The sequence below is a fragment of the Salvia hispanica genome, chromosome 4, assembly GCF_023119035.1.
Source record: "Salvia hispanica cultivar TCC Black 2014 chromosome 4, UniMelb_Shisp_WGS_1.0, whole genome shotgun sequence".
In the NCBI taxonomy this organism is placed as follows: Eukaryota; Viridiplantae; Streptophyta; class Magnoliopsida; order Lamiales; family Lamiaceae; genus Salvia; species Salvia hispanica.
Window position 1 is genome coordinate 44,814,501 of NC_062968.1, and position 70,785 is coordinate 44,885,285.

The 70,785-nt window shown below is 36.4% G+C and overlaps 8 protein-coding genes and 1 pseudogene across 10 annotated transcripts; 5 read left to right on the forward strand and 4 right to left on the reverse strand.

The window, feature by feature from the left end:
* Positions 1-839: 839 nt before the first annotated feature.
* LOC125221187 (endoglucanase 12-like) lies at positions 840-2,762 on the reverse strand. The gene is made up of 4 exons (XM_048123313.1): positions 2,559-2,762; positions 1,986-2,402; positions 1,682-1,768; positions 840-1,604 (listed from the first exon to the last, which is right to left on the reverse strand). The coding sequence occupies exons 1-4, from the start codon at positions 2,760-2,762 to the stop codon at positions 840-842; spliced, it is 1,473 nt and encodes a 490-aa protein (XP_047979270.1).
* An 829-nt stretch (positions 2,763-3,591) lies between these two features.
* LOC125221188 (xylan O-acetyltransferase 1-like) lies at positions 3,592-5,160 on the reverse strand. Its single transcript, XM_048123314.1, has 5 exons — positions 4,808-5,160; positions 4,562-4,733; positions 4,297-4,496; positions 4,087-4,233; positions 3,592-4,005 (listed from the first exon to the last, which is right to left on the reverse strand). The coding sequence occupies exons 1-5, from the start codon at positions 5,158-5,160 to the stop codon at positions 3,657-3,659; spliced, it is 1,221 nt and encodes a 406-aa protein (XP_047979271.1). The 3' UTR covers positions 3,592-3,656.
* Positions 5,161-15,185: 10,025 nt separating this feature from the next.
* Positions 15,186-19,236, forward strand: LOC125222740 (3-hydroxybutyryl-CoA dehydrogenase-like). Of its 2 annotated transcripts, none has more exons than XM_048125516.1 (6): positions 15,186-15,312; positions 15,920-15,989; positions 16,162-16,333; positions 16,702-16,923; positions 17,491-17,603; positions 18,689-19,236. In XM_048125516.1, exons 2-6 carry the CDS (start codon positions 15,949-15,951, stop codon positions 19,026-19,028), a joined length of 888 nt encoding a protein of 295 aa, XP_047981473.1. In that variant the 5' UTR covers positions 15,186-15,312; positions 15,920-15,948; the 3' UTR covers positions 19,029-19,236. The 2 variants fall into 2 exon arrangements, with proteins under 2 accessions (XP_047981473.1, XP_047981474.1); XM_048125517.1 differs by lacking the exon at positions 15,186-15,312 and adding an exon at positions 15,523-15,786.
* On the reverse strand, positions 19,130-19,873 carry LOC125222741 (pleckstrin homology domain-containing protein 1-like). Its single transcript, XM_048125518.1, has one exon. The coding sequence runs from the start codon at positions 19,725-19,727 to the stop codon at positions 19,293-19,295; it is 435 nt and encodes a 144-aa protein (XP_047981475.1). The 5' UTR covers positions 19,728-19,873; the 3' UTR covers positions 19,130-19,292.
* A 562-nt stretch (positions 19,874-20,435) lies between these two features.
* Positions 20,436-22,094, forward strand: LOC125221625 (clathrin light chain 2-like). Its single transcript, XM_048123795.1, is given in 4 exon segments — positions 20,436-20,773; positions 21,233-21,334; positions 21,336-21,384; positions 21,646-22,094. Coding segments are annotated over 4 exon segments (678 nt in total). The 5' UTR covers positions 20,436-20,537; the 3' UTR covers positions 21,937-22,094.
* Positions 22,095-22,439: 345 nt separating this feature from the next.
* LOC125221624 (mucin-5AC-like) lies at positions 22,440-27,094 on the reverse strand. Of its 2 annotated transcripts, none has more exons than XM_048123794.1 (6): positions 26,802-27,094; positions 26,261-26,590; positions 25,858-25,978; positions 24,668-24,782; positions 23,092-24,144; positions 22,440-23,005 (listed from the first exon to the last, which is right to left on the reverse strand). In XM_048123794.1, the coding sequence occupies exons 2-6, from the start codon at positions 26,424-26,426 to the stop codon at positions 22,769-22,771; spliced, it is 1,692 nt and encodes a 563-aa protein (XP_047979751.1). In that variant the 5' UTR covers positions 26,427-26,590; positions 26,802-27,094; the 3' UTR covers positions 22,440-22,768. The 2 variants fall into 2 exon arrangements, with proteins under 2 accessions (XP_047979751.1, XP_047979750.1); XM_048123793.1 differs by having other exon boundaries at positions 26,778-27,094.
* Positions 27,095-33,674: 6,580 nt separating this feature from the next.
* LOC125221189 (cytochrome P450 90A1-like) lies at positions 33,675-44,166 on the forward strand. The gene is made up of 9 exons (XM_048123315.1): positions 33,675-33,899; positions 38,538-39,107; positions 39,519-39,668; positions 39,777-40,022; positions 43,097-43,183; positions 43,291-43,369; positions 43,496-43,605; positions 43,678-43,808; positions 43,931-44,166. Exons 1-9 carry the CDS (start codon positions 33,675-33,677, stop codon positions 44,034-44,036), a joined length of 1,704 nt encoding a protein of 567 aa, XP_047979272.1. The 3' UTR covers positions 44,037-44,166.
* Positions 44,167-45,111: 945 nt separating this feature from the next.
* On the forward strand, positions 45,112-45,756 carry LOC125221190 (annotated as a pseudogene).
* Positions 45,757-63,426: 17,670 nt separating this feature from the next.
* On the forward strand, positions 63,427-67,226 carry LOC125218120 (jasmonate-induced oxygenase 2-like). The gene is made up of 3 exons (XM_048119721.1): positions 63,427-64,038; positions 64,326-64,656; positions 66,785-67,226. The coding sequence occupies exons 1-3, from the start codon at positions 63,563-63,565 to the stop codon at positions 67,019-67,021; spliced, it is 1,044 nt and encodes a 347-aa protein (XP_047975678.1). The 5' UTR covers positions 63,427-63,562; the 3' UTR covers positions 67,022-67,226.
* Positions 67,227-70,785: the final 3,559 nt, after the last annotated feature.

Genomic DNA, 70,785 nt, shown 5'->3' on the forward strand with positions numbered 1-70,785 from the left:
TTACTACTAGTTTTTACTATTATAACAATAATTTTATTATAGTAATTAAATATAATTATACCTATAATTATGATTAAGTATATTTAAATGATATTAAAAATAAATTAATTATTAATTTATAACATCAAAATAATAATATTAATATTGATTAATAATAATAGTATAAAGAGTGAGGAGAATGAGAGAAGATATTATAATATCACTTTGTACTAGTTTTGTCAATGCTCAAAATATCCTTTATGACATAAATGGAAAAATGAAATTATTTAGAGGGTATTTTGGGGTGAAAATTGCATCAGGTACCAAAAATGTGATTTATAGGTACCAAAAAACGATATAAAATAAAGATCAGATACTATTTATGTGCGAAATTGAAATATCATGTATCATTTATGTAGTTCACTCTTATTTTTATGTTTTAACAGAAAATTAACCTTTAGAAATAACATTAAAAAAATATTATACATCATTTAAGGGGAAATGGTATGTTATATGTATGTCCAATTCTTAGTTCAAAGGCAAGACGTATCATATCCTAAAATCATTTTACTTTTAAATTTTATTACATTTTTTATGCACTGGCTGCTTATAGTTTTGTACTTAGTATGCTCGCTAAGAATAGTCTTAAAGTGAATATAGAAGGCAAGAGTTTTAACATAAAATTAAAGAGAGAGAAATAAATATAATTGAAATACGGAGTATTATTAATAGAGAAAGTGGTCGACATTAGGAAAAAATTATCATAACCAGTACTCCGTACTGACTACATAATCCTAACATAAAAGTAACTAAAAAAAAATTAAAACTAAAAGTAGGAGTTGTGAATGTTTTAAAATGATCTAAAATCGAAGAGCAAGGCTTGCTAAAACCCCAACGAGCGGTGCAACATTTGCAGTGGCAGGCTCCGCTTGTTGGTAATTCTCTCTTTTATCATTATATTCGTCGTTTCGATTGGGCCCCCCTACAACGGCCCCATAGACAACATTAGGGTTATCTGCATTCTTGTGGAACCACTCTTCAAAACCTCCTTGGCAGCTCACCGGGCGCGGATCTTTCTTGATTGACACTATAGACGCTCCTCTATGGTGCACTCTTTTGGGATAGTTTGTTCCAAATCCAACCATGTAACTCATCCCCTTAGGGTTTAACCCTAGAATGTAATCCACTTGTGACCTAGCAAATGTGACCAAGTCGTAAGACGAGACCGGCCCATGAGGGCATTGGATGGTGCTTCTAGTATTGGCCAGGGTCTCTGCGTACGCAGCGGCCAGGAATGATGCGGTAGCAACATAGTGAAGATTGTTCCATTCTTGAAACCATAAGAGACCGGCGTACGTTCTTGGGACGTTGAAGCTTCCTTTTTGGATGCAATTGCAAAGGAATTGCTCACCGTTGTTCTTCATCTCGTATACCTCTCCACCATTTGCCCACATCTTTTTCTCCAGAGTGCTCATTGCCACAAGGAGTTGGGCACCTGCATATTTGTCGTCCCACGAAAACATGGTTCGTGCGCCTCCTGAATTTGAGGATTTGGTAATGAAATTATGGTAGTTGTTGTCGTTGGTGGCCCTGCCTAACCAGGCTGCAGCCCACACCAATTCATCCTATACCAAATCAAACACAATCTTATTTACTTCCAAACAAAATTGCAAAAAAAACATGATTCTAGTTTAATATCAACCTCATATCCACTGCTTGAATAGAATTGTCCAGCCGTTGGAATGCTATTTTGGTATTGACCGATGTACTTTGTGGCAAACTCAAACAACTGCAACAAATTGCAAATTAGTATATCAAGGTGATAATCCGTTTTCTAGATAAAATTATATCTTAAATTATATTAAGATATAATTTAGGATTGATTTGTGAGATTATTTTAGTTAGAGAAATCTGACTATGACTAATTATCACATGATTATCCAAGTTGTGAGATTCACTCTCATGAACTAAAGTATTTATAATCTTGCAAATCGAACAGCCTCTACCTGTTTTGCATGGTTAAGAAGCGTGGAGGAATAAGTACGGAGTCCATGTGCGTTGAAAGCAATGGAGGCTGCAGCCAAAGCGGCTGCGGTTTCAGCAGCGAGATCAGAGCCGGGATGTTGGGCGTCGATCTTGTAAGCGGGGCGGGGTGTGGTCATGTCTTCGGGCCTTTGCCAGCAAGCATGGTTGGAGCCGCCTTCTCCGACTTGGCCGTAGAGCACATTGGGCTCCGGATGGGCTTTAATCATATAATCCGTTCCCCATTTTATAGCATTCAAAGCATTCCACAGCTCCTTGCGGGCCTCCAGCTGAGGCCCAAATTGCACCACACTCCATGCCAGCATCGTCACTGTGAACGCCATCGGAAGCCCAAATTTAACGTTGTCACCGGCGTCATAGTATCCTCCCACCAAATTAATCTACATTATGAAATAAGGGTTACACTTGCACTTCTTTTTAAATTTTAGTAGGCAAATGAATATAAATTTCAAATATGGGACTCGATTCCAAGACCACTGGCCTTAGAATTAACCACGTTACCACTAGGCCAACACACTGCACGTACACTTACTTACCCCAGCATTATTGCCATCACGAAGAGCTGAATCGCCACGCCATTGCACTCGTTGATGTGGAGGTAATTTGCCGGATCTTTGTGCCTCAAAATACAGCAAAGATTTGGTTAATGCATCTCCATAGTCAAATGAAGCAGCACCATTCTGCAACAACAACAACACAACACATAAACCAAAGCTCAAGTAACGCAAACCAGACGACATTATTCTACTTTTCTACGTATCATTAATTCCTACATTCACTATTTATACTAACCAATAACCTTTCTTTAACCTATTCAAAATTCTCAGCAAAATTTACTAATAATTTACTACCGTAATTAGTGCAGCTATTGATTAGCCTCTGAAAGGAAATAGCATCGACTCATTTTTCTAATTTGAAAATAAAATAAATGCTTCTCAAAGTCTGCGTATTAATATATAGAAAGAGATCTCTTTGGTCAAAATGAGCCAAGGTATCCGAATATTTTCTCACTATAGTTAGTCTCATACTAATATTAATTCCATTCTAGTTAAAATAAATATTCATTTCATAACTATTGAATTTGTTTCACTAGGAATAGTCTTATCATAAATTTATGGGCAGATCTTCTTCTCCCCTAAGTTGTGACTTGGATAGACAATTATTGCCTTCATTTTCTTCCGCAAATTTTTGATTCACAACTTCATATCATTCAGCCTCCAGCTATATATTCTTCAATCGTATTGGCTTGGGAAGAGCTGAAGATAGTTTTTGAAAATTACTAAAAAATTTAAAAGTAGAGGAAAAAAAATGTGATTACCCCTAAATATATGGACTATTCAAGATATTAAAATATATTAGGGAATCCAACTGTTCATAACCTAATTTGTAAATTCACTCCAAAATAAAATACTAATTCAAGTCCACTACCACCACCAATGTAATTAAATTAGAGATATTATGGATGACTAGCAAAAATTTAAATAAAAAATCTTAGAAAACTCACTCTGAATAAACAAATCTAGATACACTAGTAACAAAAGAGTCAATTACTTACAATTTCATTTTCTATTCACTTGTATATGCAATTTCATATTACAAACACATTTCCAAAATCAATAAAATTCCAGCAACGGTCAAGATGCAGAGATGATTCGAGCGTAAAGGAGCTCGTTCCACGTGTCCGGCAATCCAGGGAGGCACCAATGTATGCAGTCGGCAAACGCCGCCGGATCCGCCTTCTGCTCCGGCGTCAGAATCTTCCCATACCTGATGGTGTGGACAGCCGTGTGCGCGTCCTTCCGGTACTCGGAGAGGCGCGTGATGTCGAGGAAACTCACAGGCACTCTCATCCCCCTAGTCACGCTCGCCGCCACCGCAAACAGCCTCCCGTCCGTCCCCACGTCCAGCGCCGGCGTCGCATTGACGATCGGAGACGTCTCTCTAGCGCACTTCACGCCCTCCGCGTTTCCCCAATCCGAGCTCCTGCAGCCCCGAATCCGATCAATTAATTAACAAAACGAAATTGAAATCGATTTGATTTGAGGAATTTGGTGTTTTAATTACTTGATGTGAAGAGGCGACATGCTCATGAAGAAAACTTTGGTGCGATTTGGATCTACATTTTTCTCGATCCATTTGGACCAAGTGTTGAGCACGCTTCTGTAGGCCACTTCCCTTTCCACTTGCTCGTATTCGCTCGAAGTTTGGTGCCTGCAAATTCAACGCACATAATTACTAGCTCTATTTGCAAATGTTCAAACTTGTATTACTTACACAACTTTCATGGAGGGAGTGTTCATCCACCAAATGTAAGTGTTGAAAATGAGGTAGTCCACATTTTTCCAATTGGTGCCATGTTTTTGGATTGATTTAGGCAAGATGATGCGATCCGAGACGCTGTGCATATTTGGGTCATCAGAGTTTGACTCTACCAAGAATGGGGCCCAGTAGAATTCCACTGTAGCATTGTAATCCTGCAAAATTTAATGTTACTCCATATTTTTAGTTTTGAATATAGAGAAAACTGAAAAGAATTAACCTGAAATTTGAAAATGGACAATGAAGCAGTGATGTGGAGGCTCTTTTTGGAGGGAGGGACAAGAGATTGCAACAAACAAATCATGGATTCCCACTGATTACGATTCAACGAGTCTCCGACGAACATCAGTCTCTTATTCCTCAATTTGTTAAGCAACAATCTTGGCCTAAACCTGAATCAATAATTAATCAATTAATGTGATCCTAAATTAAGTAGTAGTAATTGATTAATTCAAGAAAGTCTTACTTGGGCAAAGAGCAATCTCGAGGCTGCCACCTCCAATTCTGATAAACGGAATCTTTCCTTCCGTTTCGCATGCAGGTGACCTGCGCCGTTAAGAACTTGCATTCATCCTCTCGGTAGAGAGGGCGAGTGACGTTATCGAAAACCCAATTCCCCGTGAATAAATCGCACTCTTCACCATTCGATTTCAAGACGGTTTCTTGAATGTGAAGGGCTTTGGATCGAGAGAATGGGAAGTCGGCGATGTACATGAAGCAGCCCAGGAGGAAGACGGAGGCCACGACCATGAAAATCGGGAGGTTGGGCTTCATGGCGGCGGAGAGGATGAAATTGTGGCGGAGGGAGGAGGGCTCCATCAGAAATTGGGGGAAATTTAAAAAGAATATTTTGACGATCAAACAATGAAGAAGGCCACCGACTTGCTATTTATGGTTGATGGAGTTTCAAAAGGGGGATTTTGGGGGGGTCGAATTAGCTACTGTGAGAGTGAGAATTTAATTGAAGATTTTTTTTTTAGAAAAAGCGGGCAAAGTCCGACAAAAAAATATCAAAAAACACCTAATTTATCATGTAGAAGCTAAATATTAAGTTTTGTGGGTGGATTCTCCAACACATGAACGTCGTTGTGCACCGAATAAGCATAATGTGATAAGTAATCAGCAACAAAGTTCCCTTCCTTCCCTGTGCACATGTCGCAGCATGATCGAGTTAAAATCATGAAGTATTTTGCGGATTCTCAACACAATTGTTCAACAAATAGTAGAGATTTCAAAGTGTTCCAAGACCATAGCAACAACTCAAGAACTATCGCTTTCTACTTCCAAAACTTGCACACCCAAACTTCTAGCCAACTCTACTCCATGAAAAATACACCAAATCTCAGCAAGTAAAATATAACAAATCCCGATATTATTTATAAATCAATGTCTCTAGTTACATGCGTCATCTCTAATCAATCCTCCGCCATAGGCACGGCCAGATATCAGCTCTAAGGAAGCATCCGTGTTCAACTTTAGAACCCCATGTGAAGGTGACATCCAACCAACTAAAGTTGCACTTTGTATCACCCTTTCACCAACATGAGCCACCAACTTGACATCACGAATATTCTTAGTCATAGTAATGGTATGTGAAATAACAGCCTCTGAACTCAACTGACCCTGCGTAACAAAAGCACACCTTTTTTTTCCAAATGAGCCAACATCCAACACCAAAAATAGTGCACCACCTCATCCCACTCCCCATAGTTAAATTAGAGCTCACATTACGAAGCACCCAATCATCAAAACTTAGCGTATGGTCAAAGAACCACTCCAAACCAACCCATGTTCGTCACGCATCAACGCAGTCACAAAGAATATACATTCGAGTTTCTAAATGACAACCACACAAGTCATAGCCCCCATCCAAAAATAAGCATCGCTTTACCATCTCATCATTAACCAAAATATCGTTATTTAGTAACAACCAGAAAAATGTTTTAATTCGTTGGGGCCATTATATGTCGTTTTAATAGAGAACTTGCATGTCGATGATGGCCCCCAGAAAGCCTCATCCTCACATTCTATTGTTAGGTGGGATGATTGTTGAGATTAGTTCAACGATCTTAGGAGGTAAGAATGGATGTTTAAACTTAAATTTGGTATTTTTGACAAAATAATTCACCATCTTATAAAGAAGATAATCTGGGATTGGTTGCGTCCCCCACTGCAGAAAGGGGCTCCAAATTTGGAACCCAACGATGATTCGAAAATTGTATTGTATCTCCCTTCCCCGAAGTCCACAATATCCTCTTCCTCATCATCTCCATCCATGTACTGCATACAAGTCTCCAAAACGGTGTACAAACCGCAAGAGCAATAGGCCTAAAGTCAGACCATGGTTCAAACTTATATTTGGAACGTAAAATACTTCCCCACAAAGAGTTGGGATTGTTAATGAGTCGCCAACAAGCTTTTCATTCCCAAAGCCCGATTCACCGCATGCAAATTAAAAATTCCAAGTCCCCCATCATCCTTGGGTCGAATTACCTTATTCCAAGCCACTTTGCTAACTTATGACCCCACAGAAATCTCCTGATTGATTTTCCATTGCATCACAAAAACCTATAGGCAAATTGACGTCTGCATCACGTAAATTGGCATTGTATCCAATACAGATTGGGCTAGGGTAGCTCTTCCTGCTAAAGAGAGATGAGTTGCATTCCAGTTAGCTATCTTTCCTTTCATCTTCCGGAGAATATAAGCATAGGTTTCTTTATTAGGGCATCCGCAATGGTGCGGACGATGCATCGTCCGCCAACCATCGTCCGCGCCCAATAGATCGTCTGCGAACGATGCGCGGAGGATACCCATCGTCCGTCGCATCGTCCGCCACTGTGGACGACGCGGACGATGGGCACACGTTTCGAAATTTTTTTTGAATTTTTTCAAAATTTTTTTCTTATTTAAACTCTACTATTCACTACCATTTCACACACTCCAATTTCACATCTCTTCAATTTCTCTTCAATTATTCTCTCTCATCGACTCAAAAATGAATCCCGACGACTACGATTTGAGTACATCGGATGGCTGCAGACGGGCCTTGACTCGAGCCTTGTTCGATGCCGTTAATGAAGCCAAGGCGGAATGCTTGGCACAAATGCAGCGGGAGCAGGCGGCGGCGGCGGCGGAGGCGCGGGTCCCTCGCTCGATACGACGGCGGACGTTTGTCCCCCGCGAGCACGACGTAGCGCATGAACGTCTGTTCGCAGATTATTTTGCCGAGAATCCAAGGTGGGGCCCAAATGTTTTTCACCGCCGTTTTAGAATGAGCCGAGATCTTTTTCTCCGCATTGTGCACACGTTGGAGGCCCGTGATGAGTACTTCCAAGATCGGGAAGACGGGATCGGAAGACCCGGACTTACGCCGTTGCAGAAGTGCACGGTTGCGATCCGCCGTTGGCCTACAAGACAACATCGATATGTTCGACGAGTACCTTTACGTCGGGGATACAACTGGCCGCGAATGTCCGAAGAATTTTTGCAAGTTAGTTGTGGAGGCTTTTGGCGACACATATTTGCGACGCCCGACTGCTGACGATTGCCAAAGCCTGATGCGGATGCACGAGACGGTGCACGGCTTCCCCGGGATGCTAGGGAGCATCGACCGTATGCACCGGCATTGGAAGAACGCCCGACGGCCTGGAGAGGCCAATTTACTAGCGGCTACAAGGGCAGCCACCCGACGATGATCCTAGAAGCCGTCGCTGACCACCGCCTCTGGATCTGGCATGCCTACTTTGGTGTAGCCGGGTCGAACAACGACATCAACGTCCTCAACTCATCCACCCTATTCGCCGATCAGTGCAGGGGTCGCGGTATTCGGTTCACTGCCAACGGCCGCACACATCATATGGGGTACTACTTGGCCGATGACATATACCCTAGGTGGCTTGTTTTTTTTAAGACGATCAGCTGCCCAATTGGTGAGAGGAGAGTCTTGTTTGCGGCAAAGCAGGAGTCCGCGCGGAAGGATGTGGAGCGGGCTTTTGGGGTGCTCCAATCGCGGTGGGCAATCGTGAAAAGTCCGGCGCGTTTCTGGTACAAGGAAGTCATCGCCGGCGTCATGTATGTTTGCATCATCATGCATAACATGATAGTCGAACAAGAACGTGGCCATGTCACCAATTGGGTGGATGATGAAGCCGAATCTAGCTCCAGTAAGGCGACCTCGCCGGTCACTCGAGGATTAGCGACTGGCTTCGGTGCGGTTCTAGAGCGACAAGCCTCAATGCGCAACCAACAAGACCACACTCAGCTCATGACCGACATGATTGAAGAAGTTTGGACCCGCAACCGCCGCCGTTGAGAAATTGTAGTTTTTTTTTTCGTATTGTAATGTTTGAATTTTAATGAAATGAAGTTTTAGTTTTCCAAATTTTGAAGTATTTAAATATTCAAATAATAGAAAAATGCTTAGGGCGTCGCTTAGGGCGGGCTATAATCCGCCCCACTGCAGGTGGAATAGGAGGAGGATAAAATGCCGACGTGGCGGTGCATAGGGCGTCGCTTAGGGCGTCCCATTGTGGATGCCCTTTTAACCTTTTTATGCAGAATGGGGACCCCTAGCCCTAGGTACCGACCCAAACTGTCCACTTCTTGTACTCCCAACATCTCCCTCAATCTTGTTCTTTCAATATAGCGTACATTCTTAGAAAATAATAAAGATGTTTTAGCAATACTAACTTTCATACCTGAGCTATCACAAAAATCCTCCAATATATGTAAAATAGATTCTGCGGTCATTAACCCTGCTTCTCCAAAAAATAGGAGATCATCCGCAAAAAATAGGCGAGTGAGTGTCGGTCCATTCTTACAAAATTTGAAAGGTTTCTACACTCCTTTCCTAACAGTTTGACTAATGACATGTGTTAATCTCTCCATGCAAAGAACAAGCAAATAAGGGGAGAGTGGGCATCCCTGTCGAAGCCCTCGAGACGGAATAAACCTCTCCGTCAAGTTCCCATTCCATAAAACTTGCATTGTACTCGTGGAAACAGACGCCATGATCACATCAATTATGCTCGGTGGCAATCTTGCCTCATTCAAAGTATTAAATAGAAAAGCTCAACTTACTCTGTCATATGCCTTCTCCAAATCCACCTTCAACGTCATGACACCTCGCTTTCCGATCCTATACCGCATAGAAAGGACTGCCTCTTGTGCTAGAACAATATTATATGTAATGTGTCTCCCATAAACGAATTGACCTGTGTCGGACCCACAAGGGCAGGCATAAGGTTCTTCGACTGACTAGCAAGGGCGGACCCAAGTGTATTGGGGGAGGGGCTTAAGCCCTCAATATATATATATATATATATTTTTACTTCTTTTTCTGTTAATTGTTTTTTAAAATTATTCAAATTTAGTGTAAATTATAGTGTAAAAGTCCCTACAAATTATCTAAATAACTCAAATATATACTTTAAAACAAAATTAAAAAATCTCAACCTCTATCGACAAATATTTCTGCGCCCGCTACTGCCGACTAGCATACCAATGTGGCAATATGATGCGATATGTCTTTCAAAAGTTTTACAAATGGAAGCATTTAAGGTCCCACTTCCAAATAGATAAACTATAAAAGTAAACTATGAAATTATAATAAATGATTTTGCACATTCCGTATATAATAAATGGACCATATTACTCTAATTTTTGTATGTTCGTATTAATTTTAGTTGTTTTTTAATATTTTAAATATAATTGTTATCTCCTGCCGCAATCATCTAATATATATATTTTTTGTGAAATTTTGACATGATACGTTGAAAATGATTTATATTAGTAAAATTTAGATCATTTTATTTTTATTAACTATTTTTTATCTTTTAATATAACAAATATACATTTATATAGTTAGAGAAATGATATGCTATATACCTTAGCTAATGTGCAACAATAAAATGAAAAAAATTGCATTATAGAATTATTTATGTAACCAATTTAATTTTGGCATTCAATGCTAATAAAATTTAATTACAATTTTTTGTTTGTGTAGATTTTTGTATATATATGTATGTATGTATACATAAAACAATTTCATCAAATCTTAAATGGGGTGCAATATTATATTAATACTCACTTGACTTGACGAATATTGCATTTTATTATCACTTGTGTGTGTATAAATCTATGTACATATTATGTGTATATTTGATCATGCAAAATATTTGGCATGGTTTCAATAATTTACAATAATATCTTTTTATAGAAAAATTAAATGTATTTTCATAATTTATGCATCTAGTTGAAATCTAGTTGGAAATGAGACTTTATATGTTTCCACTTGTCAAAATTTTATTAATAAGACATACCATATCACATTGTCACTTGGTTATGCTATGACTGGGTATGCTATGACTAGGGAATTTTTTCTCATTTATTGTGTGTGTTTTCATAGGGTTATTCATTCCATTAAGAAATCAATTTTTAGTAGGATACTCACACGCTACATACACACACACATTTGCTGAAAACATACACATTCACACAATAGATAATGTATCTCAATCTAGAGTAATTTTGCCTTTACTTTGTTTATGTATGTATGGAACGAAGAATGTTATTTTGGTTACTGTGAATAGCTCCATATAGTACAAAATAAATTTATTGCATTCGTGTGTGCGTGCGCGTGCACCAAATTATGCGTCTAAGAAGCTGTCTAAGATGTCACCTGTGTTTGTGTATCCAGTGTGTGTGCTATGTGTGTGTGCAGCATGTGTGTGCAATTTGTGTGCGTAGTGTGTGTGTGCGCGCGCAATTTGTGTGCATAGTCTATGTGTGTGTGTGCGCAATTTGTGTGCATAGTCTATGTGTGTGGGTGCAATTTGTGTGCATAGTGTGTGTGTGTGTGTGTGCGCGCGCGCAATTTGTGTGTAGTGTGTGTGCGCGCGTGCAATTTGTGTGCATAGTTGTGTGTGTGTGTGTTCGCGCGCGCAATTTGTGTGCGTAGTTCTGTGTGTGTGGGGTGTGTGTAACGTGCGTAATGCTTGTTTGTGTCCAATCTGATAGTTATATAGCTATTTGAAATTTCAATCATCTAATTTTAATATAGAATTCAAATTGTTGAATTTGAAGGAATTGGAATTGTAATTCAATTCTAAATCCAAATATTTTATGGTACCAAACATTGGATTTGGAATTCAATACTCAATTTCATGATAACGAATGTAGTCTAATTAATTTATACTATTCAGTTAGTAACGTGGTTCCGAATTCCTCTCTGAATTTTCAGTCTTTTGTTTGATTATTGTTAGTTATTATATCACCTCGGTTTTTTTAGTGAAGTAAGATTTTAGGTAACACATTGTAATTATGAGATATGTCTACTACATGTGTATTAGTGTGGTGGGATGTGGCCAAAATGGTTTTGGGAATCGCACAGCTCGCTGTAGTGCTATGAGGTCTGGCTTCATGATGCTGACTCTATGGCTCTCTCAAAGGCGCACGAATCTATCTCATCAAGAATTGAAAACCTAGGCCTCAAAGGCAATCTCACCAATGTTGTTTGTTCAATTCGACAACATTGTTAAAAGTTTTTCTATTTTGGCATCAAACACTAGCTCAATCTTACACATCTAATATTTGATATGACCACCTTGATTGATTTAGTTATTCAATTTTTAAATAATACTCCCTCCGTCCACGAATAGGAGTCCCATTTCTTATCGGTGCGGATTTTAAGAAATGTTAAGAAAAGTGAGTGGAAGAAAGTTAGTGGAATAGGGGTCCCACTTGTATATATTAGTTTTAAATGATATGTGAGTTGAATGAATTGGTGGAATGTGGGGCCTTTTTACCATTTATGGTAATTATGAACAGGGACTCCTATTCGCGGACGGACCAAAATGGAAAAACGGGACTCCTATTCGCGGACGGAGGGAGTACCTCACTTTTAATGAATTAGCATCAGTGTTCTTTTTAAGCGTCCCTTCTGCAATAAACTAGTATAACACTCGTGCGACGCACGACTCATTTTATTTTCTTCATACTGATTTTATATTGTGAAATAATTTTATAAAATGAAAAATATATCATTATACGAAATCATAAACCATAAATCTATACATATAAAAGGGCTTTGGGAATATTTACATGATTGCCATTTGAATTAAATAATAAGTAGTACTCCCTCCGTCCCACGTTATTTGAGGCGTTTCTTTTTGGCACGAGATTTAAGAAAATTGTGTTTAGTGGGTTAAATAAAGTAGATGAGAAAAAGCAAAAGAAAAAAAAGAGTAAAGTAAAACAAAGAATAAAATATGTGAGATTAGATGTTTTGTTTCTAGTCTAAAAAGGAAATGACTCAAGTAATTTGGGACATATCAAAAAGGAATATGATTCAAATAACTTGGGAAGGAGAGAGTATTATATAATTCAATTTAAATTGATTTTTGTTATTGAATTTATGCACCTTGGCCGACTGTTTATAATATAGGTGTGGAAATTATTGTGCATTATATTGCCGATAGTTTCATATGTTGAACATATTCATGCCAACAAAAGTGGAAATTATTGTAGCCAACAGTTTCATACTATGTTTGAACATATTCATGCCAACAAAAATAAAAATGATAGCTCAATAACAATCCATATTCCTCAATTTTCCTCAATTTTAAATAGAATGTTTCATATTTTGAAGAAAATAAAATGGGTTGTGCATAGCACGAGTGTGATACTAGTGTATGTAAATTGGAGCATGACTAACTTATAATTAAAATTTATATATTTGAAAATAAAACTCGAGCCTTTTTTCGATTTATAAAAAAAAAGGTATGCAAAATACATTTTAGTTAAGTATAAAAAACTTATAAAACATGTTATGGGCTAAGTATAGTAGGGGTGCTTAAACGGTTCTAGGGTTCTTGGTTAACAGGAACCGGAATCAGAACTGCCCGGTTAATTGAGGAACCGAGAACTGGAAAACCGGTTTCATGTTTTTAAAAAAATTGGTTCTGAATCTAACCGGAACCGATCGATTCTTAATCGGGAATCGGATTAGAATTCAATTTTATTGTGTTTTATAATTTAATTTACTAATAAATCTAACTTAATTGAATTAATATTGAATTAAAATGAAATAAGTTGAACTATTCAGTGATTTTTATATTTAAACCTTGTTAAATTTGCGAACTTTATTTTGTGAAGAATTTAAAGTGTTTAAACCGTGATGCTTTGAATCTACAGTTATCTCTCCAATCCAATTTTGATGAACTAACTATTATGAGTAGAACATTATAAGTTTGTTTTTCATTTCGGAAAGAGCTTATACAAATACATATCATTTCATATTGATAGAAATTTAATTTTATAACAAATTTGATGTAATAATTCATTTAACATACACGATTTTAACATGTTTGTGAATAATGTATTAATTGTTCCGTTTTAAACCAAAAAGTCACAACAAGATCAATTAGTATCGAAAATTTTATTGAATATTTGTTCACCCGAAAAAAAGGAAATTGGAATTCAATTTTAAAACTCCTTTTAGAAAAAAAAAAATTGCTAAATTTTAGAGCTCCTTTTTTATTAAAAAAAATTGCCAATATAAACATGTCCGGCATACTATTTGTTATTTCGTTTGATGATTCTTTACAAAATAGTACACTTGGCATTACTCTTACCATCACTTAACGAAATGAATATTAATTGCATTGTTGGTTTGTAAATTTTTTTTATTTGAATTTTTAGGTATTATTTTGTTATATTTCAAGATGTTGGATTATTATTTTTTTAATATTAAAATATTTAAAATTATAAATAAATTCGGATTAAAATTACACATCGGTTCCGGTTTCGAACCAGAACTGACCGATTCTTAATCGGCCAGTTCTGAACCGGCTCTGGTTCCAATTCCAAGATTTACAAAAAACTAAAACTGGTCAACCGATCCGGTAAGAACCGAAACCGGCCAACTCTCTATAGATAAGATTCAAATAGATAAAATCACACAATGTCCTAAAAACTCTCTATCCTTGTTTATTCCTCATATAGTCATGCCAACTCACCATTTACGATAAATCTAAACACAATTTACAATAAATATCATACTCCCCCCGTCCGCGAATAAGAGTCCCGTTTTTTTTATTTTAGTCCGTCCGCGAATAAGAGTCCCGGTTCACTTTTACCATAAATGGTAATAGGGTCTCACCTTCCACTAACTCATTCTACTCACATTTCATTTAAAATTAATATATACAAGTGGAACCTCTATTCCACTAACTTTTTTCCATCCACTTTTCATATCATTTCTTAAAACTCATGCCGCCCATGAATGGGACTCCTAATGGCGGACGGAGGGAGTAGTAGATAATAATTTTAGTTCAATCATTGGACTAACCCCTAACTCAAGCTAAAATTCAAAAGAATATTCTACATATATTTAATTTTTTTCTATTTTTTTATCATAAATTATAACCTCGTAAAAATTTATCCAAAAATTAATTATTATTATAAATTTAAAAATAATAATACATTCTCTACTATATACTTACACGTTAGAGTTTATTTACATTTTTTATATTTGGAATGTCAGTCATTTTATTGAATTATCATATTTATACTTTCTTCGTCCCACTTTAAGAGTATTCGATTGGAATTTTGGATTAAAAATTGGATAGCTGTTTTTGGATATCCGAAATTTTTGGGTTGGATATCCGTGGATACCCAATTTGACTTTAAAGTTACCTACAAACTCTTGTCATAGAGTATTAAAAACGGATGTTTAACTTTAAACACGCGTTTACGCATTTTTATTATCTCTGCAAATTTAGTAAAGATATACGTATAATTTAGGAACCTATATTAGTTTATTCTATACGCAACTCATACCAAATTTAATAATTACTCGAATAAAAAACAAAGGCCGCCTACCTACAGAAGTATTTTAAACAATATGGTAACTGATCTGATTTGGATGAGATTGTATTCAATTTTTGTTTGAGATCAGCTTGAGTTGAGGTAAGCAAGTTATTTCACCCTTCTTCTCTATCCCTTATTCTTTTGGAATTGTTATATGCGCACGTATTTTTGTTCTTGTAACTGGAGCGTAATGCGATGAGGATGTAGTTATCGCTGTAGAGGCGCCAGCAGATGAAGGAATGAGGAGATTAGAGGTTTACATATAGATATGTTCGCCAACTATAACAGATTTTCTGCAAATTCCAGTCAATATACCGGGAATTTTGGTCATGTTCAAAAGTCCTACTCATTGAGTATCAAACTGTAACTCCAATTTGTAGTTTAGATCGGACCACGAAGTAATTCTATGGAGAATTATCGCAGTAGAATACTCTGCTCGCGTGTTTTTGTGATCGAGTTTTTACTAGGTTTTCGGCGTCAATTTGGCGTCTCGCAATCGATAGAGGGCTTTGAGATCACGGGGAATGAGCTGCCCAACTGCGAGGCCGTTCGGCGATGCAACGGCCGGCGGTGGTGAATTATGATGCCAATTGATTTAGTTTTCTTATGAAGTGAATTAGGCATACGACACTTGGTTATAACAACTTGTATTGTTTAATTCCCCGCTAAGTATTATACTGATACTCATCATGAAATGAAATTTCAGATTGAGGAATAAAGGCTACAAGGATATAGATGTTGAGCCAACCAGGTCTCCCACTCGAAGATGTTAAAATGTTAGTATCATGTTTTAAGTGATTTTATGGAGTATTTATTTGGTAGAATTCCTCTCTGAATTGTCAATCTTTTGTTTGATTGATATTGTTAGTTATTATATCACCTGTGTTTTTTTTAAGTAAAGTAAGATTTTAGGTAACACTATGTTATTATGAGATATGTCTGCTCCAGGTGTATTGGTGTGGTGGGATGTGGCCAAATGGGTTCGGGAATCGCACAGCTTGCTGCAGTGAATGGCTGTGAGGTCTGGCTTCATGATGCTGACTCTATGGCTCTCTCAAAAGCGCGCAAATCTATCTCATCAAGAATTGAAAACCTAGTCCTCAAAGGCAATCTCACCAAGGTTTTCTCATCATGCTCATTTGGTGTAACTAATGTTTGATTTTCTGGTTCATAATTACTACGCGTTGCAGGTTCCTGACTGTTTTTGCACTAAAGCAATCCATGTGTTGTCAATGCCGGTTGAGAAAGTTTTCTTGATTTCCTTAGCTACCATTGTAGTTCTTAACCTTTCATCTAAGAGGGGAACTTGGTTAGTGAGGAACGTTTATTTCAGCTTTGATTGGGAATTTTTCAAACAAACTATTTCAGGGAATCCTTTTATTTTCTTATTTTTATATGATCAGTTCTATTCATTCCTCTATCCATTTTGGAAAAGTTTATATGTTCTACACGAACTGTGAGTTGGTTTTCTAAGTCGATTACCTACAGGAAAAAGGTACTGAAGCGATAAGGAACTTGAGGTGTACATCAAATTTGGAGGATTTTCACTCTGCAGATATGGTAATTGAGGCCATTATGGAGTCGGAGGATGTGAAAAAAAAGTTGTTTGTTCAATTGGACAACATTGTTAAAAGTTCTTCTATCTTGGCATCAAACACCAGCTCAATCTCGATTACTAGATTAGCTTCTGTGACCAGCCGACCTAGCCAGGTTACACATCCAATCTTTAATAAATATGACCACTTAATTGATTTAGTTGTTCAGTTGTGGTTGATGATTGCAGCCTTATTGTTAATAATACTACTATTTATGAATTAGCATTATATTTTTTTTAAGCATCCCTTCTACAATAATTTTAATTGTGTGGGCAGTGGCGTACCAGTAATTTCCCATTTGATACTGCATCTTTACCAACTAATGCTGCAAAATACGCTATGCACTAGAACAACTTTTGTAACACCGGTTGGTAATGTACTGATTTGAGAGGCAAAGGCTATAAAATATAGTAGTATGAAAAATACTCCAAAAGGTTCTTTTCTAGTCCTCATATAATATATGAAAGACTAGACAGGACTTTTTGATTATTCTTTTCATAGAGGTGATTATCCATACATTTGATTGTTCTTAGATATATAGTTTTTTTTTTCTTTCTTCATATTCAACTTCAGATTGGCTTCACTTTTACTTGTTTATGTATAATAACCTATGTATTTGCATTAACTGTTTGTTGTCCACCTATCAACAAAAACTGCTCTAATTAAGTACTTTTGTCTGCAGGTTATAGGCATGCATTTTATGAATCCTCCCCCTGTTATGAAGCTAGTTGAGATTATTCGAGGAGCTAGTACATCAGATGATACGTTCAATGCCACAAAATCGTTGGCAGAGAGGTGGGTTAGAAAATAAAAATGGATAAAAAAATTTGGCTTTACTACATGTGCACGCGAAATTTTACAATCATATTATCTAGTTGCAATGAACTTTAGTAGCATGATACTGTATTGCTAACAGCTAAGCAGGAAAAATATAAGGAGAGCCTTGTATATAGCAGTTTACTGCTAAGTAAATGGTAAACCCGATCAACTTTATCAAAGAGAGCAATTAACTAAAAATACATACTCTGTATAATAATACCTGCTCTTATCATTTTACCCTTTAGGGTGTAGGCATGCATTAGGCCAATTTTAGGTAATGCACGTTTACACACTCACACAGCACATGAGCTAGCATGTAAGATTACCTGCTTGTACAACATTGTTAGTGTGTAATGTTTGCAAGTTGTATAAAGATAAAAAAGAATTGCAATACATATTCCAGGGATGCTAAATGATGAGAGGGCGTAGAGTTGGGGTGAGACGAAGACAATGGGGGTGGGGTGACAGGGGTTGGGTGAATTTAGTATATATTTTAATAAAAAAAATCATGTAAGGGCAATTATGTCTTTCTGCATGAAAAGTAGGTAATTTTTATATTATCATTTAAGGGCAATTATGATTCATTAAGGTGGGTATAATTTGTTTGTACTATACACTTGTAGGGGTTGGTGGTAGGGTTGATTTATAAAGCTAATCATATGATTAGGCCTTTGGTTAGAACCCTTGTAGGGGTTGGTGGTAGGGTTGATTTTTGTTGGTACTATTATGATTTATGTAACTGTGCAGGTAATGCTGTAGTTGGGTATTAAAACTATATTCTAAAACTCGGCTAGAAAGCAAATTTTTGTTCGACATGTCAGTTAATCGTCTTAGTGGTAACTGGTAAAAATCAAGAAATGAATTCATATTCCATATGTTCATTCATTGCACAAACATACAAATCGTAGGAGAGACAATTCTATAGTCTTATCTTAGTGGTAAAAATCAAGAAATAAATTCATGTTCCTCTTCTCGCCTTTCACTTCATTCAGTGAGGTTCATGGCTCAACATTGTTTTTTCTGTGTGTACAATATACATTGAATAGTGGGCTGTATTGCAGGTTTGGCAAGAAGATTGTTTGTTCCCAGGATTTCTCCGGCTTCATTGTAAATCGGGTTTTGATGCCAATGATAAATGAAGCTTTTTATGCACTGTATACTGGTGTGGCAACGAAGGAGGACATTGATGCAGGAATGAAGCTGGGAACAAACCATCCAATGGGTCCCTTGGAACTCGCTGATCATATTGGACTCGATGTTTGCTTGTCAATAATGAAAGTCCTGCATGCCGGCTTAGGGGATAGTAAGTATCTGCCATGCCCATTGCTCGTGCAGTACGTTGATGCCGGTCGCCTTGGTAGAAAGAAGGGTGTCGGCGTATACAATTACAGTAAAATCTGAGGAGTTCGTCTCAGGCTGTGTGCAACACTAGGGATCTCAGCTATGCCATCTGTTGACTGTTGTGATCAAGTGTAGTATCAATAATAGGCATTGTCCATTGTGTTTCTTTCTTCTGCTTAAAGCTTTATAGGATAATTGTGTGTGAACTGAATATGTGTTTTGCAATAATATATATGGAAATATGCTGGTGAGAAAGCAATGTATATCACACAGATCAATCTCGGAACATATCCGTAAATCAAAATAGGTGCTACTTCATTGATTCTATTTCCGGCTATCATAATCAAGGATCTCGTCATCGGTAACCGACCTTGAGTTCTGAACAATGGATCGCCCGATGGAATTGATCCAATCCTCCTTCTCCTTGTCCGTATCCGCGATGAAATACATGGTTTCATTCCGAGTGGACAATTGGAAGGTGAATTGGCGATTGAGCACGTCCTCAGCGCCCTTCACAGTCAGGCGATCACCCAAGGGGATGATGCCGCGGGGGCGGGAGGCGCGTGTCACGTTCGATTCCTTGAACCAGAACAGTTTCCCCTGCTTCAGGATGAACCATCGGCGCCGCCAGGTTTTGATGTATTCGCCCTGCTTCGTGAGCCACCCGGCGCGCTCTGCCACGCCCCAAAACTTGATGCCGTCGTATTCGTCGCCGTTGGCCTCGCTGGTGCTCATCGCCACTCGCCACAGGCTCAACATTGATGCAGATTCGGGGGTTTGGTGGTGGAGATGAGGCGATGGTAGAGAAAGGAGTTTGTTGGGGTTTGCTTTTTAGGTGGTTATATTATTGGTATAAGTAGTTTGGATTTCGGAACTTTTCAATCAAATAATGCATACCATGCAACAAAATCATTTTTTCCTAAATGTACGTAACAAAGAAATTTTAAAAAGTAAAATGCAATGTAGTTTTATTAGTTATAGTATTCCCTCCATCCCTAAAAAGTAATATTTGTTTCGACAATGATACGTAGGAGTAATGTGTCGTTATTACAAAGTTCATAAATTTTAAGGGTGAACAATTAGGAAATAGTTCATATTTTTCAGGGACGGAATAAGTATTATTGAATAGCAATAACAAAAAATGATATGGAAAATTTATGATAAATTTTTTCACACTATAATTTATGTACATTTGCCATTTCTCAATATTAAATTACATAATTTTTTTATTCATTTTGTTATTCAAAATGTTAATTAAAAAAACGGATTGGGAAAAAAAAAAAAAAGAAAACTACTTTTAAAAAATGTGGTTTGAATAAAATAATTTATTTTTATTTCATCTACAAATAGAACAATCAAACAAAAAATCGAATTTCAGAAAAAAAATTTATCACAAAACAAAATATAAATTTCTAAGACTTTGATTAGGAAAATAAAAAGTGAAGAATTTTTGTGAATAGCATTAGTTCAACTTACCATGTAAACTAATCAGACGAGTAATATTTGAAATGGGGTGCCTACAAACCGTTTTTAATCAGAACTGAAGATCTCTGAAACAGATTATCATCAATGTCGTCTCCCTTCACCGACTCGCTCGATCAATTCGGTGCCAACTCGCCGGTAGCCGCCTCGTTTGACGACGGCTACTCCTTTTCCAACTTTGATTCCACCGTCGCCGAGTCCCCCACGCCGATCTACGTCTCCGGCGGAGAATTCATTGATCCGACGTATTTCTCGTCGGAAACCAATGAAAACGGTCCGATTCTTCCGCTCGAGGAGAGTTATGCGCTCCGTGAATGGAGAAGGTAAAGCATTTTTTTTTCTGATCAGCGAAATGAAGGTTTTATGTTCGTTAGGGTTTTGCAGAGTAAATTTAGGTTTTATTATTATGTTTATGCAATTCTTCCGCAGTTGATTGGATTTTCAATTGTTTGGGTGAAATCCTTATTGGGGAACAGAAGAATCGAACATTGTTCGTGTAAATGTTCTTGTGATTTGAAATTAATTATTAGGGAAAAAATCATTTCTTTGAATGTTATGGGAGATAACATTTTGTTAATTCTGGTTGACAATATAATCTGTCAAATTTAATTAGTTGGTTGTATTGTTAATTTTAATAATTACTATTGGCATTCGACTAGTACCTAATCTTGGAAATGAACGGATTATTTCACCAGATATGTCAGCATTTTATAAACCATTGCTGCTGAAACACGCAGTCGAAGTTCTCATTTGTTTTTTTTAATTGTTTATGTGGTTAACAGACAAAACACAATTCGGTTAGAGGAGAAGGAGAAGAGAGAGAAGGAATTGTTGAGCCAAGTCATAGTTGAAGCTGATGAGTACAAGGTTGAATTTCACAGAGGGGCAAATTACCTCAGAAACCAACAGAGTGGCCAACCGGGAGAAGGAGCAGGTACATTACAGAATCGTGTTAGTTTACCTTGTTTTACTTCTACGTACGTATGATGCATCGAATGTCATTTGTTTAAACAAGTGTGTTTCCTTGTTCTAGTCTGTATTCATGCTGCATCTGATTGGCATCTTATAGAATGGCAACAATAGTAGATCATTGTGAAAAGTTGATGCTTGGTTGATGTAGTTATTCGTAGAAGCTTCCTATCAAAGTTCAAAAATCAAGAATTCGATGATTGAGTGATTCTTGTTTTTCTATCAGGTACTTGTTGCTAAGCTAGAGAAATTCCATGCTGAAGCTGACAAGGATTATTGGAAATCTATAGCAGAACTGATACCTAAGGAAGTTGTTACAATAGAGAGGAGGAAAGGAAAGACCGAGCAGGAGAAGAAGGCGTCGGTTGTGGTGGTTCAAGGACCTAAGCCTGGGAAACCCACTGATTTATCCAGAATGCGACAGCTACTCCTGAAGCTCAAACAAAACACCCCTCCCCACCTCAACCAGTCTCCTACTGTGCCCATCATCACCAAAGAGCCTGTGGCCGCTGCATAGTTATATAGTCTATACCATGTTAAAGGATTTGTTGCTAGATATATGAGTCTTGTAGCTCTCTCTACAAGTACAACTTTTCAATTGGTGTTACATTTGGACAGCTTACATAAAAGATTCAAAAATGTCTTTTGAGTAAATCATTTCTTCGCATTATTCAAGAATCTGTTGCTGCCAAGTAGTAATATCAAACGAAAAAGGAAAAAACGACATAGCATAGCTGTAAACCTTACTCGTCCAACTATGTACCACTTGCTAATAGCGATTTGAAGCTCGATGGCAGGAGATAACACACATCAGCTACATGTGCCACATTAAAACAAGACTAGTGGCCTTTGATCCAACAAAGACGAGTGAAGAAACAGAGATAATGTGGTCCAGTTTAAAGGGCGTTTTCAGCATCATCACTTATTACTATAATTTGCTAGCACAAGTGACCATATTCTGCAGTTTAGTATTCATAACTCATAAGCCCCTTCTGCTATAAACAACTGAAACTACTGCAGTTTAACATGAATCAAGATGTTGACAGACATTTTTCAAATTAGCTTTGAACAAATTAGGGGTTTAATAATAGGTGTTACATTCGATTAGCCAACAAACAACAAACTGAAGGACAGTGCAGTGCGTGTGGAAGCAGCTGATACAGATTAATACAGGATACTACTCATGAAGCATAGTTGAAATTTACACCAACATATAAGACAGCTCTTCAGCTTTTTTCTTTTTTCTTTTGTCTTTCAGGAGAAGAGGGTTATGTCTCAGTTGTTACTCATGCTTGCCAGTAGTTGTTCAGTAGTAAGTGAGTGTCTACAACAAAACATATGTATCATCATCACCTGCCCCGTAAGCTACCTGGAGAGCGGAGACACTTGTCACTGCTCACATCCTCATCTGCTTCACCTCCGTTGTTGACACTCAACTCAGAACTGCAGTTACTGCTTGTCGCAAGTGGAGAATCAGAGATGGTGGTTGTCCTTCTGTTTGCCCCCGATCTCACACTATACATTGAGGATGCAGGGATGTTGGTCATAAGAGGCCGCAAATTGCCTGGAATAGTCCGTCTTATATCCTGCACGAGGCAACACATATATTAAGTCTAGTATGCTGACAAAATTATGCCAAGGATCACTTTGTGATGATGAATAATCATATTACCATATGTCTTATGGCCATATCTAAGGATTTCTTTGAAAGTGTTCTTCCGAACCCAGCACTGTCTGGTGATGAGGACTTTCCAGATAAGTTGCTGTGGGGAGAATGTTTATCGTCTTGCTTGGGAGGAGCTAGCTTCCGCATATTTATCATCCTTTCAACCATTTTAGTTCCGACCAGAGCAGGGCTCACATTGTCATTAGCCTTAGCATGCAACCGACGTGAAGCAGGAACAGGCACAGAGCTTCCACTATTATGATTCACGCCATTAGGGGGTCGGCCTCTTGCAGGAGAACAAGATTGTCTTCTAATCCTTCCATTTAAAGTGGGTTCAATAGATGATGACCGAGAACTTAGTGCACCAGGTCTACCTCTTGTGGCTGAAGGAGGCCTGTCGGACAGAGATGTTCTCAGATTTGGTGGAGCATCAAGTGAAAATCCAGGCATCTCTGAAGGCTTCCACGGTTTAGGTCTCACTGTAGGTGAATCTGACCGTGCTTGCATGGGATTCTTTGAGGCATTAGGAATTGGCTTCGCAACTGAAGAGATCGTTGGGGATTTAGATGAAACAGCAGGTGTTTTTGTAGCAGTGGATGCTGTTGGTCTACGAGTAGGAGTCGAGGCTCTGGATGTCGACTTAGATGCTGGTATGGAGGCTCTGCTTGTCGGTGTTGAGGATCTTACAGAAGACCTGGCTGTCGGGGTGGACGATCTTGAAGGACCTACGGGCTTTGCTGAAGACAACGTGGGGCGAGAAGTGGGCGTAGAAGATCTTGAAGGTTTTGATGTTGTGGTTGACATTACTTTAGATGTGGCATTGGCGGTAGATTTAACTGATGCAGTCAGTGAATGCTTATTCGATGTTGAGGTCAAGGTGGATCTAGACACTGAGCTCACAGTTGGACGACCAGTTGGTGTTGCAGGTCTTGACCCAGGACCACCAGAAGAAGTAGGCCGGCGAAGTCCTCCAGTTGAAGTATTCAACCCAGGAGATGAGACTTGCTGTCTAGATGATAAATTGCTCCTAGCAGCAGGCTCCGATTGTACACTGGCTAGCTTCAGTCAGATAAATAAATTGGATAAAGAGTTCGTATTTGTAAATGTATATGATCACATAAGAACAAGCTAAGGAGGTTGGCACAGAAATAAATGTTGAAAGTTTGAAATACTATGCTATATATATTTCCACTCAACTGGTCCAAGACATGCCCATACAGCAGAGGTTAATGACGCTCTGATTAATTGCTGCCTCCATCGGATATTTTTTGATTCACTGTGGCCTCTCACATAAATTAAGAATTACTATTTAAGGTAAATGAGTAGTCGACATTAATATTCAGGAAACATGAGGGCATTTTGTATGACTATGAAAAAGATACCAAATAATGGAACATCACAAAAAGGCCAAAACTAAATGTAAGACTAAATATTTGGGACAGAGGGGCGTCGCATATTTCAGCCCAGACTGGGTGAAGTCACTTAAAAGTTTTCTGTACTTACTGTAGCATAATCATACTACACCCGTTTAAATGGTTGTTGTAGGCTTGTAGCACAGAATCAAAAATCAAAATTAACTTACTCTAGACTTGAGACCAGTAGGGCGAGCTTTTGGAGTGCCCAGATGGCTCATGACAGTTTTTTGTCCTTCCATTTCTAGCGAAGGAAAGAGTGGGGTGCCCGGAGGTGTTAAAAGCCTGAAAACACACACAATTATAGTAAATATAAAAGATGGAGGGGATTCAGATACAGAAGTTTTGAAGAATAATCTCATGGAAATCTAAACAGAAATCCAATTAAACACCAGCAGTAGTAGTAGACATAGCTTTAAGAAAACCACACTTCGAGTTCCGGTTTAGAGTAAAATGTGAGTTATTCCAAAAGATGCTAAATCATTTCCAATATGCTAAGAACTTCAAGTATTAGCACATTCATCTTGGTAGACAACCACAACAGAAACTACTCCCAATATAAGAAAAACAGACGAGCCAAAAAAAAGGACTTGATTCTGTAGTAACCATTGTCAGACTATTCCAGACTTTTCTGTAATCTCACCAGAGAACTAGTACATGCGGGAGCAAAACTAGAGAATGGTTATCTAAGTTTACAGTGGTTACAATTCTAGCAGAACAATTATCTGCACAAGGGCAAAACCAGCATACGATAATCTATCATCATTGGTTAATATCTAACATGAACATCTATCATTACTGAGCTACATTGGGCTTCTTCATTGTGTATTATCACAATATATGCACCACCATATATTATTTAATGGAGTATTTACTAATGAAAAAACTAATGGGTTGCAAATATATCATAAATTCAAAGCAAGAACACACAATAATTAACAAAAGCAACAAGGATAGTAACAGCATTCAAAATTATCACATTAGAAATACCTGAAGAAATGGTATGTACATAGTGCATTCCTTGAGCTACAACTACTTCATAGGAGATCACCCTAAGATGCTGAAGTCTTATGTTACACTTGGCTCTCATTATCTTAATGTAAAAATAATCCTCATTACCATTATGTACACAGTGCATTCCTTGAGCTCTAACTACTAAGAGTTCAGCTTAAGTTTTTAAGCCTTTTCATATGAGTAACTTAAGACTTCACCTTCATAGGCTGATAATCAATACACCGTAGCTTGTAAATTACCAGCAAAGACAAGTCTTCTTTTTTAAATACTATACTATTAAGGCATTCATCAGTAGATCAAAAGAAGTACAAAGTAGAGTTACATGCAAGAATTAAGTTCCAATTACCAATCATAATCATTTTTGTCATTGTCTGAATTGAGAAAATCATCAGCACCGCTCTTCCGGACTGGCGGCCCAGTGGTACCAGATGTTATATTAAATATTGGAGAACTACCACTTCTTGGTCCTGCAAAGACATGTGGGTGATTTTTTTCAAAAATCTTAAATTAAAAAGCCAATTGCGGAACTGGAAGAAGAGTAGAAGAGTAAAACGACTCTCACATGCCATCACAGAAGTCATTAAGATAAATATATAAGAAGAAAAACCACCACATAGTGTGAGTAAACATTTAAATTGGGAAAGTAATCAAGAAACATCCAACCTGCATCGAGCCCCAACAAAACCATAGAAGAAAACACTTAATTATTGAGTAAAAAGAAACAAATTCGAAATTTCATTTCAAATTACCAAGTGGAGCATCAAACTCGTCGTCGTTTTGAAGAAGAAGAAGATCGTTCCTTTCCTTCTCGCGCTTCCGCATTTCCCGAAACAACGCCAACTCATCATCTTTATGATCCCTTAACCTCAGGCTCCCCAGTTGCCCCCTTTCGGGAGCCCTAAAACTCCGGTTCATCCCAAAAAACAAGTTAAATACAAGACGATTATGGTTAGGTTAAACCCTAATCTTCCCATTCACATTCCACAATCCACGAATTCGAAAACCCTAGCTCCTCTCTAGCTCAAAAACGCTTAATCTTCAGGAACAAAACTGGCAGATCGACGAGCAACCTCGACCACCTGGAGCAATTTGCACCAAAAAGCAACTCAAAATAAGTCCGCATTCCAAAATTCGCCATAAATGAGCATAAATTTGAGCATTGATACACCAAAAGCCACCGCTAAAACCTAGAGAGAGAAAATGCAGAAACAAACATGTATGTCAGCAAGCGTTTTGAATGCAGAGAGAGTGTGTGTGTGTGTGTACCGCGAGAAGGATCTCTGGACGTACAACGGCCACAGCAGCAGTGATTAAGCGAAGATAGATCTCAGATCACCGGAAAATTGGAGAAAAAGCAAAATATGTGATGGTATTTGGTCTGCAACCAAACGGTGGGTGAGTGAGAGAAAAGGAGAGGGGCGATTTGAATGAGATCGAGAAGAGAGTGGCAGAGGGTGCAATTCGTGGAAAAATGGAGGACCGAATGGGAAAATTGGGGTTTTCTTTCAATTTATACTCCCCACCGGTATTGATTATCGAATTTCTTCAGCTTCAGCTGAAGAGAAAGGAATCCGGTGAAGCTATTTCTTCCCTTTTTTCATATATATATATATATATATATATATATATATATATATCGATATTAAATTATGAAGTTTACTAAATTTGGTGGTCCATCACCACACTCAATTTGTGATTTGGGATAAGCCCATTTAAGGGATCTTTTTTCATTATTTTTATCTGTTACATTATTCTAGCTTTTGGATGAGTTCTATTTTAAATTTATGGATGTGTAATCTAATTTCGGTACATAGTCATTAGTCACTGAAGAACAATTGATAAAACCATATTGACTAAGGTCTTGAATTAAATGAGAATAATCCAATTACAACGGTCACATAACTGGACAATAATTTATCTGATGTGGAAGGTCTACAATCTGTACATATTGGTAATTGGATTACATTCATAATTGAACAAAATAATGTTAGTCACACAAAATTAATTTGACAATCAATCTTAATCAATCAGGCCCTACTTATATGATGAAATGGAATGAGAAGGAAATGAAATAGAAATGAGAATGGAATGAAGGTAACTATAAGGAAGGCAAAAAGAATGGAATTATTATTCCTTAATTGATTTCATTCCTATGTTTGATAACTACAAATTAATATAGAAATAGAATGGAATGAAATATGAATAATTAATGTGTGTGAATTTTTCAATTATTAAAAAATTTAAAATTTTAATTTTATTATAAAATTGTGATTATATTAAATTTAAATTTAATATAAAATAATATTTATATAATTTTGTTAAAATTTAAAGGGGTAACTGCTTTTAAAGTCACCAACTTTCCATGAATTCCGGTTTTTCCCACGAACTTTAAAAAGTTCGTGTAATGTCACGAACTTTATTGTTGGTTGTCATTTTCCCATGTCAGGTTTTCCGGTCTGATTCAAACTGTTCGTTTCCTATTAAGACAATGTCCAAATTCTTTTATCTTACTATCATTATCTTCGCCTTTGAAATAGCTTCGCGTGAGTACCTTGTACGCCTCAATCGGAACTCGGATGAAGAAGTTATGGCCATTTGATGAAGGCTGCGAACTTTGTGCGACCTTGTACTATCATAATGGCCATAACTTCTTCATCCGAGTGCCAATTGAGGCGTACAAGGTACCCACGCGAAGCTATTTCAAAGGCGGAGATAATGATAGTAAGATAAAAGAATTTGGACATTGTCTTAATAGGAAACGAACAGTTTGAATCAGACCGGAAAACCTGACATGGGAAAATGACAACCGACAATAAAGTTCGTGACATTACACGAACTTTTTAAAGTTCGTGGGAAAAACCGGAATTCAGGGAAAGTTGGTGACTTTAAAAGCAGTTACCCCAAATTTAAAATAAGAAGAAAGGAAAATGGAATGGAATGGAATGTTCATTTCTTAGCTAAATGGATAGAAGAATGGGTATTCCCATGTGGAATGGAATGGTCATTCCAAAAGGGATGTATCAAGCAAAGGAATGGAATGGAGGTAGGAATGTCATTTCATTCCCCCGCGTACTAAGAAGGGCTCACTATTTATTTTCCTAATACACAACATCGAACTGGACAAAATAATTTTCGAGGAATATGAAAGTATATACAGTACTACTACGAGTCCTATTAACCAAAAATTCACCCTTAAAGACCGAACTAGAGACCAAATTAGGGCCACTAATTTTTCTTAATCTTATGGTTATGATTAATTTACAATTAATTTAATATTTTATTAAATAAAAATGTTTTTATTTTATTTTTTTAACTTTTTTTTAAAATTTTTAAATTTTTTTTTATTCGACAAAAACTTGTTGGAGTAAATAATGAACTATATTCACTACATAATGAACTAAATGAATGTACGTTATGAACTTATTACTTCATTCAGTCGTGCTATTACTTCATTCCGTTAGTTTATTACGTCATTCTATTAGTTTATTACTTCATTCCGTTAGTTTATTACTTCATTCGAGTCATGCTATTACTTCATTCCGTTAGTTTATTACTTCGTAATGTGTTATGACATAATTATCTTTCAGTTGAGTTTAGGGTTATTACATTATTCCGTTAGTTTATTACTTCATTCAGTCATGTTATTACTTTATTTAGTTAGTTTATTACTTCATCCAGTCATGTTATTGTTATGAACTTATTACTTCATTCAATCGTGCTATTACTTCATTCCGTTAGTTTATTGCTTCATTTATTCATGCTATTACTTCATTGGGTTATGGTTATTACTTTATTCCGTTAGTTTATCACTTCATTCAGTCATGTTATTATTTCATTTCGTTAGTTTATTACTTCATTCAGCCATGTTATTACTTCATTCTATTAGTTTAGTACTTCATTCCGTTAGTTTATTACTTCATTCCATCATGCTATTACTTCATTCCGTTAGTTTATTACTTCATTCAGTTATGTTATTACTTCATTTCATTAGTTTAGTACTTCATTTCATTAGTTTATTACTTCATAATGTGTTATAACATAATTATCTTTCAGTTGAAGTAAATTCAGTATATAATGAATGCGAAAAATTACTTCATAACATACATTCATTTAGTTCATTATGTAGTGAATATAGTTCATTATTTACTCCAACAAGTTTTTATCAAATAAAAAAAATTTAAGAAATTTTTTAAAAATTATTTTAAAAAAATAAAAATAAATTAAAAACATTTTTATTTAATAAAATATTAAATTAATTCTAAATTAATCATAACCATAAGATTAAGAAAAATGAGTGGCCCAAATTTGATCTCTAGTTCGGTCTTTAAGAAGGGTTCGACATTGATCACAACTCGTACTACTACAATATAGGGATAATAAATTATTACATTTATATATTGTGTGTCCTCTCGATATCAAACTAACAGAAAAGAAATTTCCTAATTCTAGTTCGATGGAAATTTCTATTCATCTCCCTTGTAGCCGTAAAATAAAATTTTCCATTTCAACTTTAAAAATATATGCGTTGGAAGAACCAATTAAATACCTTCTTTAAAATATAAAAACTACAAATATTTTGCACTTAATAGATAAGTTAGTTGCATTTAACCAATAGCATATACACTATGTATTTGTGTTCCAAATCGATCATGAAAGTTCATTCAAAAAACTAAAGAAAGAACTTATTTGGTCTATGAATACCACATTCTACAATGGAAACCAACATCAACAATGTAGCAGATCATACATACTAAAACACCATCATAACTGATCAAGAGGTTGACAGACTGCTCCAGAACAGATTTGCCTTCCTTGTACTTTTGTCTCTTCTCGTGATGAATCAATCTATCGAATTATGTGTTGAAAGACTCAAGAGGAGTGTGTGCGCGAGTGTTTATAGCATCGTGTATTAGTGTATTAAGTACATATTTCCATCCAACGATTGAACCACACTAGACACAAAATAAATATCAGCCACTGTATGAGTCTCCCGTATTTGCTCTGCACGCGCGTGGATATGAGAAATTATTATGCACGCGTATGTTTATAATAGGCTGTCGATGTAATTTCGACTCTCACTTCCTCGAACTTGACATTATATGAGCATATCGTTTCTGACTGCACTTAACTTCTTTATTTATCATTTAAGAATTAACAGCACATGTACTTGTGCTCGCTAATTTGTGAGCATCTTACTAGCAAACTGTTGGTGTAAGATAACTAAATTTTCTTTTTATATGATTTAATTCCGAGCACACACGATTACTCACAATATGGAAGAAAATTCGACTAGTAACCGTAGGGGTGAATATTCCCATTTTCGAAAACCGGTCGCTGTTTTCATTTGTGCTCGAAAATATTTCATAACCTTGGTCGCAAACAATCATGTTTATTATTTTCTATTGCACTATGTACCACTAGTAGTTAAAACATTTTTGTTCTAGTTTTAATTGATATTTACATATAAGCTAATCTAACTTTAAAACTTTTCACGCCTCTCATGGAAATCAAACTTAGGTGGTGCATTCGTCTAGGTGTAGCAAGACAAAACCTTCACAATATATATTCGAGAGCAAATGCTGAAAACGATTCAACGATATTAGCCATAAAAGTATTTATATTTGAACTCTTTTGCAACGAGCAACAAATTAACGCCCATATTTACAATTACAACAAATCTCAATGCATAACTAATGTAAATCTATCTATTACACTTTTATTTATCACCAATATAAGCTAATCATGTAGCATTATCGCCACATAAATTTAAACACAATAGGGTTATTCCTAAATAAATCAACACGTTCATATAAATTTATAGTAGATGTATATACCATGTTGGCCTAATTTTTTAGAGCTTAATCATGGCTTCGGCGATGGAGCAAGCGCGGTGCGCCTCTTGTGCTACTTTAATTCCTTCAGTGATGACTTTGGCGTCGTCGCCCTTGGCCTCCGCCTCACCTCTCTTCAACGCATCAACACAACTCTGCATCGCATGTGAGGAGATATCCACGAGCTTCTTGGGGATGGCTTTGAGTAGCTTCCCCGAGTGTGGCTGTGAGCCGTCGCTAGTGTCGTTGTTGAGCTTCCGCAGTGCCAGGCTGAGTGGACACTGGCCCGCGTGCTCCACGCACTGCGACACCGCCTCCTTCACCTCTTTGTTCTTCGCGCCCTTAGCCACGGGCCCCTTCATGAAAGTCTTCACTTCGTTGACTTTCTCGATGGCCGCGTTCACACCCGCATTCTCCATCTTTGAGGGATTATTATCCGCAAACTCGGCCTCGCTGGGCTTGAGGAGCGTTGCACAGAAGGCTGGGTCTGGGGTCTGCTTGCACGCTTCGTCCAGCCCAGCGTACGCCACAGAGGCGAGGAGGAGGGCCAAGGCCGCGAGGACAGAGGATTTCCCTAATGTTGCCATTGTTATTATTATTATTTTTCTTTTGTGTGTGTGAAAAAAATGAAAGGATTGTTGTTGCTAGTTTAATTTATTGTTGTGAGAATGGCTGTTTTCTATTGTTATTGAATTCGATTCTACGGTTCAAATTTTTGCGATCCGTTTTTACGATCCGTTTTTACGATCCGTTTTTACGGTTAGCTTAAATATGTTTATGGTAAGAAATTAATTACTATATATTTCTGTTAATGAATTAAGAGGATTGTGGTGGAGCGTTGAATTTGTCAACCAAAGGTCATGGCAGAGATTGTAAATTGTGATACATTATTTATATTCTAAAAATCGAATTATTTCTCTTCTAAAAAATAGGACCAAATATTATTTCAAATATAAAGCTAGCAATATAAATGTTATTAATTCAAATAATATATAATTATGAAAATTTTAATGTATTAAAATCTGATTAATATCATGAGAAAATATAATTCTTTGCTTCAAATTTAATTGTAATTAAACTACATAAACAAAACCATTAATTTACATAATATTAGAACTATATTTATAAAAATTACAATACATTATTAAATTTTTGCAAATGCTATTATATAATTATATATTTGATTTACTGACTAGAAATTACAATAGATTATTAAAACCTGATTTATATATATGGCTAAATGAGTATTCAGTTTATTGAAATTTGATTAATACTGAGTAGAAAAAATTGAATAGTTAGATAAAGAAATAAAACTAAAACTATTAAGGAATATAAATATATAAATAAATTTGATATGGATCCTCACAACTTAATCCTTAATTAGAGAATGTCATACACTATTTACGTGCCTTACAACACTTTTATCTACTCCCACCATTCCGCAGTAGTGGAAACGTTTCTTTTAAGCACGCGATTTAAGAAAAAATATGTTAAGTGAGTTATGTAAATGGAGAATAAAGTAGGAAATGAAAAGGGAAGAGAAATTATGAGAAAATAAAGTAAGTAAGAAGGGAGTGATGAGTTTTACTAAAAAAAGAAATGACTCAACTACTATCAAACGAAGGGAGTAGTAGAATTACTTCTTTTCGATACGGATATTAAAAAAAGATTTAAGTGAAGAGATATTAACGTAGGAAATAGAGAAAAGTAGAAAAATAAAGTAAGAGAGGAAAGAAATAAAGTAACTGAGAGAAAAGTGTTACTTTTAGCTTAATAGGGAAATGATTCATGGAACGTTTCTAAATGAAAAAAATGACTCAATTAATGTGGAATAGAGAAAGTATTTTTTTTTATTTAATTTCCTAACTAAGGAAAAATATCTCCAATAATCTATTCCTCCCTTAAAGGGTCTCACTATTTTATTCTTCAATTTAAAATTAAAATTCAAAAAAACATTTCATTAGTAATAAAACTTCATTAAAAAACCCAAAAATAACTTTACATATTCCTAAAAATTTAAAACTTGCATGATTAAATTCCTAAAAGTTTTAAATTGCATAATTTAAAAAACCTAAAAATAAAAAATTGTAAAATTTTAAATCCTAATAATTAAAAATGGCATAATTGGAATCCGAATAATTGAAAACTACTGTGGTGGTATGACTAGGTTGGAGGGCTTCAATCATGGCCATGCACAACTTCTTGTTGCAGATTCATTTATGTCATGTCGGTGTTAAGCGCAGTCTATAAATATTCGAATAAAATCTTCGGATTAGGAGGCATAGGAGGGGGTGGACCTTGGGGGGGCACTTGAGCTTGGCTTTGTCTTCCCATGCGGATAGCTTTCGCCGCCTTCGTCCTAGGTGAACGACGGCGTGAACCGGCACTAGATCCACTCGCACCTGCTCCAAAACTATCTAAATCAGCTCTAGCGAACTGGCTTGGGACCTTGTCCTCGATATGGTCGACTTGCGACCTCAACCGTTTGGAGGTGGAGTTCGAGGAGTATTGGGTGGTGCCACCCATCCACTTATCCAGATTACAAACCTTCTTCCAAGTACTGACATGCTTGAAAGGCCTGTGTGTTGGATATTGGTGTGGACTATTATTTAGGCTGCCTTTTATTTGAGCCCAGAAGGAATTAATTGGGCAGAGCCCAATGACTTATCTTCTTCCACCAGATGCCGCCACGTGCTCCCTCTCCTGGATCATGCTTCTCCATCGTTGGATGTAGGGTTGTGTTTGTTATGTGAGAGCCAACTCCTTTGAGTCTCATTCACTCTCTAATCTCTCTTCTCTCTTCTTCTCCGATGAGTTTCCGGCCATCTCTTGGTGATCTCTCACGGTTCTTTGAGTGGTAGATCTTTTGTGAGTGCTGGAATAAGGCAATCTCTTCGATTGTTTGGGTGCTGGAGAAGAACTAGGGTTTGTGAGACGTGAAGGTTCTGTTCTGAGGTTTTGTTCGGTGGAACTTGATCTGGTGTGAGGGGAACTTGTGGTGAAGGCATCGGTGGTGTGAGGGTGAACTCTAACCGGTCAAGTTGTGCTTCCTTGGATCTTGTTCTTGTAGAATAGATCGGTGTGGTTGTGGCGGATTCTGAGCCATATTTTGTGATCTATTCTGATTTATTTCTTCTCTTTGTGTTAGTCTCTCATCTTTGATCCGAGAGGATCTTGTGTGAAGTTACTGACTCGTTTCTTGAGTGTGCAGGGTACGAATCAAGTGGGTGAACCAGGGTTTCGATCAAGAACCTTGTAATAGTTAGGGTTCAATTACTTGTATCCTTAGTACATTTACACCATTGTATTTGTATAAATCATCCGCGTGGTTGAGAGTTTGGCTGAGCTCTCTCGTACAAGAATAAAGAGGTCTCGGTAATTAGTGAATCTAGACTAATATGATCCATACACTATGCATGGTCTCTTGGAAGAATAACATGTCCGCAGTCATAACATCACGTTCCCTTGCCACCCGTTCAATTTTTAGATTTCATCGTTTGCTTGGGAAAATGATTTCGCAGCATACTTATATTGCACTGAACAGTTCCAAGCGGTTGCTTTGTGTTGTTGCTTTCATTGACACGCTCCCGAAAAGTCCTCCCGGGCTGGCTAGTACCAAGAACTGAAACTTCCAAGGTGCCAACATACGCCTCGAATAATTTATCAATCTAGGTCGAGCTGTATGGAGTGCGGACGTCGAAATTCGGTAAACCGTCCCCTTCACCGTAAGCGTTGTTTCCCTCTTGAACTTAGGACAACAGCTGCAACGGGCCATATTTAGGAGTCCACCCGAATTGACCCCTGGCGGCGTTCTGCATGTCCGTCGGGTAAGGTCGGTACACCCTTGGAGTCGCCGAGCCTTGTCTATCTAGCACCGACGTGGTCCACTAGCTCGTCTTACGAACTCGTCCTCGTCCTCGTCTATGTCGACTTGCGACCTCAATCGTTTGGAGGCCGAGTCCGACGAGGATTATGTGACACCCGCCCACTTATCCAGATTTTGAATCTTCTTCCATGTAGTGATAAACATGAAGGCTATGGGTGTCTTCTTGAAAGATAAGCAAGGCTGAAGTCATAACGTCGGCTTCGCATGATCCGCTGCCGCTCCGCCTCATTTCATTGACGTAGATGTCGCTGAACCTTTGGATATCTTCAGACTTCACTTGCTCGTCTTAAATGATTGTGAAACATCTTGGGATTGCGGACAACAGATCCATCCGATCAGGTAGTGTTGTAGGTTTCATTGACCTCATCCTAAGTCTTCTTCGTGTTTTGGTAAGTTCCCACAATCAGATCTTTCGAAATGGCAACCCACACTTCGAACAATTTGTCTCAATAGGGGATTAAGGATAGCAGACACTGAACTCTAGAGCGTTGTTCTGGTGAGCATTGGGACAAATATTAAGTCAGACCGTGATCCAGACATGTTGACGTTGCCGATCCTTGAGTGCCCGACGTCGGCATGCTCCACTAGCTTCAGCCCCATCTCGAGTTGGATGGTGGTTGTTGGTCGGTTATATTTGAAAATGTGGAGGGAAAATTAGAGAGAGAATGAAAGGGTAGAGAGTTCAGTTCAGTGTGATTTTTTTTAATGAACGAGATATTTATAGATGATTTGTGGATGAATTGAAGGATAAAAAATGAATATTGGCAGAAAACGGTAATAAACATACCATATTTGGGATATGATGTTTTTAATTTCTCTGATTTTCTTTAAAATAATTTTCAAACGGTTGAAAACGATGCCCACTCGTGAGGGCCGAGTGGGCGTCACGGTAGACTGCTATTGGCAAAAATGAGTTTGATGCCCGATGCTCAAATAAAATATATGCAAAATCACTCTATCAATTTACATATATGCAAAATCACTCTATCAAATTACTAATTGTATGTAACAAAATCACTCTATTGTATAACCATTAATTACTACTCACGATTTACTATCTATATAAACCATAGACAAACCAATCGAAAACAAAATTAGATACGTATTTAATATGGCAAGGATTCGGATATATTGGTACTAGGCCTAATCATAACCTTAGAGCATCCACAATAGAAATAGGTCAGTCATAGGCCAGCCACTCTCTCTTCCTGCCACGTCAGCAGCACTAAAAATCCACCTGCCACATCAGATTTAGGCCAGCCATAGGCCAGCCGCAATAAAAATAATTCAAAAACAACTACATTTACGGAATTAAATTTACGATTAAATTGCGGAATTAAATTTACGAGACATATACGGGAAAATTCATTAATTGCATTAAAAAAAAGTACATTCATTTAAAAAAATAAATTACATAATAAAGAAAAAAACTATCGCCGTGCAGTCTTCCGTGCCCACAACTCTTCAATTATATCATTTTGGAGTTGAATATGAGCATCCACTTGGCGCATGTCGGCATATTCCTGGAGGCGGCCGACTTCATCGAGAGGTACCCCATGTCGTACGCTAGGGGTGGCCGTTCCGTGGCTTGGACCGGCTTCATCGTTATTGGCCCAACTAGTCAGTTGTACGCCTTCGTCTTCGACGATCATGTTGTGCATGATAATGCAGGCGTACATTATTTGGGAAACGCATTTGACATCCCACAAACGCGTTGGACCCTTAATTGCCGCCCATAGAGACTGGAGTACAGCAAATGCGCGCTCCACGTCCTTGCGCGCCGACTCCTGTCGTTCCGCAAAGTAGGCCTTCTTGTCATCCACCGCGTGCCCGATCGTCTTCACAAAGACGGGCCACCTAGGGTATATCCCATCCGCCAAGTAGTAGCCCATATCATGTCGGTTGCCGTTGGCCACAAATGAGACGGCTGGACCGATGCCCTGACACTTCTCGTTGAAGAGGGGCGACGAGTTGAGGACGTTGTGGTCGTTGTTCGACCCGGCTACCCCAAAATACGCATGCCAGATCCACAGCCGGTAATCAGCTACGGCCTCGAGGATCATCGTGGGATTCTTTGACTTGTAGCCGGTCGTGTAGGCCCCCTTCCAGGCAATCGGACAGTTCTTCCACTCCCAATGCATACAATCTATGCTGCCTAACATCCCGGGGAACCCATGCTGCTCCCCGTGCATCTGCATCAGATTCGACAATCTTTGGGGGGTAGGGCTTCGAAGATACTCCTCATCGAAAATTTGAATCACGCCCTGACAGAAAAATTTCAGACATTGCGCAGAGAAGTCGTCTCACCGATGTGGAGGTACTTATCCCACATGTCCGCCGCGCCTCCGTAGGCCAACTGCCTGATTGCCGCCGTGCACTTTTGGATAGGGGTGTGGCCGGATCTGCCAGCCGCATCGTGCATGAAGCGGAAATAAAAATATCGACGCTCCAAAGCGTCAACGATATGCATAAACAACTCCCTGCGCATTCTAAAACGCCGCCTGAACATGGTTGCCGGAAACCGCGGGTCCGGAGCGAAGTAGTCGTCATATAGGCACTGATGTGCAGCTACGTGATCCCGATCAATCACTGCTCGGCGGTGGACAACCGGTGGAGGGCGAGGTACCGCCTGCTGTTCCACCCTTCGCATGTACCGCTCCATCTCGCGGTTCATGTAGGCCTCCATAGCCTCGTTCATTTGCCGTTCGTACTCCTCAGCATCCCCACCACTACCACCACTACCACCACCGCTACCACCCGCGTTACTCATCCCTCGATGTTGCACTTGTACAAAAATTTAGAGAGAGAGAAAACTCGTTAAAACAAGTGGTGCCAATGAAAATGAAACTAAAATCGCGTATATATAGGTTTTCAAAAAAAATTTAAAAAAAACGAAAATTGGCGCTGGCCGATCGGCACGCCACAATGGCGGCCAGCGCATCGGCCAGCGTCCTCTAATCGGCTAGCCCACGTCAATTTTTATGCCGATTCGCCGCTGGCCGACTGCAATGGTTCGGCTAGCCGATCGGCTAGCGACGCGAATCGGCTAGCCGGCACTGTGGATGCTCTTATAAATAGAAATCACATCGATCTAGTTCTCGTAAATCAATGCATATTTTACTTGAATTGAACAAAGAGTACTAAATTCATTTACTTAATAAATAAGTAAGAATAATAATGATGGTGTTGGGTTAAATTAGCCTATGATTTTGGGCAATGTTGGCTTGATTTAAAAAAATAAATAAAAGTCGACAATAATAAAGTCGGACATTTATTTGGTTCACATCCCAACTTCTTTTTTCTGCACAGTTTTCCTTTCACACACATATATATCTCCATCCGTGTGCTCTCATTACTTCCGCAGTAATAGTAATGTTCGTTTTCTCTCTCATCCTCTCCTTTCTCTCTCTATCAATCTACATCCTCCGCCGCAGCAGGCGGCGGCGGGGGCGGTTGCCGCCGGGCAACCTGGGCCTCCCATGGATCGGGGAGACTCTCCAGCTCATCTCGGCCTACAAGACGGAGAATCCGGAGCCTTTTATCGATGATCGGGTGGGCCGATATGGGCCGGTTTTCACGACCCACTTGTTTGGCGAGCCGACCGTGTTCTCGGCCGACCTGGAGACGAACCGGCTCATCCTGCAGAACGAGGGGCGGCTGTTCGAGTCGAGCTACCCCGGTTCGATATCGAATCTGCTGGGGCGGCACTCGCTCCTGCTGATGAGAGGCAGCCTCCACAAGCGGATGCATTCCCTCACCACGAGCTTCGCGAACTCGGCCATCATCCGCGATCATCTCCTGCTCGACATAGACCGCCTCGTCTGCCTCAACATGGACTCCTGGACCGCCCGGGTTCTCCTCATGGAGGAAGCCAAAAAGGTACTAGCATTTTTTTAATCAAATGCGAAAATGAGTTAGTGGAATATAATATGATCTAGGGGCAATAGAAATGAAAATTAATAACAAATTCATGGCTTGATTTGAGTGCATGCGTGATGATTTCATCATTTCATGTTATGTTAGGATCACTTTTTCTTGCTAAAGTAATAATTTGCTTATAGTATTATTGTGGATTGAGCTTTAGAAGCACGATGTACCCACACACATGTGCATGTAGTGTGACCCATTGATTTTCTTGCCCTTTTAGCCCATTATCTTTTGTTTTCTCATCATTGTATTGTATGGATATTGTGAAGGAAGGTTCTATAAATGCTTTTTTTATGAGATGGGATTTAATCTTTTTTTTAAAAGATATGTGAAATAAATTGATTATGGTGTTTGAATGTGCAGATAACTTTTCAGTTAACAGTGAAGCAGTTGATGAGCTTTGATCCGTGTGAATGGACTGAGAATCTCATGAAAGAGTATATGCTAGTTATTGAAGGCTTTTTCACCATCCCACTCCCCATTTTCTCCACCACATATCGAAAAGCTATTCAAGTACATATATTTTCGTTAAAAATAGTAACAAGCTCAGATTTTATTTTTAAGATTCATGTTTATTTTTTTTTAAAAAAAATTGTATTTTGAATAATGTGTGTGTTTTAGGCCCGAGGAAAGGTGGCGGAGGCGTTGAGGTTGGTGGTGAGGGATAGGAGGAGAGCGGCCGAAAGAGGAGAGGTAAAGAACGATATGCTAGCGGCGCTGCTGGAGGAGCAAGGCGGCTTTTCCGACGACCAAATAGTGGATTTTATGTTGGCTTTGCTGGTGGCTGGCTATGAGACCACATCCACTATTATGACTCTCGCCGTTAAATTCCTTACCGAGACCCCTCTTGCCTTAGCTCAACTTAAGGTACAAATTCTTTTCTCCTTTTTCTTTTGTTAAGTCAAGTCCCTCTATCTCTACTTAATATTTAATTCATATTCTATTATTAGTATTTATTTCATGTTAGAGTGAGATTGCCTGAGCATCTCCAACCATTCCACTAAATTCAAACTCATTTTAATATAAATCTCACACTAAATATTGATTTCCATTTATACTAAACTCAAATTTAAAAGAATATTCTCTATATTATGCTTTTTTTACTCACAAAATTTGAGAATTTTTTAGGTTTTGGTTTAGTGTAAACCTAAAGATAGGTATTTTTTTTTCTCAAAAACCAAAAATAGAATTGGTTTTTAAGTACTATTGGAGCTAAATACCTATCTCATTTTAGATTTTAGTGTACTCTTGGAGATGGTCACCTAAGAATAGTATGTCTTGCATATTGTGATTTGAGATGCCATGTTGATTTTCAGTGAGATTTAGTGTCCATGAATAAGTAGAGTTCATTTCCATGCTTTATAGTACTAGTATATACAGAGATTGTTCCGGTATATTCACATTAAGAACCTCTTTTATACTACCTCTGTCCCTGAAAATTTGATACATATTACCATTTTGGTTCGTCCCTAAAAATTTGATACACTTCACTTTTACCATTTTTGGTAGTGGACCTCATATTCCACTAACTCATTCCTACTCACATTTTATTATAAAACTAATACTTTAAAAATAGAACCCATATCCCACCAACTTTTTCAACTCACTTTTCATTACATTTCTTAAAACCCGTGTCGGGTCAAAGTGTAATAAATTTTGGGGGACGGAGGTAGTAATAAATTATAGTAGTATAAAGAATCCAAGTGTTAAAAGAGAGGCCAACTAATGTTGGTGGACAAAACTCCAATCTTGAAAGAGGAGCCAACTAATGTTGGTGGACCCAAGACTCACAAGGTGGGCATGTCTCTTTACCTTATCCAATATCTCATCCAACTAAATTCTATAGAGACACAAATAAGCAAATTAATTATTCGAAAACAAAAAGTGTAAAAACAACACAACTCAAAAAATAATTTCATCTCATAAATATTTTACTACTATAATATACTGGAATTCTTAATGAGGCTGGAAAATGATTAAAGGAGGTGTAATTTTTATCTAGTTATAGGTGATGTTATCCTACATTAATTTCAATTTGCCATGATTATGCCGGCAGGTTGCAGGGTGCGGGCCTGTATCTTGTTTATAAAATTACTACTACAACTCACTAAATTAATACTAAGAAACATTTCTAATCATAAGCGTTACCTTTTTTCATTTCCTGAAATAAACTACTAGTAACATTGACGACTTGGGTTAATATTGATGGAATAGGCCTTGTTGGTAATTCTGAACAAAATTACTTGTTTGGTAGGATTGGGATGATTCTATATATGGTCCAATACAAATAATAATAATAATAATAATAATAATAATATTAATATTGAATACAACACAACTTTATTATTATTGAAAATAATACAACACAATTTCCATCCAAAGTACTGAGATTAGATAAAATTTGTTAGTTACATTATTAGTCGAGATTATAATAGTAAGTATATTATTAATATGGTTAATATTTTAATAAAATCATGAAAGTTATACTTATTCAAAATGTTAGCAATAATTAAGAATAAATCAGAAAAGCTATGGAATAATTGATTTTGAAAATTGCACTGTTTTTATTTCATAAGTAATTCACATTATCACTATTTTTGCAAGATACAAACATGCAATCAAATAGTACTCCATGTATACAAATTTTGAATTAGATTATATTGGTATCAGAACAAGATTTTCCATGTCTTACACTATGGTTAATAAGTTTATATTCAATGAGAATTTTGGAAGAAAAGACAAGCCGACATAGACTAGCACACGGGATGCCTGTAAAAAATTGTGATGGTATCCGAATTCAACTTGACTATTTATTGGTCCTATTAGTTATCCTATTTTTTATTAGTAGAGATTTTAAAAAATTGTTTAATATTATTAAGAAATGTGAAATTTTTTTAATTGAATATGAGTTTATATGTTTAAGACTGTGAGTTAAATAAGTTAATGGACTATGGTAAAAGAATATATAATTAATAGTTATAGGACAAAAATGACACAATGTGAACAAATTAATGAAAATATACATATGCATAAATTGATTTTTTTTTTTAATTTTAACCCTCCTAATAAACTAATTTTATTTTTTATATATTAGTTTTTTCTTATATTTTACTAATTGTATATTTAATTTTGTACCGTTTATAAATATGACTATTTTTTAAAAAATTAATAAGATTTTCATTTAATGAAAGGAAGTAGGAGTAATAAAGAAAAGTGAGTGCATGAGTTAATAATGTCAATTTCACTGAAAAGGATGGCTCACCATTCAAAGTTTCCATTCCAATATCATGTTCACACGTGCGCCTGGCATGTCATATTATATCAACCCAGAACTATATTGCCCTTTTATACACCAAATTATTGTAAAGAAGCAGTAAGTGTAGAAATTGGAGTATATCACAGTTACTCTTATTTGAAATCATAGAGTATGGAGTACCATTTTATTTTTCTAACATTATTCATCTCTACAGATGAATATCATCTTCTTATTATTTGCATGATTGCATCCAATAAATATTTTTAGTTATACAGTGTACATCTCAGCGTTAACTTAGCATATAGAGTGATAATGCAACAAAAAATTCTGGCTGAATTTAAGAGAAAATATAGACAAAGAAACAGTGAATAAAGTAGCCACCAGTAGACAAACACTCTGCACGCCTATGTCAGAACTAACACCCTAAGGGGCATTTTTGACATTTCAGATTTTCCAATTACACTTTACGTGATTAAATTAGATTAAAGATTTCACCATTTAATTATAATCAAATGAAATGAAATTCGTGACGCTATATATTATCAAGATTATTTCTCATGAACTAACTTATGGAAATATGAAAGACCATTTCAAATGTTGTGTTAATTAGATAAAATTAAATATTGTATTAGTTGTAATTTTCTTTACCAAAAAATTTATGATGTGTACCATTTTCTCTTGACAGCACGAGCATGAAGAAATCAGGCTAAAAAGAGGGGAAACTGATGCACTTCTGTGGGAAGACTACAAGTCCATGTCTTTCACTCAATGTGTAAGTTCATTTTGTAACGTCAATTTATACCATTTTCTTACGAATTTGTTTAAGAGTAAAAAAAATGTCTCATTTCCTATTTATTGATCTTCAATTGTTATTGTTAGGTGGTGAATGAAACTCTTCGAGTGGCTAACATAATTAGTGGTGTGTTTAGACGAGCAATAACCGATGTCACTATCAAAGGTGAGTTTCACATTGTTTCAATTTTTAAACCAATGCAAGATTAATTCTCTTGGCGAAATTGGAGATAGAATTATAGGAAGTGAAAATTAAAAAGTTCAATTTTATTTTTATTTTTTCGCAAATTAGAAGGTTATACAATTCCTAAGGGATGGAAGGTCTTCGCTTCTTTCCGTGGGGTACATATGGATAATCATCACTTTAAAGATGCTCGAGTTTTCAATCCGTGGAGATGGCAGGTATATTTTTAAATTATGTTATATGGAGTACTAATTTCATGACTTATGACTGAATTTGTTTCCATCCAACAGAATTATTCGGAAGCAACTAGCACGATAAGCATGTACAACCCGTTCGGAGGCGGCCCTCGACGCTGCCCAGGAGTGGAGCTTGCTAGGGTTGAGCTTTCGGTTTTTCTTCATCGATTAGTCACTCAATTTAGGTATCATCAAGTTCACGTGGCATGGTCTTTAATATTTATGTATATTTTGATTTAAGATGACAATGGTGTCATTATTTAGGGCTTAATGTGTAATGAGATTGAATTATTTGATGATTTTGCAGCTGGGAGGCGATAGAGCAAGACAAGCTAGTTTTCTTTCCCACGACGAGAACTCAAAAGAGGTATCCCATCACCATTCAAAGGCTAAAACAAGGCGTTGTGGAATAAATATTATTGAGACCATTATAAATTTCGAGGAAGATATCTAGGAACCAATTGGTACTGATAGATTCAATTTCTTAAGAGATGTAAATTGTTATATTATACGGAGTATATATTAAATGTTCTGTTGCACTCACGCTTATATATAGCGCACACAACACAATAAGCCGGTGCTAAAACTTCTTTTGAAAAATAGCAGTATATAATAATATTATTTTATTAAAATATTTAATTTATATATATTGCATTCATAATAATAACGAGAGATCAAATAATAACTGTAACAAATAAAAATCTAATAATTCTTCATCATCAAATTCACATAAATCATAGTCATAAATAAAACTTCATTATCAAATTCACATAGATACTAAGTCACATATTGCAACCTAAATTCATATAAATCACATACAGCCTAAGTTCCTAACAGTTTAGCTCCAAAATAATAAGCTAAATCTTTATTTACAAATTATTATCATAATTTATAAATATATGATTTTATAATGACTAAATAAATAAAGTATCAAGCCTTAATTTATTCTCATTAGATAATTGGTCATTTAATTAATAAAAAATTAGCTCATTTTAATTATTTTTTATTTATGTAAATGGATTAACACAAATTTATTGAGAGAGGAAATTCTTCCTCATTATCCAATTCTTGCTGAGAACATAGATCCAAACAATTGAGTTGTTTCCTCTTTGAAGTCCACTTTTCTCCTTTTATCTTTGATCACGGCTCCCTCCAGTTTAAACACCGTTTGTAGTGTGTTAAAGTTCAAAGCTTATACTCCTATTTCATAGTGCAGATAACTATTGAACTCCCAAGAGTAAAGGTCCTTTTTGGTCCTTAACATATGACGATTTTTTGATTTTGGTCCATAACATTATCTTTTGAATTATTTGGTCCTTAACAAATAAAAATCGATCACATTTGGTCCGAAATGGACGGAAATGGTTAAATCTAACGGTCCTTAACAGAATCACACTGCTGTGTGAGACCATAGCGAAGAAGGTGTTTCCGGCGGTGTATGAAAGCGTGGAGGAGACGTATTATGCGTATAGAGTGAGGGATCGGCTGATGAAGGAGGTGCTTGTGCCGCTGCGGAAGGCGTTGCAGCTGCCGAAGGATGAACACGGCGGCGAAGTGGCGGAGCTGCAGTGGAGGAGAATGTTGGATGACATGGCGAAGATTGGGAAATTGAGGAATTGCCTTGAGTATGTATAGGACTCCGATGACAATGTTTGATGACAATGTTTCAGGGAGTATGTATGGGACTCCGATGAAGGTATTGGTGGCGCTAGGGATTTTGGTGTCGGAATTGAGCGAGGAGCCGTGGAAGGGGAAGCTCATCAATTTCAGCGAAAATCCACAGCTTCAAAAATTGGAAGGGGAGAGTTTAAAATCGAAAATTGTGTTTGTTAAAAGTATGGAATGGGGGTATAACACTGATTTCCAGAAGGTATTGATGTGATACTTGAAGTGGCGGTGAAAGGGAAGATGAAGGCGGAGGAGATGATAAAGAGGTTGTTTGTGTTCAGTGATATGGAATTCGATGAGACGTCGGCGAATCCGTGGTAGACGGATTATGAGGCGATAGTGAGGAAGTATAAAGAGAAGGGATATGGAGAATGTGTGCCGGAGATTGTGTTTTGGAATCTCAGGGATTCGAGGGCGCGGTGCCGGCGAACCAGAAAGGGGTGGCGCATTGCCGTAGTTGATTGAATATTAATAAAAAAACAGTTAATTGAATATTAATCCGGTCAAAATTCAATTAATATTAGTTGACCGTTAGATTTAACCATTTCCATCCAATTCGGACCAAATGTGACCGATTTTTATTTGTTAAGGACCAAATAATTCAAAAGATAATGTTATGGACCAAAATAAAAAAATTGACATATGTTAAGAACTAAAAAGGACCTTTACTCAACTCCCAAAATCTAATAATAGGTCTCTAGATTAATTATGCACCTAGTTTTGAACTGAGTCCCCTGCATTTCCCACTCAAACTTTTTAAATTTCTTATCACATTGTAGACTTTAGTTGCCTCTTCCACTGCAACAGGGAAGCACTTTTACTTACTCACAATTAATCTTTTTTGGAAGTTGTGTGTACTTCATGTAGAGTCAATTAGCACTCTTAAAGCTCTCTTTTAGTTATAGTAGTTATTATTAGTTGTTTAGTGGAGTAATTAATTTTGCTCATATAGAGTAATTTTTATTTATGAACGCACATTTTCTTTTTTTTTTGTTACGTACTCACTCCATTCCACAATAATGAATGCATTTATTTCCGACACGGAAATTAAGAAAAAAGTGTGTAATATAGTATTAAATAAAAAGATACTCCTAATAAAACAAGAGTGAGGAAAAAGTAGAGATAATAAAGTGGTGTAAGAGAGAGGAAAAGTAAGAGCGATAAAATGTGTTACTTTTTTACTAAAATAGGAAATGACTCTACTATTATGAAACGCCAAAATAGAAAAATGATTATTATTTATACTATGAAACGGAGGGAATAGTAATTACTTAGCACTCCTATTTCCTTTTCAAGAAATGTGGTTATTTACTAATGTTTTAATTATTTTGATTTTTTATATTATGCTTTATTATTAACTTTTTTTAGTTGCTTTAATTTTTGTATTATTATGCTTGGTATGATGGAATGGAACGAGGGTGGAATGGAATGGAGGTTGGAATGAAATGAAGATAGTAATGAAATGTCAATTTCCTTAGATTTCATTTACATTTTCATCCATTCACTCATTCATTCCATCACACCAAGCATATGAATAGAATGGAAGTAGGAATCACATTTCATTCCACCATTCAATTCCATCATACCAATAAACCCTTTAGTAGTACTAGGGCTGGGGAAAAATACCGAAAAAATGATATATCGCTCGTATCGTATTGAAAAATATCGAAAAATTATCGAATTTTCGATATATCGTAATTTTCGATCGATACGATACGATATCGTATCGTAAGTTTTCGATACGATAACGATATGAATTTCCTTATATCGCGATATATCGTTTTATATCGAAAATACGATATATATCGAAATTTTTTGATATATCGATATTTTCGATATATATCGATATTTTATTTTCGATATACATCGATATATATCGAAAATTTTGATATATATCGATATTTAACGATATATCGATTTTCGGTACGATATATCGAAATATTGATATGATAACGATATAAAATTTTTTTATATCGAAAGTTCGATATATATCGAAACTTTCGATACGATAACGATATGAAATTCTTTCATATCGATATTTTCGATACGATACACGATACAACGTTTTCGATACGATATATCGTATCGACCCACCCCTAAGCAGTACAACTCTTACTTCAAATAAAAAATCTCGCTACTTTTTAATTAATTTTATTTTTAATATTATCTTATTTAGTATATTGTTTTATGTAAATATTTGTTGTACAATTCTTACCAGATCAAAAATCTGGAATCAACCACTGATATTATAAGTCCTGAATAATTTAATTATTATCAGCCTAACACTGATTTCTTAATTTTCCAGCCCAAGATTTGATTAATTACGCAGCCCAAGGCTTTTAATTGTTCTGGCCCAAACATTTTAATTTAGGGGATAGGCCCAAGCTTATTTTAGCCCAAAAGAGGAACACGCCTCCTGTGCATCTCATCTCTCCCATTTGGTCTCTCCTTCCCAAAAATTCTCTCTTCTTTCTCTCTGCAATCACCAGATAAATATGTGGTTAGATATGATTAACTAGTGATTAGTTACCATGAACGGAATTAATTGAGAGAATTGACTCCTGTAGCTAATGGGAAGAAAGAATTTGATTATCCCATTTATTGAAGTCATAATTTGTAGAATTAATTATTTAATTCTTTGGATTTTAATTTGCATGGCCCAAAGCCAATTGTAAAAGGACTTTCAACTTTATTACTCCCTCTTTGCCATAAAAGACGTCACACTGAGTGGTTACACATAATTTTAGAAGGTTTTGCTTTGTGTATTAGGTGTAAAGAGAAAATATAATATTATTGTGAAAGAGAACATTTTTTAAAAATGAAAATGTAACATTTTTTATGAGACAAACTAAAATGAAAAGTAAGACATTTTTATGGGACTGAGTACTATTTATTTATTTTGAAAGGTCCAAATACATTTATTTCATTCTCATTTCGTTTATTAATTAAAGTCAAACGGAAGATTTCAAATTAATTTCTTCGTCTCTTTCTCATATGGAACTTAATTCGCACAACATAGAACAATTAGTACTTGGAATAACAAGTACTACTTCCATTATTCAACACTCAGAATGCCTCAAACAACGTGTTAGGCGTAGAGCACTTCAAACAAAGTCATCGGTGGATCCAGGTAGGGTTGGGCGGGGTCGGCCGACCCCACTGTGGGTCCATGAATACCACCGGAAAATACCACTACTCAGCATGCCGACAATCAAAAACCCTGCTCCGACCCCACGGCAGCCTTCTCCACATAACCGAAGCAGATAAGACAATGAAACTAAAAATTAGAGAAACAAAGAAGAGAAGAGATATACATATACATCATTATCGTAGATAAAAAAATTGATAAGATTTCGATAAGAAATTTGGAAGAAAGAAAGAGGAAAAGTGAGAATTTTGCGGAAGAGAAGTTTGGGGAAGAAGATGCGTTGTTCGGTCTTCATTCTTTGAGATTTGGGCTTCAAAGATGTGGGGATTTGGGCTTCCACAAATTAAGTTATTTTTTATAATCGAATTTTTTTTATACGAAAATCATCACAGCTGAATAAATATATTCATTATTTATGTTCGTAGTACTTTAATTTTATCAATTTTCAAATTTGGTGTTACATATATTTAGTCTATTTAAGTCATAAAAAAATATAATATAAGTATTGAATACAAATTTATTACATAATAGTTTTTTATTACCCCCTTTGTCTCCAAAGAATATGCACTTTGGGGATAACACGAGTTTTAATACAAAATTGGTAAAGTAAGAGATATGTAGAGAGAAAAAGTAAGTAAAGTATTGTTAATGGAGAATGAGTCTCGCCTTATTAGAGAGGAGAGACTTTCCAAAATTAGAAAGAGCATATTCTTATGGGACAGACTAAAAAGGAAAGAGTACATATTCTTGTGAGACGGAGAAGTACAATTTAAAATAATAATTATTTAAATAAATATATAGTAATATATTTTTCACCATGTTCGACCCCACGAGTTTTATATCCTGGATCCGCAATTGAACAAAGTAACAAACCAAAGAAGATAAATAATCCTCATCAATACTTTACTTCACATCACACAATTATGAATATATATAATCCATTGTACAAAACTCCCCCTTTGCAAAATCAAACAATAGTAACATTTTGGTGTTATGCCAAGTACTACTACGACTCGAAAAGATGTCTACTTGGTTAAACAGTGATTCGTAATTCACAAAGCGTTCATAGAAAGACAATGATATCAACGTGCTCAAGTATATTATTTGCGTGACCTAAAATATTTAATTCTTCGCTATGCGAGAAATTAATTATTATTTTTCTTAAATTCCTTTTTCATTACCATACCGCATTCAAAAAGAAAGTTTTCATTATCCGAAAATAGCAGGTGTTACACTTTTTTATTAGTTCATTCGACCCCACGATAAACAGTTCTTAAATCCGTTAGTCTGCCGATCGGGGACCGAAGGGAGTGCATATTGAACGTGCCATAAAAATTTATGAGTGTTTTCATTCAACTTAGTACTCCATTTGTCCTGCTATAAAATGATTGGTTTCTATTTGTTAACTATTGGAATCAAAGAACACACAATATGAGAGAATCAAGAGAAAACTTTATTGATCACTCAAGAATTGAAGAACACAACTCGTTTCTTATTTGGGAAATTACAACAGAGATATGAGCCCTAATTGAATTTTACAAGCTAATATATCAACTAACTCTAAATCAGCAATGGGCTGATCCAATAGTCCACAATCTTCTGATCTTAAAGAATAAGATCTCCGTACAGGATTAAAACACCCATATAAGAGATTGAGTTGACTTGAGCATATAAGCTACAAATCTCCACCTTGCTCAAGCAATTCTAACCTTCATTCTGCAGGAATATCAGCCTCCTGCAAAGCTCTACTTTCTCTCTAGGCAAAGCTTTTGTAAGCATGTCAGCTAGGTTCACCTCAGTGCTCACTTTGAATATCTCTACTTCGCCCTCTTCAATCTTCTCTCTGATGAAGTGCAAGCGTACATCGATGTGCTTGCTACGTTCGTGAAAAACTTGGTGTTTTGCCAGGCATATGGCACTGCTGTTATCACAGCCAAAAGCTACTGACTTCTGCACTACTCCAAATTCAGCAGCTAACCCCCTAAGCCAAAAGCTTTCTTTAACAGCAACTGTCAAAGCAATATACTCCGGTTCTGCTATTAATAAGGCAACTACATCTTGAAGGCTCGACTTCCAACTAACCGCAGAGCCAAACATTGTGAACAAATAACCTGACTGTGATCTCCTCCTATCCACATCCCCTGCAAAATCAGAGTCACTAAACCCTATCAAAGCATCACCAGACCAGCCACTGCCTCTTCCATACCAGATACCCAAACTTGTTGTATTTTTTAAGTACCTCAAAAGCCACTTAAGAGCTGACCAGTGTTCTTTCCCAATTAGACATAAATCTACTAGTCAAACTCACTGCTTGCGCAATGTCTGGCCGTGTACAAATCATGGCATACATCACACTACCATGATGTTGGCATAAGGAATGAGCATCATCTCTTTCCTTTCCTTCTCACTCTGAGGTCTCTGATCCACTGACAGCTTGAAGTGATGCGCCAATGGAGTACCAGTTCCCTTGAGATTATCTATCTTGAATCTTTTCAGCATTCTCAAAATATAATCAGACTGACCAAGCCAAATGCTCCCCTTTCTGTCTCTGACTACACTCATGCCAAGTATTCTCTTTGCAGGACCAAGATCCTTCATATCAAATCCTAAGTTCAAGTCATCTTTCATCAGTTGCACCTCTTTCATGTTAGCTCCTGCAACTAACATATCATCTACATACAAAAGCAAGTATGCCACAACAACTCCACCTCTCTTCTTGAAGTACACACAGGAGTCATATTTTGACCTTGTGAAACCACATTTTAACATGCGATTGTTGAACTTCTTGTGTCATTGTCTACTGGCCTGTTTCAACCCATAAATGCTCTTATTGAGCTTGCAAACCTTCATTTCCTCTCCAGGTTTAGCAAACCCCTCAGGCTGCACCATGTAGATGGTCTTTTCTAAGTCTCCATTCAGAAATGTCGTCTTGACATCTAGTTGTTCCAATTCCCAATTTTTGTTTGCCACAACAAACATGAGTACTCTGATGGAGCTATGTTTTACAACGGGTGAAAAGACCTCATTATAGTCAATTCCAACTTGGCCTTGTATCTGATTGAGCCATCTGCTTCAAGTTTCCTTTTGAAAATCCACTTACAACTGACCAACTTCCTTCCTTCCACTTTATCCACCAGACTCCATGTTTTATTTTTCAGCAATGAATCTATTTCATGAATATCATTCATTGCTCTCAACCATTTATCCCTTTCATTGCCTCCCATGGCTTCTGTGTATGTTAGTGGTTCCTCAAGCTCTACCTCCTCTGCAGCAGTAAACGCATAGAAGAGCATTTCAGAGTCAGAGAACCTAGCTGTGATTTTTGAGGTTCTCCTAACTCTGTCTCTGGCCAGCATGTAATTTCTCAGATCTCCAAACTCACCAACTTGCTGCACAGGTCCTCCATCAGATGCACTAGCTTCAATAGATTTGGATTTCAGCACATATATCCAAGTCTTCCTTGAAAAATCATCAATAAGAGACATGTAATATCTACCTCCTCCTATAGTACTAACAGAAGCTGGCCCGCATAGATCACTATGTACATAATCTAAAGGAGAGGAAGAATTGTGTTTACCAGTGGTGTATGGAAGTTTCTTAGCCTTCCCTCGAATGCAATCCTGACATGGCTGCAATTCCTCTGTATCACTGGCTGAAATAACCTGCTTCTTCACCAGTTCTTTAACACTTCCCATTGCCGGATGGCCAAGTCTTCCATGCCACAACATCAAGCTTTCTGACTTTACCAGATTCAACTCCTCCTTCTAAACCTTAATCACTGATGCATAGAGATAGTAAAGACTCCCCCTTCTCTCAGTTGTCATAACAACACTTTCCCCTCTTTTCACCAGCATTCTTCCACCAGAGGAGAAGAAACTACATCCTTTTGACTCCAATAACCCCAAAGATATCAGGTTTCTCTTCACTTCGGGGATATACCTGACATCATTGAGAACCTTTACAGATTGATCTTGCATTCTCAATCTAATGGATCCAATTCCTCTGATATTACATTTTTTATTGTTTCCCAAAATCACTGTACCAGAACTATCAGCTAGCTCCTCAAACCAATCTGAGTTGGGGCAGATGTGAAAGCTATACCCACTGTCCATGATCCAAGAAGCCCCATCAATTGCTTCCATCACGTTCAACGCCTCTGCATCATCAATGGTTTCCACACAATCAGAAGTATTTGTGTGTTGATTTCCAGATGTAGCCTGCTTCTTCTTCCACCCGAAGCAATCCTTCTTCAAATGCCCTGGTTTTTTACACCAAAAACACACCCTACTCTCCTTCTGCTCATTCCCAGACGACTTAGGAGCATCAAATTTCTTCTTAAAAGGTTTCTCGCCATTGAAACCCTTTATGTTCAAACTCTCAGAAGTAGGATCACCATTTCTTGAGCCAGAATTCTGCAACTCCTTGGCCCTTAGTGCAAATTGCACCTCCAAGAGAGTGATAGTTCCTTCTCTCCCATACATAATTGCATCTCGAAGCTGATCGTAGGATCTTGGCAGAGCATTGAGGAGAAGTATTGCCTTGTCTTCATCACCTATTGTTACATCGATGTTTTCAAGATTATCGATTGCCTTATTGAAGTCCTCCAGTTGCTCAAGTACCCCTTTATCCTCCAAGAACTTGTAAGAATACAGTCGTTGCTTCATGAACAACCGATTTGCGAGGGACTTGGTTAAGTACAAATTCTCTAATTTCTTGAGGATTCCAGCCGCCGTAGTTTCTTTCGCGACCTCCTTGAGCACCTTATCACCAAGGCATAGCACTACCACACTGTGTGCTTTCGCAGCAATTTCAGCTCGCTTCGCCACCAATTTCTCATCAAGATCCACCGCGGGCGTCTCCTTCTCCTTCTCTGTCTCAAGCGCCGCCGATAACCCTTGTTGAATGAGCATCACGTGCATCTTCATCCGCCATAGACCGAAGTCATTTTTCTCGGTGAACTTCTCTGCTTCCAGCCTTGCTGCCATCCTTCTCCGTGCATTCGATTCCAAAACAGAACACAATCTTCTCCAATTGCTCGCTTCCCACAGACGGCACTAATTTGTTAACTATTGGAATCAAAGAACACACAATATGAGAGAATCAAGAGAAAACTTTATTGATCACTCAAGAATTGAAGAACACAGCTCATTTCTTATTTGGAAAATTACAACAGAGATATGAGCCCTAATTGAATTTTACAAGCTAATATATCAAGTAACTCTAAATCAGCAATGAACTGATCCAATGGTCCACAATCTTCTGATCTTAAAGAATAAGATCTACGTACATGATTAAAACACCCATATAAGAGATTGAGTTGACTTGAGCATATAAGCTACACTATTGAATATGAAATATAAGAAAAGAATAATTATTGAACCAAGTGGAAACAAAATAAAATAAAAAAATAATAATTAATGGAGAAATCAATATTTGCAATGGGATCACTAGTAGAGAAATCAATTATTTGCATAAAAAGAGAAATCATATGCAATGAGATACTGTGGCAACTATTTGTACTTGTTCTATAGTTTGTACTCCTTGTAAGGTTAGGCAAAAAAATCATTGTTGCTTTTTCAACTTTAGTCTTCATCACCCAAGTTATGTGGTCAATATCACACCGTTCTTACCGATTACTATTAATTTATATGATCCCACTAATATCCAATTGTATATCATGATTCATGTCGACTACTCTTATTTCGTAACACGTTTTTTTATTATTATAGTTCAATTTCAACGCATGATGTCATCTATCACGTCTATAATTATTGATCATGTTTTTTTATATTTTGTATAAATATAGGTTTTACAGATTGGATTATCCACTAGCTTAAGTATATTTTCAATATTTTCTGAAGGAATTACAACATTATCGTTCTAGAAGGTGATTAATATAAACATATGTTATTTATCATGTGGTTAGGACAGATGGAAAATTTCCAGAGCGAAACAATCTGTCGTTTTCCACTTCTTAAAATATGATACAACTACCTCAAAATATAAATAAAATAACATTACTTATTGTCATAATAGATGCAACTTGCATTTATTGTGTTTTTAAGTAAATATATTGACTATACCAAAAGCTGCTGGCTTGATATTATTTGGATACAATAATTCATTATTTTTTCAAAGTACCCCATTCGTACGAAAAATAATGTTCACATTTGTCATTCAGTCTATTCACAAAATAAATAAAAAAATGTCTTACTTAGTTTGTTTTTTTAGATAGAACTCACTTTTCATAATATCATTATAAGTATACTTTGTTATAAAATTAAGTATTATATAAAAGTGGGATCAATATTGCACTAAGATTTAAAATAAATTTTTTAAAAAATTGTTTTAAATTAAAATAAATTTTAAATTGTGAATGAAGGGAGTATATATATTCCACGAGAAATCACAGGTGGGAAACCATTTTTAGACGATTATTTAATAGTATATAGTATTATTAATGTATGTCACATTGTGGACCCGAAGCGGCTATCAATTTGTTTACGATGCGTAATTGTTTAAATCAACCTCGTTTTCGTTTAGCATTAATATACTAGCATATGATTTGTGTGTACCGAAATGGCCAAAATTTTACTCAGCATTGTCAGCATAAATCTATTCAAATTTTAACAAGATAAGCACAAGCAATGGAAAATAAAAGTGGAAAAAAATGAAATTGAGTGACGACATTTTTCAAAACCAATAATTTCACATCCAATTCCAAATCCTCAAAATGTGATTTTCAAATAAAGCTATCACACTAGATATTAGTTTCATAGCCATCTTTTGTATAGTAATATTCCCTCTATTCTACGTGTACATTTTTTCTTTTTAACTTTTCTCACTCGAGATACCTATATATTTAGAAATGAATCTCTCTCTCCTCTCTCGTTTTAAAAATATTCAAATATATTTATTTCTCTACATACTCTATTTAATAATTTCTCATAAAATTTTATGCTATTAAAATATGTGAACATATTGTGTGGGATTGGAGGCGTATTAGTTAATTTATGTGAAGCTTAGCAAGAAGAAATTAGGATGAATTGAATGGCATTTTGCATGTAAACTTGTAATAGGTTGCCAGATATTTGATGTTTACTTGAGGAAGAATGAAACGCCGACACCTGTAAATAGTTAGGAATATCAAGTCTTAATCCAATTAAATTGAGACAGCTCCACCATTAATATTAGATGAATATCCTTATCCAAAAATATATCTATTGCTAAGATAATGGGGATATTGCACAAGAAGATTCATGCTATTACCGGTGATGGTCGGTGAAAGGAACTTTTATCGCTAGCTAGTCGGAATATATACCTATTGTGTGGGTTAGACGATGAATACCAAAACTCCACAAAATTATAATGTTGTTTGTTTTGGTAAGTCTATGCGGTTTAGTTTTCGGAATATTTGATAAAAGATTTCATGTTGGACTAGATATTGCACTTCTATATTACTTGTATATTTTTTTAATTCTATGATGTGAGTTAGTTTGAACTCCAACACCTATTTTAAAGTATCTTTCTTTCTTGATAACTTTCCAAATTAGCTAGATGTTGAGTATGTGAATCGATAATGGTGTTGACTGTTGCGGGACTTTGATAGTTAAAGAGAAATATAATATGGATATATTTCACTAGGTAGTAAATATGATTTTTATTAGATGATTGAAATGGTAGATGTTATGATATATGGCTGAGCATAGTAGCGAACGTCCATTCAACGTAGAGTGAGGGAGCATGCAGCCGATCAAATGGAGCTTGAGAGTTTGTTAGGAAGAACTAGCCGTTGTGGCGGCTCTCTTTACGATTGTAACTAAATGAGTGAACCATCATTCACTCGGCTTAGAGGAGTATAAATGTGTAGCTTTGCTTGAGTAAAATCTTCTTGTAACAATCACACATCAAAGAACAATAATACTCTTTTACTCTCAGTAGTTTGTGTGTCCATATCCTCTCTCAAAACCCTAAACTTCTTGCATTGTTCTTGATCGAGATCATCTTCAATCTTCAACAATTGGGCCCGTCCGGTGGGAATTGGAAATCGATCAACGATAGCGGCGATGGCAGCACGACTTGAAGCAAAATAGTTTACGGGGAAGAACGATTATGGCTTATGGAAAGTGAAAATGAGAGCAGTTTTGGTGTAGGCATCGGTTCTATCTACAGCGGAAGCAGATGGGAAAGGAAAGGCGCCTGCGCTTGATGAGAAGGCTCAGGCGAAGCTCGATGAGATGCAGCTGAAGGCTCATAGCGCCGTAATTCTGTGCCATGGAGATAAGGTATTACGGCGGCTGCAATCTTGAAAAAGCTAGATGAGGTTTACATGGTGAAATCTCTAGCTAATCGTCTCTATATGAATCTATAGCTTCGCTGAAGATAAGTCCATTGTCGAGCAGTTGGAGAATTTCAGCAAGTCTATTGATGATCTTGAATCGGTTGATGTCAAGATCAGCGATGAAGATAAGGCAATCTTGGTGCTAAATGCTTTGCCGAGCTCATATGATCAAATGAGGGACTCAATTCTTTATGGCCGTGATAAGCCTATTACATTGGTTGAAGTTCATTCCGTTCTCAGGGCAAAGGAGCTTCAAAAGGGATCTGTGAGGCGCACGGATCCACAACCACTCTCACAATATCAAGAAGTTCGATAAGAAGAGGTTCAAGAAGAAAACAGAGGATTCAGAAGCTTTTAATACCCTCAAGATATGGTGTAAGGAAATGGAGGCCGAGAAAGGTAAGACTCCAAAAACTCATAGATTAGATAACGGGTTGGATTATTTGTCTAAAGAGTTTGATATTTTTTGTCAAGATAGAGGTATAAAAAGGCACAAGACCGTGCCAGCTAACCCTCAACAAAATGGGGTAGCAGAAAGAATGAGCAGTACTTTGCTAGAAAGAGTTAGATGTTTATTGTCTTCTTCTGGAGGTGGAAAGAGTTTCTGGGCTGAAGCTGTGTCTACAACGACCTATCTGATAAATAAGTGTCCATCTTTTGGAATTGAAGGTGCTTACCAGATGAAAAATGGTATGGATCAGAGACAGATTATTCAAGGTTGAAGCCTTTTGGATGTAAGGTTTTTGCACATCAGAAGCAAGGAAAGCTCAATGCTAGAGCTATTCAATGTATTATGCTTGGTTATCAGAAGGGTGTGAAGCGATATAGGCTATAATCCATTGAGCCTAGGAAAGAAAGGATCTTGGTGAGCAGAGATGTGGTTTTCATTGAAGACAAGATGTCCTTTCTATTGAAAAATTCTGAAGAGAAGGATGATGCTCCAGAAGCTGCAACAGTTCATGCAAATGATGGTCAGTTTGAGGTGGAGACTGACATATGTCCCAGTTAAAGTCAAGAGCAGACTGAGAGTGTAGATGTTGGTTTGAGAGACCATGGTGAAAGTCAGCAACATAGCCTCCACCACAAGATTATCAGATTGGCAGAGATAGACCTAGAAGAGCAAATGTGAAGCCACCTTCAAGATTCAGTGATTATGAAATGATGTTCTATGCGCTTCATGTTGCTGAGTAGATAGAGCTTGCTGAGCCAAGTTCTTACACAGAAGCTGTGAATCGGCTAGAGAAAAGGCAGTGGATTCTAGCTATGAAAGAAGAGATTGAATCTTTATTGAACAACAAGACTTGGATCTTAGTAGATAAGGCCGAGTTTAGGCAGGTCATTGGTTGCAAATGGGTGTTCAAAAAGAAGTTTGAGGCTAGACAATCACAGAAGGTCAGGTTCAAATCCCGGCTTGTAGCAAAGGGATTCAATCAAGAAGAAGGGATAGACTTTAATGAGGTCTATTCTCCAGTTGTTAAGCATAATTCTATTCGAGTTTTGTTGACAATAGCATCCAATAAAGATTGGGAGCTTGAGCAATTGGGTGTTAAAACATCATTCCTAAATGGTGAACTAGAAGAAACTACTCCATTTACATGGCATAGCCTGAGGCCTTTTGAGGTTCCTGGGTCCGAACATAAAGTATGCATCCTTAAGAAAAGCATATATAGTCTCAAACAAAGAAGCTGGCAATGGTACTTAAAATTTGGAGAAAGTCTTACAAAGCTGGGGTTTAGCAAATCACTATATGATAGCTGTGTATTTATGAAGAGGCAGAAGGATAAGAAACCTACATATCTGCTATTGTATGTAGTTGATATGTTGATTTCAGGAACTGATGCTGATAAGATTAAAATGGTGAAAGCTCAGTTAAAGTCAGAGTTCGAAATGAGCATTGCTAAAAGACTTCTTGAGATGTATATAGTCAGACATAAGAGCAATAAGAGGCTGTGGTTATTTCAAACTGACTATATAGAGAAGACTCTGAAAAAATTCAAAGCTGATAATATGAGATCCACATCAACTCCATTGGCAGTACACTTCAAATTAACAAAGAATCAGAAGGCTGAGAGTATAGAGGAAATGAAAGAAATGGAGCTGATTCCCTACCCTAATATTGTTGGTAGCCTGATGTACATGATGATATGCACAAGACCAGATATAGCCTATGCTATCAGCACTACAAGTAGATACATGGCTAGCTTTGGGAGACAATACTGGAGTGCTTTGAAGTGGACTTTGAGATATCTGAAAGGAGCTGCAAAGTTAGCTATTCTTTTTACAGATGAAGGTGGAGTAGATGAGGAGCCTTTGGTTGGTTTTTGTGATTCGGACTATGCAGCTAACCTTGATACAACAGATGAAGCTTTGGATCTGCTATTTGCTGGAAATCATGCTTGCAGAATATAGTGGCCCTATCAACTAAGGAAGCAGAGTATATGGCGCTAACTTGAATAGTAAAGGAAAGTTAATGGTTGCTCGGATTGATATCTTAGTTTAAGATTGATCAGAAAGCAGTTTACTGTGGCAAAAATGGGGCATTGTGCTTGGCTAGGAATCAAATGTTTCATGAGAGGAGCAAGCACAGTGATGTGTGTTTACACTTCATTATGGACGAGGTGGAGAGTGATAGGGTTAAGGTGGTGAAGATAGATAACGCACATAACCCTGCAGATATGCTCACCAAACCATTGAGCAAAGAAAAGTTTGAATATTGTTGCAGGCCTGTGAATTTGCTTGCGATAGACTTCTGACCGCTGTTATGCCTCATTCAAGGTAGAGATTGTACATGACTCTTCATTGAGATATATGACTCTTTATTTATATACATGAATTGATACATGCATGAATTGACCAACTTAACTATGAGATTACTTTTTCAACATCCCCTCTTAATTTGCAATCTTGAGCACACGACTCTCATATTTCTCCACTGGAACTGCTTTAGTAAGGAAATCCGCAAGCTGCTCTTTTGTCCACTAAATTCTAAACTGATTTTTGTTTTATTTACCATATCTTGGATGGAATGATAACATAACTCAATATGCTTTGATTTTGAATGGAACACATGATTCTTTGCTATCGCTATTGGTGACATATTGTCACAATAGATTGTTGTAGCTTCTTTCTGAACTTGTTTTCCAATAACCTACTCAACGAAATTCCTTCACAAGTGCATACGAAGTAACTATATACTCGCTTCAGCAAATGATCATGCCACTAACTATTGTTTCTTTGAGCTCCATGAAACTACATTAGTTCCAAGTGATAGCCCTCCCACGGCCCTCTTAGTGCCCGCGATAGCCCTCCCACGGCTTGGCGGCCCAATAGGAGCCTTCGCGACCACCTCCCACACAGCAGTGGGAAGGCTTCCTATTGTTAATGCTCTTAGTTTTACAAAAGAGTTTAAAAAGTGTCATTGAATGTTATCATCTATTAGCACCTACTTAATTGTGTCCTAAATTGACACTACCGTTTTTTATTCAAAAGTATTATTGAAAACTGAAAAAGGGTTTGTTTTGTAAAATGATACTCCACATTCATATTCATTCATTTAACGTAAAAAAAAAAAGTTCGAATATGTTTTCCACCGATTGCAAATGAGAATCACAACATGTCTTCTTTGCAGCTTTAACTCCTTTTTTTGTCTTAGTTCACTGACACTCAAGCTAAGTCAGGTATGCACGCTTGTAATGAGAATAAACGCAGATTGATCAAGCAGACATCAACCAACAGATCCAGTAGACACACTTCAAACCGACATGCAATAAATCACAGATTGATCAAGCAACAAAAATCTAACCGGTCAAGGTGACTCCCTAGAATCTATCCACGTGCCGTCGGACGCGCAAACCGAAGCCGATTTCAAAACCTTAACCCACAGTAGTATTAACTAGTAAAGGGAAGTAAGGATCGAATCCCACAAGGATAAAGGTTTAAACACATGTATTGCGGACATTTTGGAATGGTTGCTGCCACACAACTGAGTGGGTTAAGTTCTACCTACTTGACTTAGCTGATTTAAAAGGAAAATATTCCTAACTAATCAACTGGACTGAATTATGCGAAAACACGATTGACTCATTAACTTTTCCTAACTGGTCAAGCAAGACTGAAAAGAGAACAAACGGTAAAAATAAGCTGCAAATTCAGATACTCGAACCCGAAATCTCAAACATATCATACCCAATACCCGACCCGTATGTGAATTCGGGTATCCTAATACCCGATGCGGGTACCCGAACCCAACTAATCGGGTACCCATAAACCTGAAGTTATTATATTTCAAATTTATTATATTTATATAATTTATATTGACGAGAATAGAAATTAATAAATACTCTCTCCGTCCCACAAAAGAGGTCACACTTTTCTTTTTTAGTTTGTCCCACAAAAGATGTCACATTTATTTTTTTGGAAAAAGTTCCTTCTCACATCAATTATAAAATTATATTTTCTCTCACCACTTAACACACAAAATAACATCTCCTAAAATTCCGTGTCATTTCCCAAGTGTGACATCTTCTCTGAGACGGAGTGAGTACTATTTATTGACTATTATTAAAAGTTTAAACATATAGACACTACTTCATTTTAAAATAAAGAAAATTTGGCATAAATTGAAACTCATAAATGATTAAAATGAATTTCTTAAGATTTTAAATAACATGTAAATAAAGGAGAAAGCATAACTATATATTGAAAATATAATGAGTAAGAACATAAATAATGCAACATGATATTTACCCGACCGTTGCCCTATACTAAATAAATTTTTTTTTATCATAAATACATAATTAATCAGGTTTAATCGGGTATTAGTCGGGTACCCTAATACGGGTTTTGGGTAACCTAAACCAGAAAAATCCTAACTTTAACTACCCAAACCCGTACCCGAACCTATAATTTCAGGTTTCAGGTACCAAAAATCTGCCAGGCATTGGGTCGGGATCGGGTATACCCGAAACCCGAGAACTAAATTTGCAACCTCAATGGACAATCGAACTCAATGTAAACAGAACAAGATTCAAATGCAACGAAAGTGAGAAAACAAGAAACAACGAGATCTACGATAGCTGACTAAGTAAACAGCGAATCAAACAGTAACTTTCCATAATCATGCAAACCTCAGCAAGAACTTCAGATTCGACGAAAACAAAACCCTAACTAGCTAAATCTAAGAAACCTATTGGCAATCAAGTGTAAAATCCAACAAACCAAGCATAATCAAGCTCGCCATCACAAGATCTAACAGAAAACCCAACAATATACTTCATAGCAACAACGACTTCTCAAAAACCCCATATCTAGATTACAATATTCAAACTCGAAATAGCAAGATTCAGCTAAGAAACAACTTGCGACAAAGTTTAAGCTAAGAAAACTTAGAAATGACGAAACACTTTAAAACTTTAACTAATATAAACTGAAAATGACAAAAGAACGATTGTATTTGCTCCTTAGAGCTGTGGAACGACAAATAAACGGTGGAGTCTAGCTAAAACTGTGGTTCTCTCCCTCCAAGCTAGGAGGAAGAGAGCATTCTTCCTTGGGAAACTTGTCTTTCTTCTTTTGGTGTGTATTTCTATTTCTCTTCTTCAGATTTTCTCCCCCTTTTATAGGGTGGCTGCTAGCTCGAATCCCTAGGGTTAGAGATTTTATGATTTGGCATTAATACCCTTGCAGCAAAAAAAAAAACACTTGTAGATTCTCTCTCCTCTGCCCCACTCTTTGCCGCGCCACTTCCTTTGGTAAATCCACTTGATCAGCACGAGTTTTGGTTGTTCCATCTGCGTCCACTTGATCAGTTTGCACGACTTTTGGCATTTTTGCTCCATTTGCATCCACTTGATCAGTTTGGACTAATTACTTGATCAAGCGATAACCTGTGCACTAAAACTCAAATTTTCCGCATTATCTCCCCAAATGGCACATTAAACCACCATCAAAATCATACATGAAACGAGCCTTATCATTCACACAATCACAGTGTATTAGGTTTATAATTTTAATTTATATACTCTTTCGTCCTTCAAAAATGGAAACTTTTATGAATCAACACGGGCTGTAATGCAAATTGATTAAATAATTGAGATAGAAAGAAAAGCGTTTTAGTGAAAAAATTGGGTCCCACCTTATTGCAGATAAAGAAATTTCCTAAAATAGAAAGTTTATATTTTAGGGGATGGAACAAAATAATAAAAAAATAATTTTAGAGGACGGAGGAAGTAGTATTTTGTATTTATTAAACTGTAGAAAATTTCTCTTGTATGTTTTTAATAATTTAGTAAAAATAAAATTACATTCTAAAAGTTTCACATTAGTGCGTTTTTTTATATATTAGAGTATGAATTTTTAGTGAAACCGCTGTCAAAATTTATTTCTTCGTCCACGTCCACCGACTACATCTTAATTGAATTCTCTAATCTACAACATATAATAGAGTAGATTTGCTGTGACATTATATATGATGAAATAGGAAGATATTTAAATTTCATTCTCGAATAGTAACATCAGAAGCACATGGCAAGAAATATAGCACTAAAATAAAATTGACACACACTAAATAATCTCTTGTCCGCCACACACCAATTATCATACACTAATTTCACGTTCTATTTTTTTCCTCCTCCTCATGTCAACTTCACCACCCCCTCTCTATACTGTACTCTATATATACATCACAATTTCTTCCCTTCCACTACAATTCATCAATACCAAATAAATATTAATAAACCAAATAAATATTAATAAACCAAAGAAATACTATCCTAGTATTTTAAATGGCTTGCCCAAGCGATTGGCCGGAGCCAATAGTCCGAGTCCAATCCCTATCCGAGAAGTGCGGAGGCAAAGGCCGGATTCCCGAGCGATACGTGAAGCCCGTGGAGTCGAGGCCTTGGTTGAGCGAAGAAGGTGAAGAAGCCAACATTCCGGTGATTGACCTTGGGGAGGAGGGGGAGATTGGGGGCCGTGTGGCGGAGGCTTGCCGGGAGTGGGGTTTCTTGCAGGTGGTGAACCACGGGGTGAGGCCGGAGCTCATGGACGCGGCTCAGGAGGTGTGGCGCCAGTTCTTCCATCAGCCCATGGAGGTCAAGCAAGCCTACGCCAACTCCCCCACCACCTATGAGGGCTACGGAAGCCGGCTTGGCATCGAAAAGGGCGCCATTCTTGACTGGAGCGATTACTACTTCCTTCACTACCTCCCTTGCAACTTGAGGGATGTTAACAAGTGGCCTTCCCTCCCCATTTCTCTAAGGTTTCTTTTTTTAAAAAAAAATTTTTATCTCAATAATAATGAATACCTACCTTATTGCTACTACTATATAAACCCTTGTTTTAATATAAGGGGTTAAATTTGTTACTTAATTCAACTTGTGTGTATGTTAGTATGATTCACATAAACTTTTTTTTCATAAATTCCCTTTCTATACTATATTCTAGTGGTGAGTGGGATGAGCATATTGAAGCAAAGTGGTAGCATGTTTGGAATTGGAATAGTGAAAGCTAAGTGCAATTGACTAATGGGAAATTGAATGTGTATAGGGAGGTGATGGATGAGTACTCAAGGGAGATTGTGAGGCTAGGTGGGGTTTTGCTAAAGATGCTGTCGATAAGCCTCGGATTAAATCATGATTTCCTACAAAATTCGTTTGGAGGAGAAGATGTTGGGGCTTGTTTGAGGGTCAATTACTACCCGAAATGCCCGCAGCCGGATCTGACCCTAGGCTTATCCTCGCATTCGGATCCGGGTGGGATGACGTTTCTGCTGCCGGATCAGAATGTTCCTGGGCTCCAAGTTCGAAGGGGCGACCGTTGGATCACGGTCAAACCCGCCCCACACGCCTTCATTGTTAACATCGGTGATCAAATTCAGGTTAGCCACAATAAATCTCTCTACTTCCTAAATTTTTTTTTTTATGTGTGTAGTAAAATCTCTCTACTTACTAGGACTACAAATAATTATTCTTGTTCTTAAATAGAGCTCTAACATAATAATGATTATATATTATTTTCAAATCTATGTTAAATACGTTAAAAATAATATTATGATTATATACAAGAGAATTTTAAGAAATGCATGCATATAAATAGTCATGTGGACTAGCTATTGAGTACATGCACAATTTATCCAAAGTAGAGTATTCCTTGATAAAGATTATACTGTATAGTTCTGAGAATTAGAGATATGGATGAAGTAGAAGGAATCTGAGTTACTTTATAGGTAATGATGATCAATAATAAAATAACTAGTGATATTTGGTTTCTGATTAGGAATAGCGTATGTTATTACTCCCTCCGTCCCACAAATATTATCCCATTTTTCCATTTCCGTTCATTCCACATTTGTCTCATTTCACTTTTACCATTTTTGATAGTGGACCTCATATTCCACTAACTCATTCATATTCACATTTTATTATAAAACTAATACTTTAAAAGTAGGACTCACATTCCACCAACTTTTTCAACTCACTTTTCATTACATTTCTTAAAATTCGTGCCGGGTCAAAATGAGACTATCTTTGTAGGACGGAGGGAGTATACATAACCACCAACCAAAATATAATATAGAATTACAATAGATATAATTATGTTACATAGGAGAGCTCATTCTTAATGAAGTGTAGAATGAATAGCTTTATGCCTTTATATGCATTTCTATTTCTATTTGTGATTTACATTATAGTCTCTAAATTTTAAGTTTTTCAAGTATGAAATGATCAAGTAATTATGTATACCTGAACATAATATTTTCTTCATGAGCATATGTTACATGATTTATAGTGAATCAACTATTTTTGTAAATCCAAAGAATCTAAGAAAACTTCATATGGGCAGAGCACATGGAAATACTAGGCAATTTTCTTAATTAATTGGGTCAGTGTGGTTATAAGTAAAAATTGTTTATTACTAGAATTTTAACGACAGGTGGTTAAAATTTTGTTTATGAAATGTCAGTATAATGGAGTTTGGCATTATCGGATTTCTCCACATTAAAATATGAATATAAAACAACATTTAATTAAACGTGCAAATATTGTATTCTAATTGTCTTTATTTGACTATTTGTTCGATTCCTACCATCGTTTTCAAACGAAAATAAATCAACTCCAAGTTGGAGAGAAATTCGAAGAAAAAGTAGTGGGTCCAGTAATGTTTGGCCATAAAATAGTGTTTTTCTTTTGGTGTCCCAAAATATTAATAGTGGTGAATGTGATATACTACAATTTTGTCTAACAATGATCAAGTAGTTCACATGTGTGTTTTTCTCATAAGTTGCTGTTTTGGATGCATTCGGTCGCACCCATCCATATTTATGTATTCTTATTTTAGCTATTGAATTTTAATCAACTTTTAATTAAAGATTAAGTAATTAGGAATTGTGTTTTGCAATAGTTATATTGTAATCTTAAATTTATAAGAGGAGATAAGTACATGTTCGCCCAAAATATATATGAACTATAATATGATAAATTTGGATATAATTTTAATTTTGTAATAGGGTATCCTTATACGGTACTTAAAATATAAAGTTGGTTGGAAAGTCATCTTTCAAATCAAAGTTATCTAATTTTTTATTTATGTGATTACTACTCTTACTTTTGTCCTTGGAAGGGACATGAGATAGAGCTATTGCATAAGTACTATAGTACTTAATATAGTATATTTGAAAAATATAATTGAAAGAAGAAATAAAATAAATGTTGATAATGATAACTCGAAGGGATGCTACTACGTTTAACTTTTAAAATTCAAGTACGTAACCAAAATTATGTTATATGAATATAACATATTTCTCTATAGTTCTAAGAAATCGCAAGATAAAAAACATCAAACAAAATTATAATTTCTCTCTTTTTATGCACTATAAGCTCAAACTGTGTAACTCGAAAATACTCATAAAAGAAATTGAATTAACTTTATTTTTTAAGTTCTGTTATTCTTATAATTAATTATCATTTTTATATTAATGAAGTATTATTTTGTTGAAAATATAATAGGTGTTGAGCAATGCTATTTACAATAGCGTTGAGCACAGAGTAATTGTGAATTCAGCGCAAGAGCGCATTTCACTGGCCTATTTCTATAATCCAAAAAGCGACTTACTCATACAACCGGCAAAGGAATTGTTGGCACCGGACAGACCCGCACTGTACCCAGCCATGACCTTCGATGAATATAGGCTCTTCATTAGGACCAAGGGCCCTAGGGGAAAATCTCAATTAGGAGAATCTTAAAATCAACATAAAGAATTGATAGACTTATGCCTCACTCTTTTGCTTTAGCTGTGTCTTAATTAGTCATTTACTTTAGATTAATTTGGATATAATCAATATATTTGGTATCGAGTTTTATCAAATTTTATTGTATATTGTAATGATATTATGACACAAAAGTGAATACATCATATAGAATTACAATATTATTGTACATTTGTACTCATTCATTTGCACCTGCATGTTGATTTCTGACTCAGTTGGTGTTAACACTAACGTATTTCTTGTTCATAATTTGGATTGAACGTCAATAAGGATCCGTTTGGTACACAGAATTAGAATTGGAATTGAAATTGAATTGAAAAGAATTGAATTCGAATTGAAATTGGAATTGGATTGAATTTAAATTCAATTCAAAATTCTTTGTTTGGAAAAATAAAACCCTTTGTTTGGAATTGAATTTAAGAAATTGCGCGCACACACTACACACGTTGCACAATCATTAAATATACACACACGCACTAGAAACACATTGTGTGTAAGAATGTGTGCAGTGTGTGAATGTGTTAGTGTATGCAGTGTGCAGTGTGTGTAAATGTGTGTAAGAGTGTGTGTGAATGTGCGTAAAAATGTGTGTCAGTGTGTGTAATTTAATAAATATTTAGAATTCTGCTACGTTCAATATGGAATATCAAACACAAATATTGAATTTAGAATTGAAGGCTCTAATTTGGGCGTCAAATTGAGCTGACATCTTGAAACCAAATCGATATTGTTCACTTGAAATTTCTTTTGCTAAAATGAACCTTAACTTTCTATGTGATAGTAACTGGATTATTGTAGCTCAAAAAATTCATGGGAAAATGTCAATAATTTTGATTAAAATATATTTAATATGCATTACATAAAAAACAACATTATTTATTTAACCTCTCAGGGGACCGCAGGAAACGTTAGTCATGATGGGCAGATGGCCCATAGATCATTCACCAAATCTTTCCTCCTTTTTGTTTTTTTCTATGGGGACAATATCGATATGCTACTTGATATTTTCTTTTTCCAGATAAATTTATATATTCCTTGTAAATATATAAATGGAGTTATTGAGAAAAAAATTAGAAAATAAGTAAAAACAAATGATATTTTGCGAGCAAATAGAAAACCTATGCACTACAAACTATAAGATTAAAAAACTTACTCCTCTTTTAATGTTACAAAAATTGACACCCAATTATTAGTGTTTGAATTTTTTAAAAAATAAACACAATTTAGAATAAATAAGAAAGCGTTTATAGGTTGAGAACAAATTATCTTTATATTTTATGTTTTTAAGACGCTTCTATTTGTATTCTCAAATTTTAGTTAAGACATCAACAATAAGAACACTTTGTGAATAGTTGGTCGTATAATTAGCTTCCTAATTAATAATACTAAAAATCGTCCTTAGCTAGTATTTTGTTGCAGTGACAGTTTTTCAAAAAATCGTTACTTTTCAGTTGCAAAAAATTATTCATACAGTACAAAATAAATTTGTATTCTGTTATTACTGCATTAATATGCGAAAAGAGTGGTTGATATAGACCAAACAGGATAACTCAGCCTAAAAGATTAGCTGCCCGGAGAGATAGAACCTATTTAACCTATATACCCCACACTAGTTGTTCTCACATCCGATGTTGGACATTGAGTCTGTAACATTTGACCCTCCTTTAAGGGCCAACGTCCTCGTGGGTCACGGCTACTTTGGTCAAGGATGATAGGCCACCACTCCGAAACGAGTTCTCGTTAGTTAAAGCAGATTCTTTGCCCGACCACCACTCTTTGCCTTCTCACACAGTTTTATGAGTTCAGCCCATGCAAGGACCACCAAATATTAGCCATCAATAATCATCATATATTTTTGATGCATACATGATACAATAATACTACATTATAATTGATGAGTCTCATAGTCCGTGTTCATACCTCGCACAATATAATTAATTAGCAATTGTTTAAAAATTTTAAAATAGCGAAAACGTACAACGTTGTTTTTGCGAAATTGTTGAACATATTTTAGTCCATCATTCCACGTCAATTTTTTCTCGAAATACAAAAAATGAATGTCTGATAAAAATGATTAAAAAATAATAGGTTATGGTATAAAAACATTTCCAAACGTTCAAAATATAATTAATAGTATGTAAATAGTTTGAGATTTAAAGTGATATTATAATCAAAGCATTTCTTATAATTACAGAAGAAATTATTTTAGTGTATCTTCTTAACCCCTACCTTTGAATTAACTACTCAGAATAGTCTATTAACACGGTAAACAAAGTACTCCATATACCTGGTGACTAGTCTTTCTCTTTCATCCATATAAAAAAAAAAAAAAAAAAAAAAAAAAAAGGAAAAAGGAAAAAAAATCTATATCGTGAGATATTAAAATAGAATCTTATTTATATTTTGTTTAATGTGATACGTGCATTGAGTGGTGAATATGAAGTTATAAACTAGTGGGCAACGAGCTTCCCACGTTTAATTCCTGCATTATTTTTCTTCTCTTTTGTTTACTTTTATTTATACCAAATCAATGAAAACATAATTTACGATTTTAAATAAATAAATTTATTTCTTTAAAGTAGTTATTGCTGGATTTATTCCATTGTGTTCATACTAAGTCTATATTTGACAACAAAACGTAACTTATTAGAACATTTTTTACACCAAAGTTTGAGTCTCTTCAGTGATTCTGCGCATTCTTGCGAAATGTTTGTTAGTTTTAATTTTAAAAATAGATAAAAAAAAAAAAAAGAAAATTCTCCTATATTTGTTCTATCAATAAGAATTCTTTCTTTGTTTTCAAGAATTATGGATGAAATTTAGAATGTAAACTTTTTCACCCATATCGTTTTTCGATAAGTCGAATTTAATTTTGAAATCGGATTATTAAAATATTATTATGACATTTTCTTTTAATAAGCTATCTCATTAATCAATTTACTTCTCATTCATTCTTGATTCTCCTACACCAAACCTTTCGATATTTTGTTTGAGAAACTTTTAGCAATACAAAGAATAATTGCAAGCATTCTATACTGGAATATGCTTCACAATTTAGATTTTCTCGAATACGAACTTGATAAGTCCCCAATTATCAATCTATAATGAATAAACTACGCCTTGTTTGCAAGCCAGATAAGTCCATAATATACCTGATTTATCTGGACTTAAGTGATTGTTTGTGGGAAAGATGTTTAAACTATGTGGCCGGTTTTTTTTTATCGGCCCACTAAAGTTAGTTATTTGAGTATGTTAGTGGAGAATTGACTCACCTCAACAGAGATAAATAAATTATCAAAATAAAAATGAATTATTTTTACGGGACATACTAAAATCGATAGAGTCTCTATTTTTATAGAACGAAGACTTTTTCAAGCTTAACGCATCTTTGAGCCCTTTGCTCAAAATAATACTTCTCTGTGATGTGAATCAAGGTATTCAACATCATGGATTACCACGACATCGAGGGCCATAGGTTAATTGGAGTCCGAGAACAAGGTGAAGACATGACAAGGAGTCAAGCCGGATTTGGATATCTGATTCAAACTGGAATTTGCCTATGATGACAATGTTAAAATGCTCTCTTGAGACTGTCATTGTCTTCATCGTCGAAATAGCTTCGCGTGAGTACCTTGCACGCATCAATCGGAGTCCGGATGATGAAGTTATGGTCGTTTAAAGAAAGTCGCGCAATGCAGAAATAAACGCGCGGGCGGACGTTTTGCCAACCAGAAAATGCC

What these genes read in the sequence shown, in the direction of transcription:
- LOC125222741 (XM_048125518.1), bottom strand. Translation starts at nt 19,727, where the DNA reads ATGTTGAGCCTGTGGCGAGTGGCGATGAGCACCAGCGAGGCCAACGGC.
- LOC125221187 (XM_048123313.1), bottom strand. Translation starts at nt 2,762, where the DNA reads ATGTCGTCTGGTTTGCGTTACTTGAGCTTTGGTTTATGTGTTGTGTTG. An exon ending in GTGATGGCAATAATGCTGGG is followed by an intron (nt 2,403 to 2,558) that starts GTAAGTAAGTGT and finishes TTCATAATGTAG; the next exon opens with ATTAATTTGGTGGGAGGATA. An exon ending in ATTCAAGCAGTGGATATGAG is followed by an intron (nt 1,605 to 1,681) that starts GTTGATATTAAA and finishes GATTTGGTATAG; the next exon opens with GATGAATTGGTGTGGGCTGC.
- LOC125222740 (XM_048125516.1), top strand. Translation starts at nt 15,949, where the DNA reads ATGTTGAGCCAACCAGGTCTCCCACTCGAAGATGTTAAAAT. An exon ending in TCAAAGGCAATCTCACCAAG is followed by an intron (nt 16,334 to 16,701) that starts GTTTTCTCATCA and finishes GATTACCTACAG; the next exon opens with GAAAAAGGTACTGAAGCGAT. An exon ending in TGACCAGCCGACCTAGCCAG is followed by an intron (nt 16,924 to 17,490) that starts GTTACACATCCA and finishes TTTTGTCTGCAG; the next exon opens with GTTATAGGCATGCATTTTAT.
- LOC125221624 (XM_048123794.1), bottom strand. Translation starts at nt 26,426, where the DNA reads ATGAACCGGAGTTTTAGGGCTCCCGAAAGGGGGCAACTGGGGAGCCTG. An exon ending in CGAGTTTGATGCTCCACTTG is followed by an intron (nt 25,979 to 26,260) that starts GTAATTTGAAAT and finishes ATGTCTTTGCAG; the next exon opens with GACCAAGAAGTGGTAGTTCT. An exon ending in ATATGGCCATAAGACATATG is followed by an intron (nt 23,006 to 23,091) that starts GTAATATGATTA and finishes TGCCTCGTGCAG; the next exon opens with GATATAAGACGGACTATTCC.
- LOC125218120 (XM_048119721.1), top strand. Translation starts at nt 63,563, where the DNA reads ATGGCTTGCCCAAGCGATTGGCCGGAGCCAATAGTCCGAGTCCAATCC. An exon ending in TCCCTCCCCATTTCTCTAAG is followed by an intron (nt 64,039 to 64,325) that starts GTTTCTTTTTTT and finishes GAATGTGTATAG; the next exon opens with GGAGGTGATGGATGAGTACT. An exon ending in ACATCGGTGATCAAATTCAG is followed by an intron (nt 64,657 to 66,784) that starts GTTAGCCACAAT and finishes AAAATATAATAG; the next exon opens with GTGTTGAGCAATGCTATTTA.
- LOC125221189 (XM_048123315.1), top strand. Translation starts at nt 33,675, where the DNA reads ATGCGGATAGCTTTCGCCGCCTTCGTCCTAGGTGAACGACGGCGTGAA. An exon ending in GATTACAAACCTTCTTCCAA is followed by an intron (nt 33,900 to 38,537) that starts GTACTGACATGC and finishes TTTTCTGCACAG; the next exon opens with TTTTCCTTTCACACACATAT. An exon ending in CATATCGAAAAGCTATTCAA is followed by an intron (nt 39,669 to 39,776) that starts GTACATATATTT and finishes TGTGTGTTTTAG; the next exon opens with GCCCGAGGAAAGGTGGCGGA.
- LOC125221188 (XM_048123314.1), bottom strand. Translation starts at nt 5,160, where the DNA reads ATGGAGCCCTCCTCCCTCCGCCACAATTTCATCCTCTCCGCCGCCATG. An exon ending in CGAGATTGCTCTTTGCCCAA is followed by an intron (nt 4,734 to 4,807) that starts GTAAGACTTTCT and finishes TTATTGATTCAG; the next exon opens with GTTTAGGCCAAGATTGTTGC. An exon ending in ATGTCGCCTCTTCACATCAA is followed by an intron (nt 4,006 to 4,086) that starts GTAATTAAAACA and finishes TCGGGGCTGCAG; the next exon opens with GAGCTCGGATTGGGGAAACG.